Source organism: Bidens hawaiensis, unplaced genomic scaffold, assembly GCF_021521415.1.
Source record: "Bidens hawaiensis isolate Kalapana, Puna unplaced genomic scaffold, B.hawaiensis_p1.1 tig00020125_1, whole genome shotgun sequence".
Lineage (NCBI taxonomy): Eukaryota > Viridiplantae > Streptophyta > Magnoliopsida > Asterales > Asteraceae > Bidens > Bidens hawaiensis.
This window is the reverse complement of record NW_027493061.1, coordinates 315,739-387,827: the sequence shown is the minus strand read 5'-3', so window position 1 is coordinate 387,827 and position 72,089 is coordinate 315,739. Positions and strand designations below refer to the sequence as shown.

At 34.1% G+C, this 72,089-nt stretch overlaps 3 protein-coding genes, 1 non-coding gene and 1 pseudogene across 5 annotated transcripts; 1 reads left to right on the top strand and 4 right to left on the bottom strand.

The window, feature by feature from the left end:
- Positions 1-17,290: 17,290 nt before the first annotated feature.
- Positions 17,291-21,473, bottom strand: LOC143559936 (RNA pseudouridine synthase 7-like). The gene is made up of 11 exons (XM_077048356.1): positions 21,370-21,473; positions 21,248-21,338; positions 21,058-21,149; positions 20,896-20,983; positions 19,677-19,755; positions 19,492-19,574; positions 19,343-19,408; positions 19,205-19,261; positions 18,092-18,223; positions 17,649-17,872; positions 17,291-17,540 (listed from the first exon to the last, which is right to left on the bottom strand). Exons 1-11 carry the CDS (start codon positions 21,471-21,473, stop codon positions 17,438-17,440), a joined length of 1,119 nt encoding a protein of 372 aa, XP_076904471.1. The 3' UTR covers positions 17,291-17,437.
- A 3,128-nt stretch (positions 21,474-24,601) lies between these two features.
- LOC143559939 (glutamate-1-semialdehyde 2,1-aminomutase, chloroplastic-like) lies at positions 24,602-28,562 on the bottom strand (annotated as a pseudogene). The gene is made up of 3 exons (XR_013140023.1): positions 28,386-28,562; positions 27,053-27,242; positions 24,602-25,744 (listed from the first exon to the last, which is right to left on the bottom strand). The product of XR_013140023.1 is annotated as a glutamate-1-semialdehyde 2,1-aminomutase, chloroplastic-like (transcript).
- A 2,697-nt stretch (positions 28,563-31,259) lies between these two features.
- LOC143559938 (protein MICRORCHIDIA 7-like) lies at positions 31,260-39,829 on the bottom strand. The gene is made up of 20 exons (XM_077048359.1): positions 39,397-39,829; positions 37,854-37,928; positions 37,721-37,755; positions 37,488-37,566; positions 37,315-37,407; positions 36,821-36,905; positions 36,561-36,636; positions 36,226-36,354; positions 35,986-36,084; positions 35,792-35,893; positions 35,534-35,695; positions 35,155-35,250; positions 34,185-34,236; positions 33,984-34,095; positions 33,818-33,879; positions 32,631-33,010; positions 32,209-32,303; positions 32,030-32,117; positions 31,573-31,695; positions 31,260-31,489 (listed from the first exon to the last, which is right to left on the bottom strand). The coding sequence occupies exons 1-20, from the start codon at positions 39,743-39,745 to the stop codon at positions 31,397-31,399; spliced, it is 2,385 nt and encodes a 794-aa protein (XP_076904474.1). The 5' UTR covers positions 39,746-39,829; the 3' UTR covers positions 31,260-31,396.
- Positions 39,830-40,451: 622 nt separating this feature from the next.
- Positions 40,452-40,553, top strand: LOC143559946 (U6 spliceosomal RNA). The gene has a single exon (XR_013140024.1). It is a non-coding gene; the product is annotated as a U6 spliceosomal RNA (small nuclear RNA).
- A 12,737-nt stretch (positions 40,554-53,290) lies between these two features.
- Positions 53,291-54,598, bottom strand: LOC143559945 (uncharacterized). The gene is made up of 2 exons (XM_077048365.1): positions 54,103-54,598; positions 53,291-53,988 (listed from the first exon to the last, which is right to left on the bottom strand). Exons 1-2 carry the CDS (start codon positions 54,596-54,598, stop codon positions 53,291-53,293), a joined length of 1,194 nt encoding a protein of 397 aa, XP_076904480.1.
- Between the last annotated feature and the right edge of the window lie 17,491 nt (positions 54,599-72,089).

Sequence of the window (72,089 nt, the reverse complement as noted above, 5' to 3'; positions counted from 1 at the left end):
ACCATACAGAGCCTTGTTTAAACGGTAAACACGGTCAGGATAATCAGGATCTTCAAAACCAGGTGGTTGTTGAACCAACACTTCCTCATGTAGTTCACCATTGAGAAAAGCACTTTAAACATCCATTTGATAAACCGTGATATTCTTGTAAGTAGCATAAGCCAGGAAGATTCGAATCGACTCTAATCTTGCGACTGGAGTATATACCTTAGTATAATCAATACCTTCTTGCTGATGAAAACCTTGCACCACTAAACGTGCTTTGTTTCTGACAATCACCCCCCGATCGTCCTTTTTACATTTAAATACCCACTTAGTCGGAATAGCTTTCTTGACTCTAGCAGTTTTGTCTATTAAATCCCAAACACCCAATCGTGCAAATTGCTGTAATTCCTCTTGCATAGCTTCTACCACAGAGGGATCTTCAAATGCCTTACGAGCTGTCGTTGGCTCAACTTGAGATAGAAAGCAATTGAATTTAGCAATATTCACAATTCCCGAATAGTGTAAAATTAAATACTCTTTTCTTTGGAGACGCATATCCCAAGAAATATCCTTCAATAGCCTTTTCATCAAATTTACCCGAATCCTTCTTCAACATTGTACACGGACACCCAAATGGTTCCAGGTACTTTAAATTAGGTTTTCTGTTATTCAAAATTTCATAGCTTGTCTTCTTGAGTCGTTTTACTAGTTAGAACCCGATTAAGTGTATAACAAGCTGTGTTCACTGCTTCACTCCAAAATTGAATAGGAAGCTTTGAATCAGCAAGCATTGTACGTGCAGCTTCAATCAGAGTTCTATTTTTCCTTTCAGCAACACCGTTTTGTTGTGGTACATAAGGTGCACTATATTCTCGGTGAATTCCATTTTGAATACAAAAGAAATCCAAAATAGTATTTTTGAATTCAGTACCATTATCACTTCGGATTCTCCTCACTTTTTTGTTTGTACAGTGATTCTATCTTAGTAATAAGGTTTTGTACCAAAACAGGTGTTTGATCTTTTGAACTCATAAATAACACCCATGAATATCTTGAATAATCATCTGTCACTACAAGACAATACCAGTCTCCAGAAATACTCGCACGATTCACTGGACCAAACAAATCCATATGAAGTCGTGCAAGAGGAGTATTAATGGAATTCAATAACTTAGATGGATGTGTCTTCTTCTTCTGTTTGCCCTTCTTGCTTGCAACACTGTGATCAGATAACTTAAAGTTCTTTAACGAGACACCCTCAACTAAATTATTTGCCATTAAATAATTCATCTTTCTAACATGAATGTGACCCATTCTTCGATGCCACAGAATCGAGTCTTTCTCGGTTGCCTTTGAGACAAAACATATTTCGATCGATGTTGATATCTTAGAACTCATGTTTAAGACATAAATATCATTTGATCGTGGTGATCGCATGACAACCATGTCCTCGGGAATAATAAAACCCGGTTTCAAGATAAGACACTCTTTGTCAGTAAATATTGTAGTGTATTTTTTATCACAAATCTGCGATACACTCAATAAGTTATGATCAACCTTGTCACAATAATTTACTTTTTCAAATGTAATATGACCATTTGAAACATCTCCCTCTTGTGTGATCATGCCCCCAGAATTCCCATCAAACGCTACATAACCACCTTGAATATTTCTTACGTTGGTTAATAGGTCGAGATTTCCGGTGATATGACGAGAACATCCGCTATCCATGATCCAGTTTTCACCAGAAATGGTCTTGGATGAACCCTACACATAAACAAAAGTGATTAGTTCAAAAAGGCAGCCCAAGCCTCAGTCTTGGGCACCTTTTGGTTTTCTCTTTGATCATTAACTTTAACAGTTTTCAATTGTTGTTCAGCCACTTGTGAATAAGTTACTGGCTTCTTAGACTTTCGTCTTAAATAAGCTGCCTGAACAATGTTTGAATTCCTGTTTTGACATAAAGGTTCAGTTGGAATGAATTTTGGTTTCACTTGACCGTGTGTCTCGTTGATCTGAAACACCTTCCGAGGATTCACATCAGAGAACAAAATATGAGTATCATCAGCATACGACACAGGTCGTTTCAGAATCTCCTTAACCACTGGAATTGGCTTAGATTTGTTCTTGATAAAAGGATGAAGATTTTGAAAGTTCTGTTGATTACAATTTTTCACAACATGACCTTGTTGACCGCATAAAAAACACGTTCGCATGTCCACATGGTGATGTTTAGGAAAAATTGGAATAGATGATTGATGATGACTCACATTTTTAGTCATGCTCTTAGCAAACTCATCAGATAACTCAGATTTCTTCTTTAAATAAAAATCTAAATTAGAACTGTTTGAAAAACTTTTTAATGTATCTGTTCCAGTTGACTTAACAAAGTTAATCTTCTTAGCTTGTTTTAAAAAAAATTTTTGCCTTAGTCAATGGATCACACTGAACTGATGTTTTTGTTTGAGCATACACACATTCAAGTTCTTGAATTTTTGAAGTTTCATTGACAAAAACACTCTCAATGAGCTCAGGCTTAATGATACTAATTGGAATATCTTTTTCAGTGAACATTGTGTCCATTCCTTTTAACTTAAAAACTCTAGCAGCAGATGGCTTAGAATTAGAAGGATTAATGAAACGCATTAGATCCTCATCAGAAATTTTAGGTTTAACTGACTTCTTTGCCTTCATAGAGTTTACTTTCTTTGAATTTTCCTTTGTCTCTTGAGGTTTGTGTGAACCATACACTGCTTCCTCAAATTCGTGAGGTTCGCACAGAATATGATTAGAACTGGGAATGTTCTTATTCTTGTGTATAATCTCTTGTTCAAACACATCCTCGATAATGACCTCATTATTGTGTTCAACAAACACCTTTTTGCTTTGGGACATGAGATTTTTGAGGAGCAACTTGGGGTTTAACAATTTCAGGTTTAACCAATTTAGGTTTCTCAGAAATCACAGATTCCTTTTGAATCAAATCCTCTTCTTTTCTTGCAAAAGGATTAATTTTATAATCATTATGAAAAGGTGGTGGAATTTCAACAAAACCAATACCTTTCTTAGAATCTTTTTTTTTTCCAGAAACTTCAATAATTTCATTTAATAAAAATGAAGAATTTCGAAATTTACCCTTGTTCTTCAACTCAAGAACCTCATTCTCAAGCTCAGTTATCTTAGAACGATGTTTCAAGATTCCTTAAACTTTTGGTCATTAATGGTCATTTTCACAGATAACTCGGCTTTGAGATCATGATTACTTGTCGACAATGCTTCAATCTTTTCTCGAGATTTCATTCGAGACTCAAGAGATTGTCGATAAGTGTCCTTAAGAGAAGCAATTTCTCTTATAAGATTATCATTTTGTTTTTTCAAGGCTTCAAACTTAGAGTTGTTAGATTCACAATCAACACATGATGCTTTAACAAATGAAGTAGAAGAAATAGAATTACTAACCTCATTGATCTTAGCCATGCAAGCAAACATTGATTCAGAAGACTTGTCGCATGAACCGTCAGAATCAGATCCAGAATCATTATCTGAAGACATCACACTAGCAGTAGCATCTTGACAATCTTCATGTAACCCAAACATAGCTAAATTTGCTTGAACATCATTGCACAGTAGTCGTTGTGACCAATCAGTCCCGTCTGCTAACATTGCTTGTGTTGTTGAAGAAGATGGTTTCTTTTCAGCATCATTTCCTCGTGGTGAAGAAGCATTTTAACTTTGACCACGAGGTCCAGTGTATTCTTTTCTTGGTTTGTCACATTCCTTCGCGAAATGCCCGAATTCTTGACAATTATAACACTTCACCTTCAATTTGTCAAAACCCAACTTCTTGTTTAACGCTGGAAGATCTTTTCCAGTTCTCTGCATGAATCTTTTAACCTTACAAATGATCATGGCCATATTCCATTTCAAATCCATGATCTCTAGATCATCCGGATCTATCTGATCATAATCCTCATCTGTTAACTCACTTGTGGCAATTTTACTACTCACCAAGTTTTCATATGAAGACATAAATGCCGTCAGAAAAGCAAAGTTTTGCTCAGCTTCCTTCATATTCACACTAGGAGGTGTAGCAAATGGATTAGTACTAGTAGAACTTCTAGAACCACCTGAATTACCAGCAGAGTAGAAACAAACTTTTGGATCATTAAATATAGCAGATTCTTTTTCACTTGCGGCATGAGTAAGAAAAGCAGTGATTGGTGAGATTGTTGAACTCAGAGGCATACTTCCACCATAGAAAGCCGGATCTTGAGTTTCTTTGGAAGATTTTTGACACTTAAGATCATATTCTCTAGCTTCGATCTTTTGTAGAAATTCAAGTGCTGTCAAATCTTCATTCAGAAAATAACCATTCTCTTTCAAAACCATGAGAAATGTTGAATAGGAACTAGGAAGCACACTCTTGATAGTGTCAATTTTATCTCTTTCAGAAATTTCCATTTTCATCTTGTCCATTTCAGCAATTAAGTGACTAAATCTTGTAGTCATCTCTTCAACTGTTTCTCCTTTCAATAAGTTAAAGTTTCGAAATTGAAACTTGAGCATCACTTTCTTACTCTCAGCTGTGTTTCCCATGCTTCTCATCCGCAGATGTTGAAACAAAGATGCACATCTCTTGATACTTCCAACTTGATGAAAAATATTCTCTGGTAAAGCCATAGTCAAAGTAGAATATGCTTTTATCTCGATTTCTAAAGCTTTCTTCTCTTCTTGTGAGTATTGAGAGACAGCCTTAGGAGTATACCCAATAGTATCATCACCAATCATTGGTGCAACATAAACCTCATCAAGACAATATGAACAGTCAGGATGAACTGATCCCAAATGTGCACGAAACCAAGGTTCCCATTTGGCAAAGTCACTGAACTTCATCAATCTTGGACATTTAGAATGTGAACCTATCTCGGTATCAAGTTGCAACATCTGTTGCATCAACATATTTTGAGATGCCAATGCATACATACCAGCCATCTTTGAAAATAAACAAATAATAAAATATCTTAACGAATCAATGAACAGTAATAGCGAACTGTGAACAGTTGTAGTGAATCAACACTTAACGAATCAAATCTTAACGAATGAGGAGAATAGGTTAACGAATCAAAAGTCAACTAAGCGAGTCAACTTTAACGAATCACAACTAAGTTTAACGAATCACCCAAATGGCGAAACAGATAACGAATGTGATAAAGGCTTAACGAATCACAAGTCAACTTAACGAATTGGCTAAACGAATTGACCAAGTCAACTTAGCGAATTGATCAAGCGAATTGACCAAGTCAACTTAACGAATTGATCAAGCGAATTGACCAAGTCAACTTAACGAATTGATCACACGAATTGACCAAGTCAACTTAGAGAATTACTAAAGAGTGCTTAGCGAATTAAGATAACGAATCAGCTACAGTTGATAGCGAATCAACACTATAGCGAATTATAATATAACGAATCATGTTGTTACAACCGTTTGTAACAAACTTGATTCCTTTCTGCCACGTGGCAAAAAGTTGTTAGAGCACAAATTCCAAGACAAACACGTATCAAACGAATCAGTTAGCTAATTAACGAACTAGATAACACGAATTAATAAACTTACACGAATCAGTTAGTTAACTGATTAGCGAGTGGCACGAATTGAAAGCGAATCAAGTTAAAGACGTAGCGAATCGCTTGAAACTTTATAGCGAATTGCATTCATCTTCAAATCTTCAAATATTCAAGAACAAATTTCCAGAAATATGAAGTTCAAACCCAGAAACATATCAATTTCAGATCCGTAATACTCACTCAATTCTTAACCAATCTTAACAAATAAAATACCAAACTTTTCGTAATCACAACACGAATTCACATCAACTCATCTCGTAATCGATTAACACCATACACAAACCAATTTCGACCAAAACAATATCCCTGTTCACTGACTCAAACCGAAAGCACAATACACATCACAAATCCAATTCACAATCCAATTCCACACAATTGAACCTCAATAATACCTTAACTAAAACAGATTCACTCTAATCCATCCAGATTCAATCCAAAACAACCCAAATTGATTCAAATTCAATCCAAACAGAAAAATAACACAAAAACTATAACAATAACAATCAAACCAAGTGAATTGAGCCCCGAAAGCTCTGATACCACTTGTTTGATCCCCTGATTTACACTCGTTCTAATCAATAACTTAGATCTAATCCAGATCTATATGTTGATATTAATTAAACGGATCTAACTCTTTTATACCTTAATTTGATTGTTATGTAATATATATTATCAATAATATTAATCGTGAAGCTTGAGAGAGAGAGAGAATACTTTAACCTTTCTGAATATAATTAGTTCTCTCCAAAAACTTCTCTCTGGTACAAGTGAACAGTGGTTCACTATATATAGAAGACGATCTGGTTCGCTAACATCCCCTAGCGAACCAGCTTCCCCTTCGTTAACTAAATTAACTTAACGAACCACCCCCTGATTCGTTAACATCCCCTAACGAATCAGGAGGGAATACATTATAACGTCCTAGTTCGCTAACATTCCTAGCGAACTAGACTTAACCTTAACGAACTAGTCTTAGTTCGCTGACATTCCCTAGCGAACTAGACTGAACATAGCGAATTAGATAAATAAACATTAAATATTACAATAAAATAATCAAATAAACATTAAGGATAATTACAAAGACTCGAGACGCAAAACCGTGCACTAACACGTCGTAAACCGTTAGAATTCAATGTTGGTGACAGTTCTTTTGAAAGTCTCGCCATGGAAAGGTGTGGTTCGCTTCGGTAAGAAAGGAAAACTTAGTCCTCGGTTCGTCGGACCCTTCGAGGTACTTGAAAGAAATGGTACTGTTGCATATCGATTGCAACTACCCAAGGAAATGCAAGGGATACACGAAGAATTCCATGTTTCAAATCTACGTAAATGTTTAGCCGACGAATCTCTATCAATGCCTTTAAAAGATGTAGAAATAAACGAGACTCTAAAATTTATTGAAACACCAATTCATTAGAAGATTCGAAAACAATGAAATAAAAAAGAAGAACATTAAATATAGTGAAAGTAAAATTGGACTCACGATGAGGGCCCGAGTATACATGGGAACCCAATCTAAAATGAAAAAGAAATACCCTCACTTATTCTAAGAAGCAATCTCAAGGACGAGATTTATTTCAAGGTGGGGAGGATGTGACACCGTGAAAATTTTGAGTTCAAAACATCAAGTTTCCAAAGTCAAGGGGTCAAATGCGTCAATTTCCAAACCTTAAGGTTCAAAATGAAAATTTTGATTTTCCTGACCCATCGCGATATGCAATGAATCAGGAGAGAGACCCATCGCGTATCGCGATGGGTTGTGTGACACATGAGGCACGTGGCGTGCCACGTGTCCACACGTGGCACAACCTCCGTCACGTGTCACCACGTGGCAGCCATCCGCCACATGTCGCCACGTGTCAAAACATGACGCAACGCCTGCCACGTGGCAGGTCTACGTGATGACGCAGCCAGCCTACGTCGCGATACGCGACGGGCTAGCCAAGGAGGCCATCGCGTATCGCAATGGGGATCTGTTTTTTCCTATAATTAGTAAGCTCCGGGTTCAAACCAAATCACACCAAATTTCACACACATTACTCTCTCTCTCTCTAGCATCTTTCTAAACCTAAGAAACAAACCATCGATCCACCTCGAAGTTCGTGCCCCGATTCCTCAATTTCCGTGCCCATTACCTCGATAATCGTGCCATCTCCTGACAACGTACCAAAGAAGAAGGTGTTACAATCCCGACGTCCCGATGATCCGTTTCGTAAGGTGAGTCGACGTGAGAAGAAGTGTTGGTACGTCTCGATAAACGTGCCAAGGTGGAGTGTTGAAAAAGAAAGAGACTTCGAAGTGCTGCTCGATTGTCTAGGGTTTGACAAGCCAAGTAAAGGTAGGCATAATGCCCAAATAAAACAATAATAAAATATTAAAGAGGCTTAAAACCCAAAGTCGAGGAAATACTCGAAACCTCGATAAAATAAAAGAAATATATAGCAAAGAAAAGAAAAGAAAGAAATATAAATGTATATACATATATATATGTCTGAATATATATAATTCTTTGTTATAAATATTATTTAAGTAATAATGAGTTTTCTTAAATAATAAAGAAAAGAAAGAAATACGTTTCTTATAGAAGAAGAAACGTAGGGTTTAAATAAAATAAGATTAACTATAGGTTATCTTATAAAGAAAAGAATGAAAAATATTTTTAAACTAAAGGTTTAAAAAAAAGATATTACTTTTTAACTAAAGGTTTTAAATTAAAGAAAATCGAGGTGGCGATTATAAACAAGACTAAAGGTCTTAAGCCGGATTGTATATCCGACTAACAATAGGTTATACTCGTACTATAGGTGCGAGATAGCAACGGGAAAGACCCTCGGACGGTGTTTGAAGCCGATCCAAATTGAAAAGGTGAATGTGCCCCAAACTTTACAAACTTGATTTAAAAACGAGTCAAATGTGTTATGTGAAAAGATTTACATGAGACTACGTGTCTCTAAAACATTTATAAACAAGAGTAAACACCTAGCCTTCAGGTTGTAGTATACGTTTGTCTGGATCCTTACATTTGTGGTCAAATGCGGTGGGCACATCGCACCACGCTTGGTTATGGTACGCTCGCCTGCGGAGAGTAATGACCATGTGTATATCTATGGTACCTAAGTAATATCGAACGCTGCGGTGTTTGCTGAGGTGCTAGGAGTAGAGACTTGATTTTATAAATTGTATTGTTTTATAGCTTTATTATTCCTAATCCACGATGGGCCGGACATAAGTTATGTCTCGAGGGGTATTCAAGTAAAGAAAAACATTTTAGCGTCAGCATATTCACCAGCATTCGTTGCTGACGTATTTTCTACCATTTTGCAGGTAATCAAGACTAGGGCTTGTGAAAATGAAGTGCTCAAAAATCTGATGGCTCGGATATTTTGTTAAACTTAAATATTAATGAATTGTGGTTTTGTAAAACTATAAACAAGTAAACTTAAATGAGACTTTTGTCTCATATTTTGTACTGTAAATACAACTTCAATCCACATGTTTTATAAAACTTCCGCTATTTAACCGTAACTCTAATTTATTCAATTGTGCTACCAACTGTTGGTCGCACTCCTAGGCCTTAGATAGGGGTGTGGCAAAGGTTGTCTTAAATGTATATGTTGACAAATATATCATACCTACACATATCATCCATACACACATATAGGGGTGTTCACAGTCCGGTTTTGACAGGTTTTAGGTCAAACCGTTTTTAACGATTTATGTCATCGATAACCAAAACGGAACCGTTGAAATTAAAAACCAGGCGAACCAAATGGGTGGTTTCACGATTTGAACTTTTACTAAGTTATATCATGTATAGAATGAAAAAAGGTGCCAATGTGCACAAAACACCCTTTCGATAATAAACAACTACCTAAAACAACTAAATAAGTAAATGAAGATACATTTTGTCATATCTTTACTAGTGATACATAAAAAAGCAACAATAAATGCAATATATATATATATATATATATATATATATATATATATATATATATATTCATACCTTTGCTTGATAATTGAATGATATATCTCACATGAATAATTTGACCTTTACATACATGCAACAAAATATATTAAATAATACATAAAAATATCTCTTAAAATTAAAGGCCTATTAATTTTAAATACTCTCAACTTTGACTTGTTCGTAGATCTCATTCCCAACTTACGAAATTTTCTCCAACACTCCCAATTTTTAACATATTTTTTATGGCACTCCCGGGGGTAGGGCTGGCAATTTATACACGAGACACGAATACACGACACGTACCTACACGACTTTAATAGGTAACAGGTAAGGCCTTAACACGTTTCGTGTACTAAACAGGTAGACACGAAGTTACCTGTTAATTTTCGTGTCTAAACAGGTGTAATACCTGTTTACCTGTTAGGTACATGTTAATACCTAGTTATTATTAAAATTAAATATGCATATATATAATCTATATAATTATATTATATCCCATTTTCCTTAACCCTAATCATTCTTACAACCATCTCGTCATCAACCATATTATATCCCAGTCGTCGCCTCTCATCAAGTCATCATCCATCCTCCCGTCCCCGGCCTTCCTCTCGTCGCCGGCCATTCTCCTGTCACCGACCATCTCTCTCTGTCGCTAGTTCCGTCCATCATCCCTCTCTGGCCATCTTCAGCGCCTCTCCGGCCATCATTCCAGTATAAAGGTTGTCAAATATGTGTTTCTAAATAACTATTATCGTGTATACCAGGTAGTAACAGGTTCGTATTCGTGTTTGTACACGATAATTTTTCGTGTCATGTACGGGTATACACATTTCGTGTTCGTGTCTTATCGTGTTCATGTCTTATCGTGTACGGGTATACACGATATGCCAGCCCTACCCGGGGGTAACGAGACACCAACTTTGTTAGTGTTTGGGGGTAAAAATGTTATTTTTCAAAGTTCAAGAATTAAAAATAAAATTTTATTAATTATATATTACAACACCCCGCTCCTCCCAACCACCACCTCTATTCCCTGCCGACAACCACCACCGCCACAGACAGCTACCAACTACCACCGCCTTTGGCATATACCCGGAGAAGAAGACGACTCATTTTCCGACACCAAAAAACCCCAATCACCAAACCCACAAACCACCACCACGAATCATTATCCATCCGCCTCTTCAAAGGTAAACCCCATCCCACACGTGTATATATATATATATATACATTGTATCTATAACTCTGTTATTGTCTCATCTGCCGCAGCATCATTAATACTATCAATAATAATATTATTATAATTATTTTGGATAACCGACTATACAACAAGATGAGTGGCAGTACGTCAGTGGCGGTGGAATATCCGGTTACCGGCCACCGTTCTTGCCGGTGCAGTGGCAGGAGTTGGAACATCAAGCGTTGATATATAAGTACTTAGTCGGCGGTGTTCCTGTACTGTACGATCTTGTTGTTCTGATTAGAAGAAGCTTGGAAGTGTTGTTTGCTAGGATCTTTAGTAATTCGACCGATAAGTTGTTTTAGTACTTTTTTTTAAATGTTGTTGTTTTGTTTTCGTTCAGTTGGATTTTAATATAGAGTGGCTCGGTGTCGAATATTCCGAGTCGGGTTGAGGTGGGTTGGTTTGGGGGTTCGGTTGTGGTGGTGGTGGTTTGTGGGTTTGGTGATTGGGGTTCTTCGGTGTCAGATAATGAGTCGTCTTCTTCTTCGGGTATATGTCAAAGGCAGTGGTGGTTGGTAGCTGTTTGTGGCGGCGGTGGTTGTTGGCAGGGAAGAGAGGTGGTGGTTGGGAGGAGAGGGGTGTTGTAATATATAATTAACAAAATTTTGTTTTTAATCCTTCAACTTTAAAAAATGACATTTTTACCCCCAAACACTAACGAAATTAGTGTCTCGTTACCTCGGTAGTGCCAGAAGAAAATATGTTAAAAGTTGGGAGTGTTGGAGAACATTTCGTAAGTTGGGAGTTATAGCTACCAATGGGTCAAAGTTGAGAGTATTTAAAACCAGTAGGCCAAAATTAAAACATATCTTCAATTTAGTGTAAAATCTAATATGAGAAATGTTGAGCTTTTTTGCTGGTGATGAGTAAGAAGACTGATGTTAAAAAAAGAGTGAAAGAAGATAATTTGTATTTTTTTTAATTATATTCGTTCAAGAGAACAATTAAAGGAAAAGGAAAGAAAAATAAAAAGAATTATAAATGCTTAGAACTTGGAATCGCACCTTCGGCATTTGAACAACAAAATCAAAGTCGATGTGATGTTGCTCGTGAACCGGCCTTAGGTGATCTAAGAAAATTAATTATCAACTTTGATTTTTAAAATCAACAACTACTAGTACACAAATGGGCAGAAGTTACAAGGGGTGAAATACAAAAAAATGTGGTTCCAAAGCTCCACCGCACCTTTGGAAAAAGTGGATCAAAATTTAAATTTTTAATGAATGTAAATGCAAAAGGTGCGTCTCTTATAAAATAATTTTTGAATAGAGTTAATTGTAATTTGGTCCCTGTGGTGAAACTCAAAGCGCATGATTCAACCCTATGGTGGATTTTTCGCACATATGACCCCAGTGGTGGTCATTTTGTTTGCAATCAAAACCAGTCATTAGTACCAAGTTTGTTTTTGTGTGAAAATATATTAATACATTTGCAATTTCCAACCACGCGGTTTGTTAACATTTGAAACTTAGACCTTATGTTAGCTTAATTTTTTCCTTCCAAGTCTAATACCAACTAACATTTGACTTTCCTCATTTGACATTGTTTGACATGTTGACTTTCAATTGAAGTTGCTTATTACACTCAAATTAACATACGCAAAACTAATCTTGATTATGTATATGTATATTGGTTAAATGATTAACCAATTCAAACACAACGAAACACAATTCTAGACTTTCCAAAGTCAAACAGTGACTTTGTACATGATCAACCAAGTTAACTGATTATGTATATGTATATTGGTTAAATGATTAACCAATGTAAACATAATGTTTGACTTTATGTTTAACTTTCCTAAATCAAACTGTGAGTTTGTTTGATTTTTAGGTTTAACTTTCCTAAGTCAAGCTTAAACTTTGTACAAATGCAGTTGCTTATTACGCTCAAATGTATACACTTAAATGCATGCATACATACATACATATATACATACATACATGCATATAAGACGCATACATAAATATATACATATATAGGGGAGGGATATTTTGAGAACCTTGATGAATTATTGGATTATAATAATCCAAACTTTGCCTCGTTGGCCGGCGTTAAGCCAAACTTTAAAAATATACTACAGTAGTCCCAACTTTCAAACTATTGGCCAGCAATGAGCTTTTCATTAACGAAGTTAGACTTCGTTAGTTTTTGCTGACGTGGCTGCTTAAGTGGAAAAAAAAGGTTCTCTTTATTAAATTCTTACAAATTCAAGGGCCGAATTGGAAGATTAACATGTAATATGTATACACACACCACCACCATGGCACCACCGCCTTCAGCCCTTCACCAACACCACAGCCGCCTCACTACAACCTGCACCACCACCACCACCACCACCATACCTGCAGCATCGTCATCTTCATCACCATCAATTAGAAACCAACCCTAACCCTATTTCATGTCAATTGGAAGATGCGAGTTACAACCACTACCACCTGCCACCACCCAACTAGTTCATCTACACAAGAACCCAATCTTTGATTTTAAAAAGTCATGTTCGATAGTAGAAACGAAACGTGATTGGAATCGATTGGTGTGATTAACTACCTTGATTGATGCTTGTTTCGATACCATCTTTTGGCCGGAGAACACACAGCAACGACGATGACGGCTTAACAAAGAAAGATGGGGATCGACTGAGTTAAGGGAATCAGTTTGAGGCTATGAGTTCCGGTTTCGGTCATGATTTGGGTGTTTAGTTATCGCCGGAAAATGGGTGATAGGTGACCGAAGTGGCATCAGAAGTTCAGAACAATTGTGTGAAGCTCGGTATGAGTTTACGATTCAAATTGTTGTTATTAATTATCAGTTTCCGTCATGATTTTGGTGTTTGTTTCTCTCCAGAAAACACATGAGAGGTGACTAGAGTGATGCCGGAAGTTCAGAATAATTGTGTGAAGCTCGGTTTCAGATTAAGAGTCAAACGGTGGTATTACTTGTCGGTTTCGATCATTATTCGGATGCTCAATTCTCGCCGGAAAATGCCGAAGAGGTTGTAATACCCTTGGCAAACATAACATCGTCCCACTCTTAGGCAAATCCCACATCGGCCGTGGACAAAAGAGATCCTTGGTTCATAAGTAATGTCATGCCTCTTAACATCACCAACGCGTTTTGGGCTTAGTTGGTTGTGGAGCACATGAAAACTTCACGGTTAAGCGCATTTAGGTGGAAGTAATACTAGGACGGGTGACCATCCGGGAAGTCTCTACCTGGGCAACCAAACACAAAGTCGTGAGTTCCCGGATGGGCAACCCGTCGGGGGCAAAGCGGACAATATTGGTAGTATGAGAGGCCTGGATGTTACAGGTGGTATCAAAGCCACTCCTGTGTCGTTCGGGATGATGGAACACGCCTCATCGAGGACGATGAGTCCAAAGGGGGGTTGTTTGTAACACCCTTGGCAAACACAACATCGTCCCACTCTTAGGCAAATCCCACATCAGCCGTGGACAAGAGAGATCCTTGGTTCATAAGTAATATTCTGCCTCTTAACATCACCAACGCGTTTTGAGCTTAGTTGGTTGTAGAGCACATAAAAATTTCATGGTTAAGCGCGCTTAGGTGGAAGTAGTACTAGGATGGGTGACCACCTGGGAAGTCTCTACCTGGGCAACCAAAAACAAAGCTGTGAGTTCCCAGATGGGCAACCCATCGGGGGCAAAGCGGACAATATTGGTGGTACGAGAGGCGTGGATGTTACAGAGGTGGCGGCAATGAAGCTGATAAGAGGAGCCATGGGAAGAGAAGCAGATGCAATTTTGTTCAATCTTCCAATTTTCCCCTGGACTTGTAAGAATTTACTAAAAAGAACTTTCTTTTCCACCTAAGCAGCCACGTCAGCAAAAATTAACAGAGTCTAACTTCGTTAGTGAAAAGCTCAATGCTGGCCAATAGTTTAAAAGTTGGGACTGCTGTGGTATATTTTTAAAGTTCGGCTTAGTGCCGGCCAACGAGGCAAAGTTTGGATTATTATAATCCAATATACCTAAGAACTTTAAGAACTCAATATGGACCACACATTTTATTAAACGAGTATGGAATATGTGGCTGAGAAAATCTGATTAAAAAATTAATCAGGAGAGAGAATAAATATTTTTGACGATTACACATATGTAATAAGTCGATTAGGTGTGTAAAAAATATTGTAATTTTTTGTACATTACTTACACTTACGTATTACACATGTGTAAAAAAAATTCAAACAAAAAAATTTGTTACGTTGAGTTCTTTCGAGTTCTTAAAACTCAAAGCGGTTCTCAAAAGAACTTAATCCTATATATATACACACACATACATATATATATACGCATATACAAATGCATACACATGGATACAAACATACTTATATATACATAGTCACATGTGAATAGACTATAATGCCCTTGCAGACACACATGTGCATACATTAATTTTATTTATTGAAACCGCAACTTCTGCATTTAGAAATAAATATATTTTGATCAACTTTGTCAAAAGTTGCGGTGGAGCCTCGGAACCGCATTTTTTTATATTTCACCCCTCACACATTTTGCCGGTTTGTGTACTAGTGATTGTTGATATTAGAAATCAAAGTTGAACTCAATTAATTTCCGAGATCACCTATGGTCGGTCCGCAAGCAACATTGCATCGATTGTGATTTTGTTGTTTTCTAAGGTCGTTATTAGACAATTGATGCATGTTACAATCATAGCATCGAAAGTAATTTCTTTGTGTTTAGTTTCTTTAGCTTTTTGAATGTAATTCATTAATTGCTAGATTCTTTAGCTTTTGATATCTTAACTACCAAAAACTTGGTACGTTGGTGCATAGAGCGAATACATAAAATTATGATCCATAAGACACTTACGTACAAAATATTTAAAATCAAATATAATGTTACTGGATGATCTTATTGAGAATAAAAAAGCTTGCATGTAACAATCAAAAAAGTTTTTAAAAAGCCTAAAACACGAAATAAAACAAATGGTGATATGAAATCTACTAAGGTTCAATAATTATTATGAGTAAAGCACACTTTGTGCCCTTGTGTTATTTAGGCGGAATCAACTTGAGGTCCCCTTTTGAAAATTTTGTTGACTGAATTTGTGTATCTAATTTCATTACACCTTGTGCCACTCCCACTAACATCGTTAAATTTTACCGTCAAATACTTGACAGTCCTAGGGGCAAAATCGTCTTTTCACACAAAAAAAAAACTTATTATCACTGATGTCCTCCATTTTGTTACAATCAAGCCGAATACGTCCCTCTTCTTCCCCACCCATCAAATGACAGTCACCTTCGATTGCGTCCCTCTCTTCTTCCCCACCCACCTTCTATAGCAATGGTTGACACTATATTAGTGAAGGCGATCATTGACGCTCCCTATTTGGCATGTCGTTATAACTCCTTGATTGGTTGGTTCATTAGTGATTATCAAACAGAAACTTGAAGAAAAATGAAATTGAACATTTTGTTTCCATAATTAGGATGAATGCCACCCTGCGTCACCTAACATTGCCCTTAAAGGTGGTGTTGAAGTTTTAGCCTAACCTGAACTTCAATATCATGTTTGAACGAGGACACGGTGAACAAATCAAGTAGGGATAAATAGATATGGGTTGTTTGCACTATATTAATGCCACATTATAACAGCGTAAATCATGGGGTTTTTTTTACGATCGAGGTTTTTTATCGTCATGGTTTTATCTTGATCTTGGTTTTGTCAACTCATAATGTATCTTTTATAATGAATGATTAACTCGTTAAATATTTTTAAAAAGAAAATGTGTAATCTACAACAATGTGTATAGATTATGTAACTCGTTTAGTATCTTTAAAATGATAATTGGTAATTTACAATGTATATGGATTGATCAATGCACAATGTATACACGACTAGGATGTAGAACCGTAATAGCTTAGTTCTGGAATTGGGATGCAGAGCTGGAAAAGTGGATGGTAACTGGCTTAATGCTGGAATTAGGACGGACTTTCATTAACCAATCTGCAATTATATAGCTTAATGCTTGAATTATTATGGATTGCTAAGGTTCAATTTTAACATGTTTCATGACTAATCTGGTGATGATACCATTTCATTTAAATCTGTAAACTGATTTGTAACCAAAGTCATGGATTTTATAAATCTACAAATTGATTCTAGCTTTAATGTCATTTTGATACTCCTTGATTGGTTTAAACAGGTGTGATAATCCCTTATTTGGTTTACATTTATAATCCTTGATTTAGTATGGATAATCTGCATTTGAACATGAAGGGAAAGAAAACATTTGGGTGGATATATTGTCCTCAAACGTGGAGGGAAAGAAAACAATTTAGGCACAGGAACAATATAACATCACAGGTATTATGGTCTTTTCAACATACTGTTAACAAAAATTCATGTCCGTTTGATGGAGGGATACAAGATGCAACAAAATTGGAGACAGGGATTCAGATAGCGAAAGTTTCAAAACAGGGTCAAAAGTATATCACACCCAACAAACACATGGGCGAAAATTGTACTTTACTCAAATATTTTTTAAGATTAATAATTCTTGACACGACACTCGTTGCATGAAATAATACTAAAGTTAAATCAAATTTTGGAGCCAAAATTCAAAAATGATTAGCTTAGAGATGCCCAATCTGGATGCGGACATTCATATACCCAATCGGGCCCACTGTATCGCACACAATGAAGCCATAAGCCTTCTTCACTGCCATCATATCTGTATTCAAGATAATAATTTTATTCACAAACCAAATTTAAAAAGTGAGAAAATAAAATGAAAAGTGTTTACCAAAAAGGATTTAAAATTTAAATGCTTATTAATTACCCGATAGGAGCCAAGTTTGGGCAATTAGTGCACATTGGATCAATGTCAAAACCTTCATTGGAATCTTCGTGATGACCATTGCAATTATCATTGGAGTTGACTTCCAACGAATGGTCTGACTTCACCGCATTAAATGATCTCCTAGAGCTATTATCAACATAATCCGTTAGGTAGAGTGTGTCATTGGCTATTGGGTGGCCTGTTGATTGCAAATGTACACGAATCTATTCAAGACAGAGGGAAGAAGTCAAAAGGTCAACGTCAAATGGGCAAATTTGGATATTTTTTCTCTAATAGGCATAATCTGAATGTGTCAAATGTTGGTCAACTTATAGTTTTCATACATAAAACCTTCCACATATAAACAGTGACTTTGAAGAAAATATTACTCGTTTTGACCCATTGACCCACCCATTTTTCCACCTCAAAATGCATGTTCTTACTTGATGAGTTCTTCCCGTGATTGGATGACATGATACAATACTATATTTCCCGTCAGTACAAATTCTAGTAAATTTTGTGCATGCAGCCTTCCCGTTTAACGTTTTACTATCTTTTTCATCAGGGTCCCCTACCTACAACATGGAATTTAGAAAATGTGAGTAAACAGGTCAGTCTGGTTTATGCTCTCTAGTGGGCCAAACGGATAAACTTTCAAAAATAGCTAGAATGAAAATGGGTTGAATGGAGAAAAGCAACTAGTTACCCAAAGTGTATTTAAATGCATCAAACCTCTTAAATTGTTTTATACACACATTTATATTATCATATTCATAGTAGTGACATGCTGCGGTTCTTTAAATAATACTTGACATTTTAACTACGTATTTCAAATCATACTTATCACATTAACTACGTATATAACAAAATAAAAAAGTACTTGGGTCAGCCCAACCAGTCTTGGCTTGACGTAAGAGTTACATGTTCTGACCCATTAACATGGGCCAGGGGAGGTTCGTGCCAATCCGAGAAAGGTTGGCCCGGGCTCGAACATAAAAGAGATAGCTCCGCTCAGCTCATTACTTTATAACGGCCTGGAAAGTCGAGCTAGAGCTTAGCTCGTTTGTCTTACATGCATTATTAATATATAAAAGACAACAAAAAACTGTAACATACACATTATAAAAATTTATAAACTAGAGAATTTTTAACATTTATGTAAATTATTTTTTTTTTCTGACGAACGAGAGGAGGATTCAAAATATTATATGCATTATTTTTGTTTTTATTGATATATTTGTATCTTATTACTGTTATTGTATAATAAGGTTTAATTTAAACGAGCCAATAGAGCGAGCCAACAAGCCATTTATCGAGCCAGTCCAACCCTGCCTCTGGCTCGGATAATTTATAAACCAATCTTGCTCGGCTCGTTTATAAACCAATCCGGCTTGGCTCGGCTAGTTTACAAACGAGCTTTTTTAAGGAACCGAAGAGCTTTTTGAACAGCCCTACTGAGGGGGTTACCTTTAAATGTCACAGATTGTGTAAATAAAGTAGGCATAGAAACTATTGTCACAAAAGTAATTGTTACTCATACATAAAAGCCTTTTTACCTCTACCGTACTCCTTCCTTCCCGAGCATTAAAATTTACCCTCAAATTCACAATTTGCTGAATGAAATTAATAAGAAAAACAGCATAAGAAAAAAAATCATCATTAGCCAAACAACCCTCCTCAAATGGAAATATTACCTCTTCTTTGGGAAATTCCCCAACCACTTTTGCAATATACTGTTTCTGCACCGCCCCAGATTCAATCTAGCAAAATTGATTATGCATCAACTTTTAAGCATATAAATATAAAAACTTAAAAATAATTAAATAAATAAACTAATTATTACTTGTTGCCTGAAAATATCAGCTTGAGAAGCACTTCTAGCAAGAATAAGAAGTCCTGAAACTAAACGATCTAACCGATGAACAGCTTTTGTCGAGTTAAGAAGTTAGACATACTTTAAAATTTAAATGTAACTGGAACTTTTATAAGAGCAGAATGGTAATTTGCAAAAAATAATAAGTTGGATACGAAAGAGAGGCGCCAAATCATGTTCTGCCTGAAGAATACCAACAACGGTGTTTTTACGGTATTGCCCACATGGATGTACCTGAAGAAAATAGAGAATAAAAGATAAAGCCCACTAGCAGTTGTTATAGATTTATAGCCTTTACTATCTGTTTATTTAATTACTTGTTGAAAATGCCAATTTGACATGTTTAACAGGTTAAATATTTATGTTGAACAAGGTTATATATGTGTGAACCCTCGGGTGGGCAAAAGTAAAATTGCACTAATTTTAACGTTATTTTACTAATCTCGTGAAAATAACGTTAAAAGTGGCGGAAGGTTAATCAGGCATCATGTGGTGGCGTTGATAGCCGAAAGACAATGTGGAACATGCACCAATCAGCCGGTGTCCCGATGATTGAGTGCTATGTGCCTTATGTTCAAGGCTTGATGCAAAACTACTATCGAGCCGGGGGTCTCATCGGAAGCAGCCTCTCTATCCCTATGGGTAGAGGTAAGGCTGTCTACATCTTACCCTCCTCAGACACTACCATAGCTTTGCTATTGGTGGGATATACCGAGTACGATGATGATGATGATGAAGTTTATACATGGGTTAATGTTGAAAAAAACCAACCAACTTTCAACACGTTAATGTTTTAGTCCCTTAACGTTTTACTTTCATTATCATTATATTTACTGTTTGGTACGTGTGGCGGCCACAAAAGAATTTAACTTGTTTAACTCCTCGAAATTGCATTTTTAACAAGTTTAAAAAAAGGTAAGGGAAATTTGCAAAAAAAAAGGTTAAGGGACTAAACTGATACAATGTGGAATGTAAGTTGGTTTGATCCAACATTACACACACGTAGGCCTGTAAAAGAATGTTCATGTTTGTTCGTTTAACTTTAACCGAGCAAATGGTTGAGCAAGAACAATTAAACGACAGGGATTTGCTTGTTCGTGTTCGTACATTAAGAAAACGGATGTGTCCATGTTCGTTTATGTCTGTTCGTTAATGGTATAAACGTTCGGTTCAAGAACGTGAACAGATGAATATAAACAAACATAATTGAGCTTAAACCAATTAAGTAAATGTAAAAAACAATGTCCGAGCCTAAAAAGTTAGTTAAACTAGACTAGTTGTAATGGGCGTAAAACATTTAAATGAATATATTAACGAACGTGAATGAACGAACTTAAACAAACAAAAGTAGAGAAGCTCGCAATTTGAACTTACTGGAACTGAAGCAGGCTTACAAACCGTAAGCGCATCTTCACCTTTATGCAAAACCGTAACATCCAAACCCATCACGGGGGGCTCATGCCTAAATTTCACATTAAACTAGCATCAATTAAAACTAACATGACGAATTATTATTATAAAAATATCATTAGACACCTATGCACAAAGTGACTAATCTTTTGTGATGATTGAACTATGTATGAAACAGGCACCGTCTTTCCGTCCACTTGTATTCGACCCGATTTTAACTACAGAATCCTACATATTTATTATCATATCATGAACCAAATTAGGCAAAATATGTACTCTAATAAATACCAAAATCAGATATTAATTAATGAATTACATAATAATCGCGGTTTCTGCCTTTGAATTCATCAGCAAAGAGGTCAACGACGGTCTTCCCGGCCCAGCGATTCTTGGCCTGTAGTTGAAATCCAGCAGTTAGGGTTTTAGAATAGAATAGAATGGTAATAATTTGGATTATTATTATTACCATTACGGAAGATGTAGTCGTGGCGTTGGGGTGGAGTTTGCCATACGATCTCCATGTTTTCTCTGTTCCTCTTCATGCTCTACTGCTATGTCTTTTATTTATTTATTTATTATGTTAAACCAGACAGAAATTTCACTAGTGTTTTCAATTCAATATGTATTTTTATAACCATTTTGGAACATTTGAGTTTATCTATCCTTCTCAATATCTCTTCTTTTTTATTTTCGGATTTGAAGGTTTTAATTAACTCTGGACTTAAAAATCTTGTTTGATTTCGCTGGTCTACGAGTTAGCCCTGTCAGATGATAAGAGCATACGTGATATTCTTGAGATGTTTAAGTTTGTGACGTTTCCAGAAAGTGTTTCACGCTTTTTGCCTTATGATAACGAGATGTTTGTGAGGGTATGGAACGACATCATCTTTAACCAGAAACAAGTGCAAATAGGAGAAATGGTGGCAGGTTTTTGACGTATAAAGGCAGTGGGCATCCTTTGGGTGCGGAATAAGACAAACAAGGAGCTAATCACATGGTAGAAGTGGTCGGTTTTTGACATATAAAGGCAATTTTTGGTGTTATTTTTAATTTTTGAAAAGGTGTTTGTTTTATGTTTTAGCTGTATTTTGATGTAATTGATAGTTGTAATTAACCGTGGGCATCTTGTATGTTTCAGGTTGGTTAGCATCTTGCTATATCGTTGGTCTTTCAAAAAGAAAACATATTTGTTATGGACTCGTTTAGTGTTTGTTTTTATTTTTTTATATGACGAAAATCATGACACAATACTTAGGTTTGTTTTTAAGTGTAGACCATGACTATCGTCTTGGCTCATTCATAATTAAGTTATAATCTTAGTGTGCATCAACTGCTCAACTTATTGAGAGCACGACTGAGCATACCAATTAACAGAAATCGTTTGTATGAATTCAATTGTCTCTTGTAATGGCTAGTAGTCAAATATGTCATAAAGGAGACACTGCCAATCTATCCACCATATTACCACACTCTTGACTAAAAGAAACAAGAATAAGAATGTGTTAAAATAATAATAATAATAATAATAATAATAATAATAATAATAATAATAATAAAACTTCCATTCTGTAATATATATATACAGATTTGGATAATATTTAGAAAATAAAATTCTAGAATGAATACATGGATCAACGAATGGAATCTCCCCAAAATAAACCCAACAAGGAAAAGTATTCAAGCAAACAAAAGTCAAAAAAAATGCTCCCTATTCATACAAACGAAAGAAATCTCTAATACTATCCTCTACGGTAAGGGCATCGAAGCTCCTCCACAGTGTCACATCAGCGTCACGGCATCGAAGCCTCAACCAATAATGTCTCGCTATGGTTTAATGCCCCAAGAGCGCCCGCAATACATATTAGCTTTAGAAACCCATGTATTACACGGGATAAATTAATGTATAAAGTACAATGAATAATTTAATACAAATAATATATTATGTAAAAAAATGTATTACAAATATAGTCGTTTTGTATCATCATATATATTTGAATTTTAAATCAAGAATGAGGTATTCTACCATCGGTATATAATAATGAAGCAATGCCATCAGAAGCAACATTTAAAACAATGCAGCCTTTCAACGTGAAAGATGTATCATGTAACTAAAGTCTTTCACAAAAATGTTATACATTTCATACCCAGTCATAGTAAAAGAGACACCAGATTTTTTTTTTTGAACAGTTTTCATGTTGTCCTTATAAACACATTGTTGTTCAACTGTCACAATAGTCTTATAATAATTATATAAAATGGAAAATTTGTCTATGATTTTTAAGACTTAATATTTGTAAAAAAAATAAAAAAAATTATTATAGTTTTCTTCAATATGAAGATGTCTCAAAAAATTGAATGTTACTGTACTCTTTAAACATAAACTCTTTTATATAAACATTTCAATTTTAAAGAAAATATATTTATGACACGTAATTTTTATATTAATATATTTTTTATATTAAGTATGTTTAGAATACAGTATAATTTATAGCATATATAATTCAATCAATAGAAAATGACCAATTTATACGGTATGTTGAATTTATAATCAATACTATATATAGAACCAAGAATTTTTTTTCTTTTTCATCAGAAGTGATTTTGAAGGGAATTTGATAGTGAAAATTAATCTCAAAATGTCATGTGTCAAGAATTATTTTCTTTTATTAGTATATGTAGATGTAGATGTAGCTGTATTTATGTGTGTGTGACTGTGTGAGAGATGGAGAGAGAGAGGGCCCATTAAAATACCCCACCTTTTCCTCTCTTACGTGCCACGCGTTCCAACGATCGACATTAAGGGCGCACCTTGGTGGTGTTCTGCGCCCAAAGGCGCCTGTCAACCACCTCCACCGCGCCCAAAGGCCATTGGTCTAATAAAAAAGAAAGTTATAGGTAACCTTAAGATGTCATTATATGGAATAACAGAATTGCTACTCTCTTAAAATTCTTTTCACGATGGCCTACTATATAATGTTTCTTGTACTAATCTAGTTTATTTCCCCTGCATAAAGAGGGTTAAGTCTACAGTTGAAATCACAACAATTCTTAGGACCTCTTTTCTTTACTAAAGTCTTGTACAATATTCCATGTTAAATAAAAACTTTTAAAGTTTTATTGGAGTGTAAAATTTGTGAAAGTTTTCCGATTCTATTATATTTGAATTGCATTGTTTGAATCATGATGAACTAATATTAACACCCTTTAAAGTATTTATGAGTAATATTTCATAAAGGTAAACACCCATAAAGTATTGAATCGTGACATGTTAATTAACACTCTTTTAAGAAATGATTCTAGTATTTATGAGTATGTTTCTAAAGGTTAAAGCATTAAACTGGCAGTTAGCAAGTTAGGAACCTTTGGCTATATGTTTACTTTGTTATTAGGCCACTTCTTGTTCTTACAAACTAACTTGACAGTTTTTGTGACCATCAATTTCACTGTCACAACGATGACAGCACTCCAATCCAACTACTGTACAACTTTAATGGTAGCACATTTTCAGTATTTATGTTAGACATGTTCACGTTCAAAAGTTCGGCCTCTTGATACGTTGAGAATGTGTAAAACATGTTCTCTTTTAGTAACTTAGTAGTTGATGTTATCCTGGATATGCAAGTAACCACAAATTTACCTTATAGATAATGTAATTGGCAAAACAAAACATAAACGTACATGATCTAAAGTAGACACACGAGCACACCTCAAAAATAACTGCAATTCAGAAACACCACCGCCTAAACATAAAACAAAGAACAAAACTCAACTACAATACAGCCGAATCTAAAGATCCTTAAAAACCTTCTCAGCAGCATCTATCGTCCGTTGAATGTCTTCCTCTGTATGTTTCAACCCCGTAAACCCGGCCTCAAACTGAGATGGAGCCAAATAAACACCTTCTTCCAACATCGCCCGATAAAACTTAGCAAACTTAGCCGTATCACTCTTCTTAGCATCATCAAAATTATAAACCGGGCCGTCGGTGAAAAAGAACCCAAACATACCACTAATATGCCCTCCACTTATAGCGTGCCCGGCCCGTTTACCTGCATCCAAAATTCCCTCGATAAGCTGGCCCGTCACTTTATCCAAGTACTCATAACTCCCCGGTTCTTGAAGTCGTTTGAGCGTTTGAATGCCAGCTGTCATTGCTAACGGGTTCCCGCTAAGCGTCCCCGCTTGGTACATGGGTCCTGCCGGTGCCACCATCTCCATTATCTCCCGCCTGCCTCCATACGCACCCACCGATAATCTTTCCCAAAGTCGTTAAATCAGGCGTTATATTTAAATACTCCTGGGCCCCACCGTACGCCAAACGAAAACCCGTCATGACTTCATCGAATATAAGTAACGAGTCATTTTCTTTCGTGATGGTTTTAAGAAAGTTTAAAAACTCGGATGTTGGTTTAATGAAGCCCGCATTTCCGACAACTGGTTCGAGAATAACCGCTGCGATTTTGCCTTTGTGTGTGTCGAAGAGATTTTGGACAGCTGTAATGTCATTGTAGGGTGTCTGACGTGGCGGATTTGGGGACGCCCGGGGAGTCAGGGAGGCAGAGAGTGGCAACACCACTTCCGGCTTTGACTAGATACGGGTCAGCATGACCGTGGTAACATCCTTAGAATTTTATTATTTTGTTTTTGCAAGTGAAGGCTCGGGCTAACCGAAGCACGCCCATGCATGCTTCAGTTCCTGAGTTTACGAACCGAACCATTTCTATGCTCGGTACGGCTTGTATGACCATTTCAGCCAGTGTGTTTTCAAGAAGACATGGTGCACCGAAACTGGTTCCTTTTTTCATTGTTTCGGCTAAAGGCTGCGAGTACCTGCGACTCGGTTATTTTAGAAAAAATACATCAGGAAATGAATGTGCATAATCACATTTGCAGTTTGTGGAAAGCATGGAAGAAAAAAAGACGCATTTATCCTCCAAACACCCTTTAAGGAAAAGAAAGATTTAGGAGAACGAATGGGTCGGTTTTAGGATTGTAAACAAACTGAACACCCAGTGAACTGTTAATGAACCGTTAGACGGGAAATTTGCTTATTTAACAAACATGAACAAACGATTTTGTTCATTTAGTTAAACGAAAAAACATGAAAACATGTCTCATCCGTTCATTTATGTCTGAGAACGTTCGTAAACATCTAAATTTGTTTATGTTCGTTCGTTTGCATTCATTAATGTTCGTTACATTAAGTTTGCTTAAGTTGGGCCACTTATGTTCTTTAATATACTTATTTAAATTTTTTTGGCCCATTACAATTTAGTCTAATTTTGATAACTTTTTATAGGCCGAACACATTATTTTTCACGTTTACTTTTAATTGGTTTTAGCTCAGTAATGTTTGTTCATCTATGCTCAGTCAAGTTCATTTGTTTACGTTCGTGGACTGTTCATTTATAACGTTAACGAACATATACGAACACAAACATGTTCATGTTCTTAATGAACGAACATGGACAAGAAAACTTTGTTTGTTTAGTTGTTTCGATCGTTTATTCAATTAAAGTTATACGGACCAACAGTAACACGAACATGCTCTATTCATGTTCGTTTACAAGCTGAGTCGGTTTGGGTAGATGGGCTCAAACCAGACCAAACCAAAAACTCAGTTTTTGAAAACCGTTCGGTTTCTATTTTTACCATTTGGGCTTGAAATTTTTGGGTAAACAAAAATTTCTGGCCTAAAATAATGATTTGGGCCTAAATACTTTTGTTAATTAATGATAATTGATTAGTATACATTTGGGCTAAAATATTTGGGTTACACTAATTATTAAATTCTTATAAATTACTACATATTCAATTCAGAACGTTTTTTTTTTGTTTTATTTACATGCATAACCATAGTTTAAAAAAAATGCATGCCAAACCAAAACGAACCAAAAATTTGGTTTTTACGAAAAGATAAAACCAAACCGTCGATTTCGTTATGGTTCCATTATTTCGGTTCGTTTTTTGGTTCTTTCGGTTTCATGCACACCCCTATTAAGAATGTTTGATTGGTAACCATATAGGGTCTATGCTTAGCATTTTTGTTGATTTTTCATAATAATATGGTTTTGTGATTTAAAGTACACTTACAAAAAAAAGTTTGTAATAACTAATAAACATATGTATTATGTTACCTCATCATCTGCATGTCCAATGATTGCGGGACCCCATGAACCAACATAATCAATATATTCATTCCCATCAATATCCCACATGCGTGAACCCTTGACCGAGTCAATTATAATAGGTTGACCACCAACCGATTTGAAAGCACGGACCGGGGAATTAACACCTCCGGGCATCAGTTCCTGCCAATAAGCAAACATTCATTTAATAATAAAGAAAACATAAGATGACATTAAAGGGAATGGAACATTATCCAAAACCAAGATGTTCCATTATAATAATCAAAATAATAAACTTGGCAAGTATATTACACAGGCTGCAATCAAATAATAAACTCTCCTTTTGAACTAATTGAATCTGGAAACAAACAATTACAATAGGTGTCAAGCTTATTACATTCTTGTTCAAGTTTAACAGTGACACGTAGGCAATTTCCCGGTTTCTGGTCTACCATTACATAATACTGTAAAATTTTCACGCTCAATACATTTTTGTGCAGACAGTTAGCCCAGATAATTATGAATGTAATACTTGCAGGGTGCTTTTCATGAAATTTAGCCTAACTGCTAAAGAACATTTTCAAAACCATAATCCATCTTTTTTTTGGAACGGAAGAGAATCTCACATGTAAACCTACCCTTTTCAGGGCTATGTCCAAGGTCGACTCCTTGACCACCTTGAGACTGTACCCCCTAATGCATGGGAACCGTATGTAATCCGTAATCCCTTGCCCCCTGTCGAGTTCGAACCCGGGATTAAAGCCATGATTCATCCCTTCACCCAGATGTCCGTGGAAATGGCCCAAGTTGGAATCGAGCCTGCATCTCCACTGGGGAGGGTAGGTCAACTAACCACCAGACCAAATTCACAGGACACCCATACTGAAACTATAATTGAGAAAATATATATATATATATATATAATTATGAAATTAATACCATTTTAAGCTTTTTTCAAGTAGTTTTTACTAAAGGACATCATTCTGCAAACCATAACCCATATAATTATACTGAAATAATAAAGTGAACATAGATTATTATGAATTAAACACCCTGCAAAGCTTTTTTTTTTTCAAGTAGATAACTATACAACTGATTTAATTTGCATTGAAATAGAAGGTTGCCCCCTTTTCAAGTAGTTTTTACCAAATTGCTAATGAAAATCAATACTCAAAACTATATATATAACAGAATAAGAGAAACACACAATTAACTAAAATTACACATAATGTGCTTGGTAATCATCAGAATGAATTAAAGTTATTAGCAACAGATGATACTCAGGTAAAGTGAAAGGAGATAGATGTATATTTAATATAAAGCAACCTTGGCGGCATTGAAAGCTTGTTCGGATTTCTTAAGAGTGAAGGTCTTCTTCTTGTCGTCAACGGAAACAGTCATTTTAACGGAGGATAAACAGCAACGAGAAGAAGAAGATCGATGAGGTATTGCAGGTGCGTGAGTGAATTTGGATGGCAACGATAACCCTATCCCCGCCATTTCTTCTCATGTGCTCTGGCTTGCTGGTGTTGAACAAGATAAGGAAAACAGGAGAGAGATCTATTGGCGGCTTCTTATTAACTATTATTACCTTTCATTTACATATATATACTATTTTTTACTTTACGTAATAACTTTTAAAGGTTATCAAAGTTAGTAAAACTGCGAAATACAATTTTGAAATTTTGTCAAAAAAGTTTGAAAAATTGCAATAAATTACAAAAATTCTAAAAAAAATGTTCAAAACGGGTTAGGATCAACATATTCAGGTTAGAACGGGTCAAGGTTGGAACGGGTAAAAACGGGTTTCGGGTCAGTTTTTTTTAACCAACGAATCAGCGCGTTTTCAACACGTTACAGCTCGTTTAAGCAATTTTTTCAGCTCGTTTCAGCACCTAACAGCTCATTTAAGCGTTTTTTCAGTTCGTTTCAGTACCTAACAGCTCGTTTAAGCGTTTTTTTCAGCTCGTTTCAGCACCTAACAGCTCGTTTAAGTGATTTTTTTGTTTGTTTCGACGCCTAACAGCTCGTTTAAACGATTTTTCAGTTCGTTTCAGCACCTACTTTTATATATAATTACATTATTTGATTGTATGTTTTATACAGCTTTTTGGTTTGTACGCTAACTTTTCCTACTATGTACAAAAATTTATATGAATGACTCGTATACTTGCATTGGATTGTGACACACATTGATTAGTGTGTTTAATAACTACTAGTTGGATTATCCTTGTGTGATGCAGCAAGAATTTGATTTGTATTGGTTTGTTATAGAGGTGTTCATGGTTCGGTTCGAAACCGTGAAACCGTCCAAACCGGTCATCGGTTTAGTTTCACGGTTGGTTTTCTTTCTTAATTTTCAGTCGGTTGGTTTCAACATTTTCAAACTGTAACGAACGGTTGGTTTACGGTTTATACCCAAAACCAACCGTATTCACCGGACCGGACCGGACCGTATGATTTAGTTTTATATATTGTCTAAATATATTATATTATATATGTATGTGTATACAAATATATTAATAGAAATAATTAAATAAAAATTAATAATGCTTATAACAAACACATTAAATATAAATACTACCCGTATATATAAAAATGTGGGCTAAGCCCAATTTAAAACGCAAATGACTTTTATGTGTCTTTTAAATTTTCTAATAAGAAGCCATAAATCAATTGTTGTAACAGTGTTTGTTAAATTTTGTAAATTATGAAGAGCTATATAATTATATATCATAAATTATTTTGGGCATTTTGTATAAAACCTCAACAAGCCCAAACCATGAAACCAAACCGGAACCAAACCGTTACTAACGGTTCGGTTTGGTTCGGTTTAAACGTCCAACGGTTTGGTTTTGGTTTACGAAAATAAAAAACTGTAACTAACAGTTTGGTTACGGTTTGACGTAAAAACCGCGAAAACCGGACCGTGAACACCCCTAGTTTGTTATAGGTACATGTACTTGTTATAGTAAATGAAAGAAAATTTTTAAAAGGAAAATAATATTGATAATATATAAAGTCATGATATTCCTAAAAGATATTGGCAATCGTATATCTTACAATACAGAAAAATACTCTCTTTGAATACAACTCCGTTTTCAAAAAAAAAAATCAAACTAAATGAAAATTAAAATAGTTTATATATCATTTGAAGTACAATGGGGGAATCAAACTTAAAAAACCAAGAAGAAGGAAGCAAATTCCATGACACGATCACACGGAAACCCAAATAGCAAGATTAGTATGCATTATAATTAGCAAGTGTTACCTCCGCTTTGTAGCGGGTTCCGGGAATCAAACTAAAAGATAAGCAACCTAAAAGTTCAACTCAAGTAACCAAAAGATAACTAGCACACGTTATTAATAATAAAAGCAATAAATAGATAACGGATAATAACTCATAAACTCGAAAATCCTAACAAAGCCGGTTTAGAATAATGAATTGGTTTCGGGTTTCAAATATTCAAAGTGGATTCGAATCAAAACCGTATTCCTAACTCATTTATGAATCACATGTGAAATTGTGAATTCGAAGCGATCCAGTTATTCCTAGTCGTAATACTAGATTATGAATACATGTGTATGATGACTATATGTACCAACTACTCACAGTTCATACAAATCCACATTGATGGAATTATCTTTCCTAAATAATTCATCATAATCAAATTGTCCATTCTCTAGAAATCAAATTTTAAATCTCAATTATGAGATCAAGTACTTAAGTCGATAAAGATGATTGATATCACTTATAGGAACAACTCCTTGAGCTGATGATTGCATGTAGTCAAATTTCTTAAGCATGTGAGCATTAAGTTCTTTAAATTGTAACATGGTTTGCAAGCAACAAACGCCTTGGCATATAAAATGGTGCAATTTTGATAAAATGAAAGATCTTGACAGGAGTAAATGGTGCAGCTTTGAATTTTGATATCTTATTATGCCATCTCTTCTGATAGCAATCCTTTGTGGAACTTGCTTCATTTTGTTGAATTCACCATACAACTTGAGTTTCCAACTTTTTAACCAATGATTTCAACAAATTTCAATAAAAAAAGACGAATTTTTAAACGTTGCATTTTTTTGCTCAAAACACTGTTTAACTTTAACTATGGTCAAAATTCACTATAAACTAACATTCATTAGTCAAAAGAACCATTTATGCTCACAACAACTTAAAGCATATAAACTTGCCTATGAATTTAACCATTCACTAGATTTCAATCACCATCAAAACCCATTCAAAGTTCACATACCAAATTTCTAAAAAGTAACCCAAAAAACAAAAAAACTTAAAAGCGAAATAAACACTGCCTAGCATAATCACTATGGTCCTACTGCCCCCATTTATTCCCCAAACTCTTCATTTTCTCCAACTCCAACTGTGTAACCTTTTCCATCAAGTCATTGTTTGTAGCCTCTGTTTCCTGTACAAAAGTAAATAAACAGCCATTAATAATTAAATTCAATCATTTTACAGATATAAAAATAAATATTAAATAACACAGACCCTCAACTTCTTCCTTAAACTTTCCTCCTCGCCATTTCTACGCTCCCTTTCCTCTGAAAATATCGCGATTATACTATCTTGCTCCTTGTTTAAGGCCTCGTACTTTTGTCTTTCCTCCTCCAGCTAATCATAATATAAACTCAATGTCAGCAACAAATGGGCCCCAGGTAATACATGTTGCACGTCAATTTTAAAAATATCACCCGGTAAAAACAAAATTATACCCAAGTGGTTAAACCTCTTAAAGAAATTTGATTACTATTGAATAACATTTTTGCAAAGTAATAATAAAAATTAATTGCACAAATAGTTCCAGTGGTTTGATAATACTGCAAGTTTGATCCCCATATTTTAAAATTGTGTCAAACCACAGAGAAACCATTTGTGCAATTTTCTTTAATAATAATAATACTTCTTATTACTATTTTGTAAGTAAATAAGAAAGCATGGTAATTACCTGAGCTTCAAGTTCTTTGCAGCGGTTTCTTTCAGATTCTAGATCCTTCAACAGATCACCTAATATCTCTTCTTCTCTCCTTTTCAATCTATGAGAATTTAAAAAACATTTATTAATATGTGAAACAGAATTTAAAAAAATAAATAGAATAATAATATATATATATATATAAAACACACCGTTCCTTAAACTGAAGGTTTTCTTCCACCAACAGTTGTAAACTGACATTGCTAGAACTTGAAGGAGCTGTTGCATTCCCGTTAACAATAGAAGACTGCCAATTTTATATAAAAAAACAAATTGTATCAGTTCAACAATACTTTTGAAACTGCACGAATGTATATCATGTATATATTAATTATCAAAAGGATTTATAACCAATGTTTAAGGCCCAAATCCATTATTTTGGACCATTTTTTCGGCCCAAAAATTTTAATCTCAAATAATTATACCACAAAAACCAAAATTAGGCTGTTTCCAAAAACTCTTTTCGGTTACGGTTGTCAGTAATGTTTGAGACCAAAACCAACCTATGCACACCCCTAACTAGAATCAAGAAAAAGTATGTTCTTCTAAAAACACAAAAATATTCCAAAATTACCCTTAGATGAGGTGGCGCGCTAACTTGTATAACTTTTGCAGCTGCAGAAAGTTCAGGATATTGGACATCGAGAGCCGAAACTGAACGAACTTTCGTTTGTGAACTACTACCGTTTGCTAGTCGCTTACTCAGGGCAGTTTGTGAATCAATATCACGGATGTTTTCGGTCAAAGGTGATGTTGACTCGGAAGAACTTGCACTTGCACCATGAACTCTATTAAGTTTCTCTCTTGTTTCTCCAATATTAACATTACCATTTGGTTTGGTAATTACTGGCTCTTTCAGAGGTCTATGTGAAGTGGATTTGTTTGTTTGTGGAGTCGGTATGTTCCTGACACTTTTTCTTGTAGAAGGTTCCGGCGTGTAATCAGGAGAAGATTCTAGAATAACCACAAAAATGTTACATTGTTTGTATAGTGATAAAGCCATACAATATAGTTTATTGAATTCTTTTTGTACTAATTAAAACTTACAAAAAATCAAGAAAGCATCAATTAAGATGATAATTAAAAGGTATCTTTTCGAAGCTAAATAATAAAGTTTAAAATAAAAAAAAAATAGAGTAAAAGACACGAATGGTCAGTGTGGTTGGCCCTTTTATGGATTTCGTCCCTAAAGTTTAAAAGTTACGAATTTAGTCGCCACCCACCTAGTTTACTTTCATAAACGGTCCATGGGTCAGGTAAGACTACTATTTTGCCAATAGGCCTATTATTAAAAGTTACACTATAACGACTATAATAATAAAAAGAAAATAAAATACGGCAAAATAGGAATCTTAATTGACCCACGGACCATTTATTAAAGCAAACTAGGTGAGTGGAGACCAAATCCATAACTCTAAAAATTTTACAAACAAAATCCAAAACTTGGACCAACCACAGGGATCATCCGTGTAAGTTACTTTAAAATTTATGTTACCGAAGATACTTAAATGATACAGTGTCAAACAAAAAAAATTAAAATACTGAATAACAAAAAAAAAAGGTTTGATAGAGATATATGAGCTCTTTAATGCTGTGAAATTTGAAATTTCACTCCCCATACCAGATTTTCCTAACCATAAATTTGCATTGTGCATCCTGCTAAAAACTAACCACGTGCCAGAATATTTTTTCTAGCATTTCACCTCAAATTATGAAGATTGATTTATAATCAATAAACTACAACAATTATTCAACAAATACCTCTCTCCAAATTTTTCTTGTTGCGTCTGGGAGCGTAGCCTATTTTGTGACAGTATGTACCCCTGAATCAAGAATGTTTGATGTTAATTAACTAAGTTATAAAATAAAATATTTAGAATAAGCACATTAGCATCAAAACAATACACACACACACACACATGCATACCAATATGTTTTTTGCATTTGAATAAGGCGCGTTTCAAGTCTTTGAAGAACAGTAGTGCGTTCAAACCCTTGTTTGTCATGAGCTGGTTCAACAAAATTAGCTTCCAATACACCTAACCAACAGCAAGAAATAAAACCATCAGAAAAATATGTAAACTAGCAAAAAAAAACCAAAACTTTTTTCAACCATATGGATGTTAACCTATGACCCCACGACCGTCACTTCCTGCAGCGTTCCAGATTCTCCAAAATGGCTGTAAAACAAAAAACATTGGTTTTTGAAAAAAATTTAAGTCGAACCACTAATTGAGGTTTCGAGAAACGACAAACCAAACCAACCGGGTTGGGTTGGTCGGCCGGTCTAACAGTTTGTCGGTTTAATGATTCGGTTTTAGTGGTTTGAACCGATTTTTTCATTATTTTTAAATTTTTTTAGTTTGTAACAAAATTTGTAAAATAATAAAGATGGTTCATGATTATAATACATAAACATGACTACATGTTTCAGAAATTAAAAATGCATATAAAAATTTAAAAAACTTGAACGGCCAGCGCTGTTTACATGGCCAGTTCAAAGTTTCAAACTGAGCCAAAAAGTGAACCAAACCGTATGGATCTCAAACCGTATGGATCTCAACCCAGCCGAGAACAACTAACCAATGGGTTGGTTAACTGAACATTGGGGGTTGGTTTCGGTTATAGCATGTCATAACCAACTTAACCGAATGCATATACACAATCTATCAAAAATATATAATACACATTTTATAGTTTTGATTTTGATAACAAGTAGCTAAATTACAGTAACAAAATTTACTTTATGAAGATCATAGAAAGCAGTTTAGAACATAGTTTTGACTTTGGAATTTTATGGATATAAAGGATGTAATGTTTTAAATAGAAAAAAAAAATTCACAGCATATACGGGATCACAACTTCACAGCAAGAATTAAGTGAATAACTAAAATTTTCAAGTCCAAGGTTAAAAGTTGAAAAACAAAACTGGTTAACAGACCCATAACCGAAACGAAACCAAGAAAAACACCAATTAATCGAAAACCGACCGGTCAAAAGACTACAATAACCAAAACTTTCGGTGTCGGTTGGGGCTGAAAACTAGACCAAACCAAACCATCCCATTCACATCCCGTATATATCAACAAAAGTCAAACCTTAATGAGTCTGTTTTTATGATAAACATTGAACCCTTGCACATCAATATGAGCTGTTGCGTCTTTTACAAACCCCACAGTAACTACAGCAACCATCTGTCCATTGAATGAGACAAAACAACAATTATAAATAACTTGAACAAAACAAGCAACAATTTTTAAATAGAGGTGGTCATAGAGGTGGTCAAACGGGCCAGTCATAACGGGTCAAAGTGAGCAGTTTTTCATCTCGTTGAAACCGGATTATTACAAATATTATATTAATGTAACTGTAATCTATCTTTTAGCAATAAGTAAGATTTTCTGTATTAGTAACACACCCGTTTGACCCCTTAGAGATTAAAAACAAACAAAAGAGAATCAAATCTTTTAATATTACATTTGTATCCTTGGGAACCCCTTCTTGACCAGGCTGCGGGCGATATGTGACTTCGTTTGTCATCATCATATCATTAACTATATTATGATGCTCAACATCCTTCCCACGAAGAATTATCCGGAAGTTATGAGGAACTCTTAGATAGAGAATTGATGCATAACTCTGAAAAAGTTTTTAAATAACATATCATTATTAAACATGATCCATGACCAATATGTAGAGTATGTAGTTACAAACTTATGACAACTTATGATTTACCCTGAGTGAGTGACGATACGTTAAGAAATGTCGAGAATTTGGATATTGTTGTGCCATTTCTATATTTTTCTCGTCTCGATTAACACCTCTAATTTGAATATCCTGCAAGATGCAATTTTAACGTCAATTGCCAAATACGAATCATGTACTACCCATAAAGGAGTTACGTAGATTTAAGGCTAACATAAACAAACATGTTTATCTGTATCAAAATCGAGCTCTAACTGTTCTTGATCATCCTCCCATAGATTGTAAATGATTATCCGTGTACCCTGATCCTTCATATGATCAAACTACAAATAAACGTAAAATAAATCAATAACATATTCCTTAAAAAAAGATACTAGATACCAGATTAATAGGCAAGTGTGTTTTAGAAAAATATTCAAAAAACACTATTAATGTATATAAACCATGCGATTAAGAAACGTTACTTGTTTCAAGAGGTCTGATTCAGTTGAAAATGGTGACCATTGTACCACAGCCTCAAGATTTCTATTCCAATCATTCGCTGATGATCGTTTCATCTTCTTCCATGCTCCTCCATCTTGTTCATAATCAAGCTTTTTGATGTGCCAACCACCACAATAAACAAATAAACAATAAAAGGTAAGTTGCTTGCTACAAAAAGATGAATTAAACAACACACAGAATCACATGGCTACCTACCTGTTGTCTTGAGATAACATTTTATGAAAAGGTTTGAAGGTCTATATAGTTCTAGGACCTAGTAATTTAAAACATAACTTTAGTTAGTGAAATTAATTACCATGGGAACTACTATATCTTCCTTCCCCGTGATTCGCAGAAATGTGTATGACAACAGACCAATGCTCTGTGTAGGCCTACAAGGCATATCAAATAAAACGCTATTAGTTAGTGGTTTTCGTAAAATAAAATGTAGTTAAACAGCTTCAGAAACATAAATGCTGTCATGGTCACTAACAATGTGCAAAACTCGGTCCAACCCAGTACACTTATCATGTTGCTAACAAAAAAGCAGGCCAATGACATAAATGGATCACAAACCTCTTTCCATGTTTCCCAGAGCATCGAGAAAAAACAATAACATCAGCTCCAAGCCTCATGGTGCTTGTCTTGAAACCATTTCCATCTGTTCAAAAAATAAATCGGTGGTAAGTAAAAGAACTGCAGTGTTCTAGATGCCAAATTACAGCTTTCCTGACCCGAAAATACAAAAAAGACATAGCTGACAAAATGGGTAGGTCAAACAGGTTAGAAACAGATTCTGGTCAAAATGGGCACTTTTTGTCCAAAATTTGTACCATTTTAAAACTAATTTTGTTGAGATTTGACCACAATTGAACTTTTTAAGAAAATGAAATCAAATGACTTTAACTTTTAAAAACTAAACTTACACTTGGGCAACTTTCAACCCGCTCCATTTGACCACTTCCCATCTTACCTACTTTTTAGTCTTACCCATCTGACCAGTAAAGATAAACCACAACCCAAATTGGCCCATTCTTAAGTAAATATCAAAACCTAAACCTGCCACTTACACTGTCCAATTGTATCCTTGACCTTGCTTTTCAAAGAATATCCAAGAGACATGCAATGTCTCATTTTTTCTGGGTCCATCCCACCACCATTATCTACAACATAGTGCGGAGCGAAATACTTAAAAAAAACCAACAATAAAAAATCCAGTAGTAGATCGTTAAGCGATGCTTACCTTCAATCAACAACATTCTGTTGTTATCTTTTTTGTTTGTCAGCATATCAATTTTCACATATGTAGCACCGTTACAAACCTGATAACAAAATTTAAATAAGTAAAAATAATTCCCACAGAGTCATTAAGTGTAACATCAAAAGTATTTATTATTATATAGTAGATATACCATATATATATATATATATATATATATATATATATATATATATATACGAGCCTAAGGAAAGTACCTCGTCTAGTGCATTGTCCAAAAGTTCAGCAAAAGCTGCATGAGTACATAATACAAAACCAATAAGCGCCTATAAAGTGAACTAAAGAAAAACAAACTACAAGCAAATAACCAAAAAGATGGAATAACATTACCGCCAAGAACCCATTTATGACTAGTTGCGTTGGAATGCAGAAACCTTGGATGCACCCTCAAATGATCCATACCACCTATAGACATGAAAAAATGAGGTATAAAACTTGCTCTAGTTATATAAAACTTTGAGCTTCTAATAAAGTCTAAGCAGTTAATGCAGAAAAAGTCGAGGACCGGTATTTGAGATATCGGTTATCGCGGTGGGATATCAGTAATTTTAATATCATGAAAAATTTATATATATAGTAATAGCACTTTAACGCTAACAATTCAGTATACTCTCCTAAGATTAACAAATTTTCCTTTTGCAACTTGCAAAACACTGACAACTGTAGCAAGTAGGAACTGATTGACTCAAAACACTAAAAGTTGAAAATTAAGACTTAAAACACTGATAACAAAAAAATCAGTGATAATCGGTGAAATACCAGTCAATATTATTGGTATCAATATTCTGATCAATAATTCACATGAAAACTGATAACCGAGATACCACCAATATTGACTGCATAAAATAAAGTGCATATTTAACTATACAGAATTGTAAGGTGAAAAGCAATTATAGGCCCTACATCCCTACACAAATTTCACATTCAAACAATTTCGGTAAAATGTCAAAATGGAAGATGTGCACACTGGCTTGCAATTACAGGTTATTGCATTTGATCAAACTTCAAGGTTCAAACAAAAATAGAGATCAAGCCTCAGGCACATGTAGTTAATAAAATGTTAAAGTGCATAAGCGAACATTCAGCAAATTGTCCATCTGACATTAATTAAACCAAGAAGCATACAACTGCAACTAAATACAGAGTAATCCAGATTGAAGAATGAATGAATATCAGCTTACGATATCTTGAGGCACAGTAACTTTTGCTACTGTAATATATTACAGAATCGTCTGGCCTACCATCTACAAGAGTATACCGTCATTTTCACTAGCTTGATTCCAAATTTAAGTTTCAAACAAATCACGGTGACCCTTGCTCATGTGTAATACTTATAATGTCATATTTAGATGTAAGATTAGCATAAAAAAAATTAGCATTCTAATTCCAAAACAGCATACTTATATGTGTGTTAACCTATAAGTCAAGCGAAAACGAGTGTCTTAATATGTGCTTACTGAGTACTGACCTACTACTCATTAAGTTATCTAGTTTAAATTTGTAAAAAAATAGTTAAATTAAAATAGCCACCCATATAAACGACTCTCGGTAAAGCTATAAGAATTACAGTTCTAGTACTGTGTTGTTTGGATAAAAACTTATTTTTTTTAACTATTTGTTTTATTGTCTCATTAATAAAGCAACACAGATTAGATTGTAAGAATCCCGTAAAAATCATATAAAATTTCATTTGATTCCAATTCCAGTTATGAATAAAGTAAAATATCATTAACAATCTATAGCCTACAAATTAAGCAATGAACCATCCATAATATCACCATAATCTTAAATCAAGTAAACAACGTTAATAACACAATCATTACCAATCCCTAAAACCAGAAATTAATAAAATAACTCCCAATTAAAAAAATACCTGAAGAAGCAGTCCAATTAGAAGCAGCAGAGCGTCCATCAAAATCACCAGCTTTCCAAAACTGCTTACAGCTCTGCTCCGGAACCACACGGTTTGCATTGACACGTGGCACCGTCTGCGGCAGAGGATCCAGAAACCCTACCGGAAGAACCACAGCGTCACCGGACTTCTTCCGCTTATTATTATTATTAACCTCATCACTCAAAACCCTAGATCTCTTGGCATTACCAGAAAACGACGACGAATCGTCATCCGAACTGTCCAAATCAATCACCGGGATCTCGGAATCGTCCTTCCGGTTGGCGTTGGGTAACTCGGTGTATTCCTGCTTCACTTCAACTCCGGCCATGACGATAACCGTTTATTGGCGGTAAAATCGAACGATTATTGTGGTGAAATAGAAATACCCTGGAAACGGTTTAGCGTGGAAAGAAAACCCAACTTTTTCGAATCTACTAAATGACGACGCTGTATACTGTTACCGTATATGATGAGAATAATAATCGATTAATATTCTTTTATTATTATTATATTATTTTTTTATTAAGAGTAAATGAGGGAGCTTCATCATTTATTTATATTTAATGTTATTTTTTAGGTAGTTTTAGGAATTTCTATTATTATTATTATTATTATTATTATTATTATTGTTATTATTACGATCTGATTATACACGAAATCAAACTTGTTGAACTCAGAGTCGTGTCAACAGGTCTGTGAACTTTGATGAAGTGGATGGAACCGGGCACTAATGGAATCCACAGCGAAACGACAAGGTCTAGGGTGCTAGACAGAACACACGAATCCACTGAATCGAGCGCGCCTTTGATTTTGCCTTGATTGATCACCACCCAATCGAGATCGCTATCTTGACTTTATGATGTTGTGTGACAGCTAAAAAACAAGGGAAAGAGGGGGGCGATTTTAGGGTTGTAATATAATGTGTTGTGTTCTATTTATAGACCAAATAATTAAAACTTGATTGAAAAAACTTAGCCCTTAAGTTTTCCAGCCTTCTAGGGCTGGTCCAAATTCATATGCTTAGGGTATTAAAAAACATACTCATTAAGTTATCTAATGGTATGGAACGATACAAAGAAGATTAGCATGACTTCTGCGTAATAATGACACGCACAAAAGTTATCTAATAATGTATTAAATAAAAGATTTCAACTCCTACAAGAATGAAAATCTCATACGACTTATTATATGAATTAATAAAAAAATCAATTCATTTAAAACTACAACTTTAACATCTACCCATTTTTCATTCAGGCGTTGTGTGGATTTTTGTTCATTGTTATTTGTGGTATTCAGAAAAACATATCATGTATATTTTTATGATATGTTTAAGGTATATATACACTCCGTATAGGCGGTATGTAATCTATATAGCTCAACACATATATATACAACTATGTAACCCAAACACATTTACATTTACATATCACTTTTTTACCACATAGTGTTTGTTACCTGCACAAATTGCCCATATATATGTGCATATCAAGTATCAATATGCTTGAATGAACTTCATAAATTACACATAAACTATCAAAGATCTTAAAATTTCCTACACATAGACTGCATACATCTACATAGTCTAATAGTTTTAACCCAATATTACTTAAAGTTACAATCCATTACCAATATCTACGAAAACTAAAAAGATCTCAACAGAGTTTTGTTGTTAGCCAAAAATAACTAATATTAGGTATGGAAAACTTGTAGGTTTTAAAGATATGGCACATTTAAACAAATATGTATAAAGATGTTATAGTATAGGATCAAACTGGTATTTGATTAACAATTTTTTTTGACTAAAAATGTCAATTGAAAAAAATAATGTATTAAAAAAATCAAATCAATTAGTAATGATTAACAAATCAATTTTACTAATAACTCATATTTTACTTCAAGCAGACCACACAAAAGACTAAATTACTTTTTATTCATTAAACTCATTATACATTAGACTCTTGCTAATTATAAGTTTGTCATCATTATTTGATTACACTGATCACAAATAATTAATTATCAAGATATTTTTCTTGTTATTCTCATTGTAAATGTAAGAAGTGATTTTTATAGTGAGAAATGTGAGACGATATCTCGACCATTGGATTATCAATCAATGGCTAACAATAATGTATTTATTGTAATTAATGAAATTTAAGAGGCGTTAAAATAAAAATAATTTAAAAATGGTAGTTTAGTAGGTTGAAAAATTATCTTCTAATTTTTAATAATATTAAGTTCAAAACATAAATTTCTATAATTTATGATTTATAAGTTACAAATTTGTCATCTTTTTCCATCAAATGTTTTAGTTTTTATTAATATACATATTTCTTTTATGCATGTTTTATATGTTTTATTTAAACGGCCGAATTAAATAATTTGGTACATTTGGTAAATTGTTTACTTCTAAAAAAAATATTTTTAGAATTATATTATATTATAAAGTCAAAAACCAAATCCGTATATACTTTGAAATGTTACATTTAAATTGATATAATTCAAATAAGGTAAGGTTAAACTGGAAACCTTTATTTTTTCTTTGTCAATTATTAGTTCAAATTCAAATTTTAATTGACGTTACCGAAATTTTATTCCAATCAACAATTCGGTTACGAAATTATTTAAAATCATTTCCATTTTTTGTGTGTTTACCGAAATTAAAATGATTTGCATTAATAAAGATTAATAATAAAATGATTTGCATTAATAAAGAAATGATAACAATTTAATTATGTTTTAAGAATTATATACTAATTAAGTTATAGTTAAATTACATTCGGCTTTGACCTTTTATTAATATAAAACCGTTTTTAAAATATTACAGTTATTATATTTCCATAATTCACTAAATACAATTATACAATCATTTAATTACGGTTTCTAATTTTTAATAAAATTATTCCAAAAATAAGTCATTTTGTTTTCAACTATATAACAATTCGGTTTTCTTACATTTTTTTCTCACACATCCGTCCATCTCAAGCTATCTATGTATCCGAATTCTTCATCCTCTTTTAACATCTAATATTTGTAATTTAATATTTTATTACTTTCGTATTTTATCCAATTACCGACTTCAAGATGTTTGTATCATTTGACAAACATGCGAACAGAACAACCCAAGATTTTCTCTTGAATGAGCTTGATGTTTTCAAAAATGATTGTGTTTTGTAGATTTTTATTTTGAAGATGTAGCGTATGAAGGACAACAGATCACCAAATGAAGAGTGATTAATAGAGATGATCTTAATACGTATGAGATGGTGATTAATAGAGATGATCTTAATACATATGAGATGGTAATTTAACATTCTCCTAGTAAATCATAATGTCCATAACACTCTTAATCGATTAATTATTTGTTTTAACTTTCCTTTTACATTGACTTTGATTTTGTGGTAATTTTAACTTTCTTCTTTATAGATATAAAAAATTACAACATATTTGCAGTCAACACCAAATAGGGGTGTTAGTGTGTTACTAATAGCACATGTGGTTGATAATTAGGTTCAATTCAGTACAATCCTTGACATAAACCTTACTAAAATCTTAGTTTATATTTATAAAATAGATGGTTAAAGATGTTTATAAAAGAACAAAATTTTCTGATAGAGCTATTTGTTATAAGGTTATCTCATAATAGTGGTTTTTCTTGGACTTGCAGGTATGATATTAGCCACACAATTATTTGCAACACCTCAGCATGTATGAAACAACTACAAATTGTGTGAAAGTGGTAGCATTTCGGTGAATCTTTATTTTTTTTCTTTGTGCGTTGAATTAAATTACTATTTGCAATTCTAAACTACCAATCATACTTAAACAAATGATGGATTCTAAGGTATGGAGTTTTCCATAAATATTAAACGGTGTTTCTATTGATTGTTAAGAAGAACACACTTGATAAATGATTTTATTATAAAGGATTTATTTTAAAATTGCTTTCTTGTTTTTTTCTTTTCTGTAGGCGGTGTTTCAAAATAAACATTATTCAAGACATTTTTTTTATTGTTTAGTTAGTTGTATTAGTTCAAAATTGGTTACTATGAAAAACAAACACATTATTGATTTGGAGGTTTATAAAACCTATGAACATTGACAAATAAACATATTTTGTTCCATGTACGTTTACAATGGTGTTCAAGTGTTATCATATTATTATTACGATGATTAAGATTGTTGTTGTTGTTGTTGTTGTTGTTAGTATCATTATCATTATCATTATCATTATTGTAGGGAGAGGATCAAGAGAGAACTTAAAAACTCCTAAAAATTATTTTTAATTAGAATATACAAATACTAGGTTACTAACCCGTGTCCTACACGGGTGGAAATTAGGATATTCGTCACGTAAAGAAATTTGATTATAAATTTGAATATTAGATTATTTATTTTTTAACCATTATAAAATGTTTTTTATAGCTTCATTTAAGATATCTTTTTTTCTATGTAATTAAATAAAGTTTTACATGTTAATTAACATGAAAATAAAGTTATATTGGGCCAAAGATAAAATTAATAAACGTTTGGAATATTAATAAACGTTTGGTGAATCCCGTAAACAAATTGGAATCTTGAACTATTCATATACATTGGAATCACAAAACTATTTGGAATCTTAATAAACATTTTGAAGTAAACTAAGCATTCATGTCATGTGGTTTCATATCCATCCACATGTTCCACTTCCACTAAGGCTAAGCAATAAAAATCAAGTTGGTTTTGTTCTCGCATAGGAACACATCATGTCGGAAGATACATTGTATTATCATGTATGCTTGGATTCTATTGCTCTGTTAAATTCATTATGAATGAAAAAAATGTTAGTTATAAGACAAAATGTTAAAACAAATAGTAATTTGGTTTGGAAAAACAGTTAAAGAATGATAAATTACCCTCTCATCTATTAGTATCGTCTCTATTGATCAGTCTTCGTTTGGTTTGCTTTTGTCCTTTAAATGTCACATCTTTAGAATATGAACTTTCAAAACACAATACTATTTTCGGACATTGTGATCATTCAACATATAATCTTGGGTTGTTCCATTAGCATGTTTGTAAAATGATAAAGTAGACCTTGAATGCAATAATATAAAATAAAATTATAGATCTTGAATGTTAATGAAAAGAATAAGTTGCAGAGAATTGGTGTGAAAATGAAAGAATTAGTGATGTGTTATACGATTGAATTAAATGTTGAATTGCTTTTGGAATGAAATTATTAAAAATTATATTTACTATAATTATAATATTGTATTAAATAAAATTTAATTCTCTATGAAAATGTCAAAATTTAAAAATATAATTATATTGTTTCCAAATAACAGATAGTGAATATCATATGTGTTTCTAAATTTTTATAAAAGTATTGACTGAGCAATATATGGTAAATCAAAATATTTTATGACTACTTTTTAATAGATACATTAATTAATGGTCGATTAAAAAGGGAATGTAGTTTCAAACTGATTTAATTTAAACTGAGACCATGGAATGAAAATTATGATATTTAATGTATGCATCTATGTATAAATTAAAATTTAAATAATCAAATTACAATTGGAAATAGCAAACCAAGGTTATGATCCATTATTGAATTTAAATTGGAAGTTACCATACTTAATATTTATTTATCCATCTTAATTAAAAAATTAAATTAAATAAAATCCAACCTTGACTGGCACAGTTACAACAATTCAAACTGAGATTTTAGCAACTTTAATAAGTTATTGTATTTTTCTATATGTATATATAAATATGTATATATAAATAATAAATAAATTTATTATTGGTGTTAGATTGTTGTTATATCGAATAAGCACAAAAATTATAAACCATTTTCATAGAAAATTACCCTACCCACATATATTAATTTATAAACTATTTTCAAAGAAATGTATACTAATAAGCAAATTACCTATATTCTTTTGTTCTTTGTGGCAAACATTTTTCTAAGGACAGAAAAGGAAGAAAACCATTTGCAGTTTGGTCAACTGTAATTTTTCTTTGTTTAGTTTTCTACACATTGGTTGATGACAAGTCAAAAGTCAATGTGGCACAAATTAAAAAAATTAAATGTGAATCATACAGGAAGTGTCTTGAGGTCTAAGAACAAAGGTTAAAAAAATTTAATCATACTAAACAATTATGATATATGAATTTGTAATAAATACCTTTTACTTATTTACAATTTATGGTTCCAACAAACAATTGCCATGAAATATCATCTTCTAAGTTTAATTGACCCATATCAAATATTTGTACAAAACTTTCTCAAAAAAAAAAATATTATTTAAAATCCCATAATGCAACCAAGTGAAACCTTCCTAACAATCAACGACCTATTCTCACCAATTGTATCCTCAAGTTACCCTGAAACATTATTATTAACATTAGTACAAAATTGTATAAATAATATAGTAAAATTAATGAATGTGTAACAATACCATTTCGTTTTGCACAATCATTTCGATCGACCTATCTTCTCCGGCCTTTGAATTGTCCTTGAGACGCCAAAGTTTCAAAATACGCACCTTGAAAATACAGTCACAGTTAAGAACATCCAATTGGTTCAACATGGTGATGTTTGTTGGCTTCATCTTCCTGATGGTGAAATATTAAAAATAAACAAAACATTCATTCCTGAACAATAACACCTTTAACACAACAACTAAATAACAAAATGGACGATATAAACACAAGAAAAATATAAACCTTAGAAAAAAAGATATTTTTTTTTGCTATATATGGTGTGATAGTGTAAGAATTCTTGTGTGAAAGTGAATTATTTATACATAAGTAGTAAATGATTGAATTTTGGCAGACTTGAATAAAGAAGGAATGTATATACGGAATTAATTAAAAAAAATAGGGAATTATGGACGAAAATTAGGGGATGAGGATTAATCGATTTTCAAAATTTGAATTACTAAAATGTAATGTTGTTAAATTATATTATAAATACATTTTAATTAAATTCATATCTTTAAATCTAGACTATATTTAAACATACGGAATTAACTTATTAATGTAGAAATGTAAGATACTAATTTATTTATGTACATTAATATAATTAATCATCAATTAAATCAATTAAATAATTCCGTATACGTTAAATTGATTATCAATTACCGTGTATCTAATATATAAAATTATAATAAATTATCATATATTTAAATTCTGAATCATATGGTTGAAATTTATAAAAAATGCTCAACATAATATAATTAACCAGCATTTGAATAATTAAGTAATTGATATAAGGTGTGGAAAAATAACTTACTAATTTGTTTTTTATTTATTAACATTAACACAATTTTAATATAATTGAAAATCAATTATCAATTACAATATTTACAATATATTTAAAATTAGAATCAACGTTATATATTTAAATCCTTAATCGTTCAATTTAGAATAAGTCAATCGGTCAAAATCCGTATTTATAGTAACCCTTAAGTATGCTTAATCAAATCCTTAATCAAATGATATACGATAATTTATTAAAATATAGAAATTCCGTAATTAAAGAATTCCTTAATCAAATGGCTGATTTATTCCTAATTTACAGAAATTGATTACGAATATGAATTTATACTCCAATGGTTCAATTTTGAATGAGTCAATCGGTCAATTTCATAAATATAAAATTAGAACCAATTATACTAAAGTTTAATCCGTAATCTCTGTATATTGAATCCGATGGATGAAATATCAATTATTTATATAAATTAAACCTGGTGGGAAGCCTAAATTTGTGAATGAAATCAATCAAAATAAAAAAAATAGTTTTAAAATAATAAAAAAATAAAAAAATAAATTAGTTTTAAAAACTGATGATTAAAGCGATCGGAGGTAACCTTGATGGTGAACAACTTCATTGATGGTGGACGGTGAATTTGACAGATAAATGAATTGAAGGTAGTCAGGTGGAACAAGATGGAACCGTTAATGAGAATGGATTATGTTATAGTATACAAATAATATAAATAATAGAAATCGTAATTAGTTAATATATAATTATTAAAGAGAATCATTTAAGATGATTGATTTTATCTTATTTTAATTTATTTTTGATTTATTTTATTAACATAAAATTAGACAAGTGATAGATATACATGGAAAGTCTAAGCAACATCCAATAGGAAGGTAGGGGGGGGGGGTGAAGTTGAGTTAAAGCCTATTGGTTTAATAGTATAGTTAGATTTTCAAATTGCCGTTTTTCTATTATTCATATATTTTGTTAGTCTTCACTAGAAAATAAAAGACGTTGTAATGCACATATATATTACTATGTGATATTGTTGTATTACACATGTGTATTACTACGTATTTTTATGTTCAATAGTGTTTAATTGTATATATTCAATATTTGTGTATTGTATATGTGTAGTAGTGTTATATTATATGCAATATATATATACTAGCATAAGTGCCCGCATGTTGCTGTGGGTTCACGCAAATAATCCCTTCGTATTGGTTTGTAGGTTTAGTGTGGTGTGTAATGGGTTATTAGTGCGAGCGCTGATGTGGTGTGTTGTATATATATTTTTTTATTAAATATTTTTAATTTTGTATATTAATTTTGTATAAAATCAAGAGTCTTTCAACATAACAAGACATACCATTTATAATTTTGTATATTAATTTCAATTGTTTAAACATAATATTTTATCAAAGGATAACCAAGAATTAATCATCATTTCAACATAAAATTACCATATATTATTTCAAACCATCAAAAGTTATCAAGTTTCATCATAAGTTAAGGTGATATGAAGAGTTTAGCTCATGATAATAATGAAATATACATCAAAATAAAAGAACAAAGCATTCATAATTAACTTTAAGATAATCTAACCCAAGAACCAAGCTAGATGATTATGTGAATGCTAGAACTCCTTCTTGATGTTGTATGGATCTTCAAGAGCTTCTTCTTGCCTTCAATCTTCTGGAATTATGGTGATAAGAGAGTGTTTTTATGTATGTAATTCGGTGTGTGAAGAAGAGAACACAAAAGACCAATTTATAGGCAAACTGCCGCAGGAGGCACAGGGTATGCTAAATTCGGCACAACCCATGCTGGTCCCCAAATCTCTGACAAATTATCTTTGTACTTGAAGCATGTGCACACATTTGACCATCGGGTGTGCCAAATCAAGCATGGGATGTGTGAACCCTTGTTGGCCGACAACAGTACTTTTTTGCTTCCATCATGTTAGGCATCGGGCCGTGCCAAAGTGGGCACATGGTTGTGCTTGACCTTGCTAGATGACAAATTGTACTTTTCTTTTTGTTATTTAGACATCAGGTTGTGCCTGAATGAGCGCACGGTTGTGCCTGACTAAGCATTGGGCTGTGTCTTCCTGGGCATGGGGCATGCTTAGCGCTGGAAGTTCATTTCATCGCCATTTCTTCTAGAAAATTGCTCGTTTCTCTTTTATTAGCTCGTTTATCCTTGGAAATTCAAATTAAACAAGTTAAGTATCAATTCCAACTAAAATTCCCAAGAAATACCACAGATTGGAGCGTATTTGATGTATAAAAGATGTATAATTTTGTGTACATCAAACATCCCCACACTTGAACTTTTCTTGTCCTCAAGCAAGCTAAAGATAAAAATTCTCCAAATGGTAAACGATAACGAGACCGTAGCTATAACATCCCCAAAAAGTTAAGGATGCCCTGAAGAAAGATACACGAACAATCCAACCAACGGAGATCTTATGAATATATGTAGTGACATAGGAAAACATGGTTTTTATTTAGGAGTTTCTTTTTATGCAAAATTACACGTTTTCACAATGTTCACTCACACTCGGTTTTATATCTGATCATACATGTAATGTTGTATGTATATGAACACTCTTGTCAAAATGCAACTTGTGAAAAATAAGCTTGTCGGGGGATCCATTCTCCACCCACTTATTGAAATGTTTGCATAAACAGGGAGGTAATATATGCTGGTGTTTGGTTGGGATAGAGTGTGGAAGGTTTGTTGGTTTAAAGTTCATGGGTTTAAAAGAAAAGTAATTATAAACAAATGTAACTTGATCGGGAGCTGTGATAAATCTTCCATACTTTTTGAGTTCACAATATTTGCTCCTTTCCTCACCTTTTGTGTATGGTGATCTTCTTTTGATTTTTTTTCTTTTTTTTTGATATGACTATATACATAAAAAGTGACCAACAATTAAAACATATTTCTTGACTTTCTTTGGTCTTCTTGAAACTTGATCTTTAAGTAAAAATGGTGTAAAATTGTTTGAATTGAAGAGGTTGATGTGGTTGGATGATTTTGTGTTGGGTAAAAGGAAACGTTTCTTTGGAGTAGTGGTTAATGTGGTTTGTGATGATGTTTGAGGAAATGTTTGGGTAGGTCATATATTACCTCCATCTTTATACAAACATTTCGTTCGGATCTCGAAAGGTATGCCCAAACAAGTTCTAATTCACACGAAACAAATGACTCACTCAATCCGCCAAAATGTAACCGATGATATATTGTAATAAGGCTTGAAGCTTTTCTCACGGAAACGGAGGGATTGGGTTTAAATGCCACATTTTGCATAAAGTTTTTCTCAAGAAATACAAACCATATTTTCGGTGTTCACATTAAATTAAAGTTGATTCAGTGGTTGGTTTGTACGAGCACTTTTTCGAAAAACAACCTTAACCCATGGTTTTGTCAAAAACTTATTAAAGGTTTAACGGTCTTTTATTTATTATTTTTATTAATATTCTTCTTTTTTTTATTTGACACAAAAATTAAAATTTGGAGGGTTTCGAAAATATTTTATTGGACAAAAACAAAGTTTAAGTAAACCCCTCCCCACACTTGAATTTCACATTGCCCTCAATGTGAAAAGATATATAAAAATGCAATGCAATGTAGGGAAAGGATGAAAAGTAACTCCCCTATATGTCGGCGACGTAGGGCTGCATCCGAAATCCACACTTGTCTTCCAGGTAGATGTTTCAACGAAAGAGGCAACAACCATCCAAACAAACATAAAAAAAATAAAAGTTATAAAAATAAGATAATATAACGTCTAGACTGGGCACGGAACAACTAGTACCCCAAATACGCTGAAAATTGTCTAGACATTTCCCGAAAAAGAGTTTTTTTTTTTCTTTTTTGTTTTTTTGTTTTTTTTAAAGCAAAATCTATGTGCAAGTGCCACGTTTTTGGTTAAGGGTCCTGGCTAGACCCGAGACTTTCTTTCAAGGGTTCTTGGAATGGAGGAGCATTACCTCCGAGACGGTTCCGGTTTGTCCATCAACATAGAGTTTTAAACGATGACCATTTACTTTAAATGACTGACCATCTCCATTTTCGATTTCAACGGTCCCGTAATCAAAAACTTTCTTTACCAAGTATGGGCCAGACCAACGAGATTTAAGTTTTCCAGGAAATAAACACAACCTAGAGTTGTAAAGCAAAACACGATCACCCGTTTTGAAATCTTTGTGTTCTTTCAAACGCTTATCGTGTAACAACTTAGTGCGTTCCTTGTAGATTATGGAATTCACATAAGCTTGATTTCTTAATTCCTCTAGCTCATGAATTTGCATGAATCGAGTCTCGCTCGCATCGACTAAGTCGAGATTAACGGCTTTTAATGCCAAGTAAGCTCGGTGCTCCAATTCCACAGGAAGATGACAAGCTTTTCCATAAATCAACCTAAACGGTGTGGTACCGATAGGAGTTTTATGAGCGGTTCGCAAAGCCCATAATGCATCATCTAGCTTTTCAGAACAATTCTTTAGATTTTGCCCTACTGTTTTCTCAAGAATACGCTTAATGCCCCGGTTAGTGACTTCAACTTGCCCACTGGTTTGTGGGTGGTATGATGTTGAAAATATGTGGTGGACACCATAGCGAGATAAGGCTTTTTCCATTTGGGCATTGCAAAAGTGGGTCCCTCGATCACTAATTAAAGCTTTTGGGGTACCGAATCGTGAAAACAGCTTCTTAAGGAATTTGACAACTACCCTAGCACCGTTGGTGGGTAAAGCCTGAGCTTCTAACCATTTTGAAACATAATCAACAGCAACTAGGATATACCGATTTCCAAATGAAGTCGGGAATGGTCCCATAAAGTCAATCCCCTAAACATCGAACACTTCACAAACTTGTATGGCCTTTTGAGGCATTTCATCTCGTGCATAAATGTTGCTTGCCCGTTGGCATGCATCACAAGATTTTACAAGGTCATGAGCATCTCGAAAGATGGTGGGCTAGAAGAAACCGACATTAAACACCTTCTTTGCGGTGGATGTGACCCCATGATGTCCACCTGTGGGTCCTTCATGACAATGTTGGAGGATTTTGGTTGCTTCATCTCTGAACACACATCGACGAACGACTTGATCGGCTCCGATCCTGACCAGTTGTGGATCTTCCCAAAAATAATACTTGAGATCAGAAAAGAATTTTTTACGTTCCTGGTGTGTTAAACCTTTTCGCATGATACCACATGCTAAATAGTTTGCATAATCGGCAAACCTAGGGCACTCATCTTCTTCTTCTTTCAGAATCGTTTGAATGTGCATAAGAACCTCATGGGAGAAATTGTCATTTATGTGAGACCCTAGTAGTTCGTGTGAAGCTAAGCACTCCAAACGCGAAAGATGATCGGCAACGACATTTTCTGCACCTCTTTTATCTTGAATTTCGATATCAAATTCTTGAAGTAGCAAGACCCAGCGGATTAGTCGAGGCTTTGCATCTTGCTTGTTGAAAAGATAGCGAATGGTTGCGTGGTCGGTGTAAACGATGGTTTTTGAAAGAACAAGATAAGATCTGAATTTGTCGAATGCAAACACTACGGCCAACAACTCCTTTCCGGTGGTTGTGTAATTTTCTTGTGCATCGTTGAGAGTCTTGCTGGCGTAGTAGATTGGGTGAAAATGCTTATATTTCCTTTGGCCTAGAACTGCTCCTACAGCAAAATCGCTTGCGTCACACATGATTTCGAAAGGCCATGTCCAATCTGGAGCAACCATAATCGGAGCATTGACAAGTTTATCTTTCAAAAAGTTGAAAGCTTTCAAACATTCATCAGAGAAAATAATGGTGCATCTTTTTCAAGGAGTTGGGTCATTGGTCGAGAGATTTTAGAAAAATCTTTTATGAAGCGGCGGTAAAAACCCGCATGACCAAGAAAACTCCTGGTTGCTTTGACAGATGTTGGAGGTGGGAGTTTGGAAAATGTTTCGATTTTCACTCTGTCAACTTCAAGTCCAGCTTGAGAGATCTTGTGACCGAGAACGATGCTTTCACGAACCATGAAATGACATTTTTCCCACTTAAGAACTAGATTTACTTCTTCACATCTTGTCAACATTTTTTCTAAATTCTTAAGACAATGATCAAAAGAGTCTCCGAAAACAGAAAAATCATCCATAAAGACTTCCATTGAGTGCTCGATCATCTCGTGGAAAATGGCTACCATGCAACGCTGAAAGGTAGCAGGTGCATTGCATAGCCTAAAGGGCATTCGCCGGTAGGCAAATGTGCCATAAGGGCATGTGAATGTAGTCTTTTCCTGATCTTCAGGAGCAATGAGAATTTGAAAATAACCGGAAAAACCGTCAAGAAAGCAATAGAACATTTTTCCAGACAAACGTTCAAGCATTTGATCAATGAAAGGGAGTGGAAAATGATCCTTTCTTGTGGAGTCATTAAGCTTGCGATAATCGATGCAAACCCTCCAGCCTGTGACAGTTCTCATTGGTATGAGCTCATCTTTCTCGTTCATTACCACAGTCATTCCTCCCTTCTTGGGTACAACTTGAACTGGGCTTACCCAAGGTGAATCAGAGATAGGGTAGATTAACCCTGCATCAAGGAGTTTGATTACTTCTTTCTTCACGACATCTTGCATGTTTTCAAACGCCTTTGATATTGAACTACAGGTTTGTAGTCTTCCTCCATGAGGATTTTATGGGTGCAGAAAGAAGGACTAATTCCTTTGATATCCATAATTTTCCATGCGATGGCTTTCTTATGAAGTTTGAGAACATCGAGCAACTTTTTCTTCTCGTCAATCAACAAGTTAGCTGAGATGATCACAGGGAGTTGAGATTCACCTTCCAAGAAAGCATATTCTAGGTGATCTGGTAGTTCTTTTAACTCCAAGGTTGGTGGTTCCTCAGTGGATGGTTTAGCTTTGGTTTCAAGTTTGAGATCGACAACCTCGAAAACTTCTTGTGGTAAAGACGTTTCTTGGTCCTCCAATTTGATGACTTCTTCGACGATGTGATCCTCTCGAATGGGTTCAGAGATAGGTTTTTCGAGAATTTGTGTATTAAGAGCATTCGAGATGGCGGAATTCCTCACATGGAAACTCACAACAGAATCAATAACATCGATGCAATAAAGTGAATCATCATTGTGTTGTGGGTGTTGCATGGATCTACCTATGTCGAATGTGACCTGCTCATCATTTACTCTAAGAGTTAGCTTGCCCGTGCAAACATCAATGAGTGCTCTAGCCGTGGCTAGGAAGGGTCTTCCTAATATGAGGGGAATATTCTTGTCCTCATCCATGTTGAGGATCACAAAATCTACTAGGAACACGAACTTGTCAATTTTGACTAGCATGTTCTCAACAATGCCCCGAGGGTATTTTATGGAATGATCGGCTAACTGGATGCTCATGCGGGTGGTTTTTGGTTCACCTATCCCTAGTTTTGCAAAAACCGCATAAGGCATCAAATTGATACTGGCTCCTAGATAGGCTAGGGCATTGCTAACAGACAAACTTCCTATTAGGCAAGGAATAGTAAAACTCCCTGGATCAGTCATTTTTTCTGGAAGCTTGTTTTGTAGAATGGTTGAACATTCTTTGTTCAAAGTGACTTGAGATAGCTCCTCAAACTTCCTCTTATTGGTAAGAACATCTTTCAAAAATTTGGCATATTTTGGCATTTGTGAAAGTGCTTCAACGAATGGAATGTTGATGTGGAGTTGCTTGAATAGCTCGAGGAATTTTCCGTATTGAGCCTCCAACCTTTCTTTCATCAAACGCGCTGGATAAGGAATTTGAGGAATATAGGTTCTGACTGGTTTCTTTGGTCGTGCGGTACTTGCTGGGACTAGCCTCTCTTGCACCTCTTCAGGAATCTCAGTCTCCTTTTCCGTGGCCACTGGTTCTGAGGTTGGTTCGGTAACCATAGTGGTTCTGCCACTCCTCAAGGTGATTGCATTTACAGCTGCATTCGGGTTGTTTACTGTGTTGCTTGGAAGGCCACCTGGTTGTCTTTCAGAGAATAGTTGAGCAAGTTGCCCCACTTGAGTCTCAATGTTTTGCAAGTGTGCCCTCTGATTCCTTAGCTCTATCTCATTCTTTTGGAATCTCTCTTCGGTTAGTCGGTTCCTTTGCTCAGCTAGTTTGTTTGCAGTTTCAGTGTTAGCCAACAATTGTGTTAAAGACTATTTGTTGTGGTTTCGTTGGTTGTTTGTTGACTGGTACTTGGCTATTGGTTATGGTATTGGGGCTTGGGTTGGTAGGTTTGGTTTTGGTTGAAAGGATGTTTGTCAAACCCAGGTGGTGCTTGGTTGTTTGCTCCATCCTTCCAGCTAAAATTAGGATGACTCCTCCAATTTGGGTTGTATGAATTCCCGTAGGAGTTGTTTTGTCGGCTTACGAAATCGACTTCTTCAACCATCATGCTTTACTGGCAATAGTTCGTTTTGTGTTCTCCCCCACAAGTGTCACACTTGTTCTTGGCCTTCACCAACTCTGTTTGTAGTTGCTCAAATTTTTTTGAGAGTGCTTCGAGTTGCGCTGTGACAAGAGTGTTGGAGTCAACTTTGTGCATACCCTTGTGTGATGGTGTGGACCTTGGTGGGTTGTAAGCGAAGCTTTTCTTGGCTGCTTTCTCTAGAACTTCGAATGCTTCGTTTGGAGATTTGGTTCCGAGATCCCCACCGGTAATTTGGTCGATTGCCTGCTTGTTTTGGATTGATTGGGCTTCGAAGAATGTTTGAACTTGAAGCCATTTGTTCAGCCCGTGGTGTGGACATCTTCTTAGCAAGCTCTTGTACCTCTCCTAGGCTGCGTGCAAAGACTCGTCTTCGTCGGTTCTGAATCCGGTGATGCTGGCTTGGTACTTTTCGGTTTTGTCTGGTGGAAAGTATTTCAGGAGGAATTGCTCTACCATCTGGTCCCAATTGGTAACTGTGCCAGATGGCAGTGACTCTAGCCAATCCAAGGCATGGCTTCGAAGGGAGAAGGGAAAAAGCTTGAGCCTAATTTGGTCCTCAGGGTAGTTTTGGATTTTGAAGGTACCGCAAATTCGTAAGATATGAGATAACGGGTCTTCATCGAGAAGCCCATGGAATTGAACAGAGTTTTCCACCATATGAATGGTGCTGGATTTGATTTCAAAGTGTTCAGTGATTTCTGGTGGTGCCACGCCACTTCCATAACCTTCGAGGGTCGGCTTGCCGTATTGGTTCATGTTAGGTTCGTTTTCTGGGTTATTGGGTGCCGCCATGTTTTGTTCCATTATGGTTTCTTCGGTTGTCACGTCCGCAAATGCCTCGTTTTCGATTGTTTCAGCTACGACACGTGAACGGTTGCGTAACCTTTGGTGAAGGTGACGTTCGGGTTCCGAAAGTGGTGAAACAAGCTCAGGTGCGGGCGTGGTGGAAATTCATTACATAAGAAAATATATAAAGAAAACTAAACAACTAAAAGTGAACTACAACTAAAGCGGAAAATTAAAATAATCTCTTTTTTTCCCCTACAACTACATAAACTAATCACTTTTTTTTAGACTAAAACTAAATAAACTAAGATGAACACAATTATTTTTTTTGGGAACAATTATAAACAACGGTTAAAATAAAAAAAACTTAGATTAGTATTAAAATTTTACCGTGTCCCCGGCAACGGCGCCAAAAATTTGATGTGGTGTGTTGTATATATATATTTTTTATTAAATATTTTTCACACTTTGTCGGGTTTTAAAAATGGGTTTTCACTTAAACTTAATAAAACACACATAAATGGCAAGTGTACCAATCGTGTAAGTAATATAGTCGCAGTAAGAACCGAGTATCAATCCGTGGACACGTAAATTTAAATATTAAATCCTTCCGTTTTATAATAACCGTAAGAAAAATTTTTAGTTTTTAAAAGTAATTTTTAAAAAGTGACTTATAACAATAATATAAAGCAAGCAAAAATATGATAATGGAAAGATTCAAGATTTAAAAGCTATCACCTTAACTTTAGAATCTACTTGACTTCTTATGATGGTAAACTCAAATATATGACAAATTCATTATTTTAATTTGTTTATGGAAAAGAGTAGTCACTAGTTATAGATAACTATTCCTTTGATTTTTTGGAAAATTAGTATGAATTATACAAACTAATCACCTCAAATCATAATTGTAAGTGAACCTTTATGTTGAAATTTAAGGATATAGATTATCATTCAATTAAGAAACTCAAATCTAACAACCGTTCGGAAAGATTACATGAAAAACACCTAATCCACCTATGGTTGATTAAAGTAGAAAAATTTCAAGTATTCCTTTAATTTATGAATTTTCAATCCAAGTGTAATATCAAAATAGTTGTGTTAACAAAATACTTATAATATTACTTAACAAGAATATCAATTCATAACAAATGTTCAATCTTTTCAAATATAAACATGAGGATATGTGTTTAACCAATTTTCATGTTAATATGCAAGAATTATTTTAACTATTTCTAGATTAAAAGTTATAAAGTTGCAAGAACAACATTTATAAATAAATGATAAAATCAAGAGCCTTTCAACATAACAAGACATACTATTTATAATTTTGTATATTAATTTCAATTGTTTAAACACAATATTTCATCAAAGGATAACCAAGAATTAATCATCATTTCAACATAAAATTATCATATATTATTTCAAACCATCAAAAGTTATCAAGTTTCATCATAAGTTAAGGTGATATGAAGAGTTTAGCTCATGATAATAATAAAATATACATCAAAATTAAAGAACAAAGCATTCATAATTAACTTTAAGATAATCTAACCCAAGAACCAAGCTAGATGATTATGTGAATGTTAGAACTCCTTCTTGATGTTGTATGGATCTTCAAGAGCTTCTTCTTGCCTTCAATCTTCTGGAATTATGGTGATAAGGGAGTGTTTTTGTGTATGTAATTCGGTGTGTGAAGAAGAGAACACAAAAGACCAATTTATAGGCAAACTGCCGCAGGAGGCACAGGGTATGCCAAATTCGGCACAGCCCATGTTGGTCCCCAAATCTCTGACAGAATATCTTTGTACTTGAAGCATGTGCACACATTTGACCATCGGGTGTGCCAAATCAAGCATGGGCTGTGTGAACCTTTGTTGGCCGACAACAGTACTTTTTGCTTCCATCATGTTAGGCATCGGGCTGTGCCAAAGTGGGCACATGGCTATGCTTGACCTTGCTAGATGACAAATTGTACTTTTCTTTTTGTTATTTAGACATCAGGTTGTGCCTGAATGAGCGCACGATTGTGCCTGACTAAGCATTGGGCTGTGTCTTCCTGGGCATGGGGCATGCTTAGCGCTGGAAGTTCATTTCATCGCCATTTCTTCTAGAAAATTGCTCGTTTCTCTTTTATTAGCTCGTTTATCCTTGGAAATTCAAATTAAACAAGTTAAGTATCAATTCCAACTAAAATTCTCAAGAAATACCACAGATTGGAGCGTATTTGATGTATAATTTTGTGTACATCAAGCGCGTTGTTGCATGTGTAAATGGTTTGTTGGAGTTTTTGTGTGGGATTGCACACTAAAATATCATATTCATATATATCTATTGGTTGCATTATGTTTTGTGAAATATTTATTAATAAAGTAGGTTTATGGGTTTTGTGATTTTTAACAAACATGTAAACAATTTATGAATCCTGATTAAAACATAAAAATGTCAAAACCCATAATAATACATCAATAACTCATGCACCGTACACCTTGTACCTCACGAATATGAGCACAACTTATTTATTGAGCTAGACTCCAATACGTTGTTTTACCAATGCAAAAACGAGTCGGTTTCTTTATTGAGATGGGTAAAAATTCTGATCCAGCTCTGCGTATACTGAAGTTTTTAACATCGGTATCTAGTGCTCAAATATAGTACTACCGAAATGAATTAACTTAATAGCACTGTTTTTGGCAAAATCTTGAAGCAAGAACCTTAATTCCGGATCTTGAAAGAAATTGTCCATGTATAGAAAAATATAAAGAATCAAATAATAAGAATATAACATGTATGTGTACAAAAAAATATATTTTGATATTTTTACACTGAGCTCGAACTTGGAAAATGGTACATGAGCCGAGCTCGACCTGTTGAAAATAACTTTAAACGAGCCAACTCAAGCCTAGTTAAGCTAGGGCCCCAAGCCCGTAAGATGATGCAAAAATATATCCATAGTTTCTAACTCTAGTCATAGGTTTTAATAGAGTTAAAGATCTTTTGCGTAAATTAACCTCATGATTCATGAGTACACCAAGTATCCACCCAACATATGATCGTTTTCCTATTCTAATCAATTTGAGGCCATCTCTCATACTTAGAATTTATCATTTAGATCTTTATAATTCAACAAAAAAACTTTTACATAAAAGCAACATGACCATCTGATCTGAAGTAACACTAATGAACTTGGATAATCACTTTATCTTCCTGTAGATATTTACAAAGTATCTGCTTACAATGAATCTACAATTAAGGCAGTCGAGCTTAAGGTAAAGGTTGTTTACTTCTATGTGAGTGGCTCATAGTAAAACTTAATGAATTGCTAACAAAGTATATTATTAATTTTAAAAATCTAAAAAGCTTAAAACTAAAGAAAAAGATATATACTTTAAAAACAAATAAAACAAATCAAGCAGTTTAGGTGAGATAAGAAACTATGTAAGTAGCTATTATGCAACTTATTACATCATTATTTGCATCAATACGAAGACATCAGGATATGTAATTACAATTCAGAATCTAGCATATGTAACTAAAATAAATGTAACTTTGACTATACATGCACTTTTCAATAATGCAAAATAAACCCTGTATCTACACTAACAAACAACAAAATAATAAAACTGTTGCCCAACTTGGTTGATAACTCAATTAGATAAACCACGTGTTAACTTTTTTGAATAATCTAAACATGAAAGAACTACAATTCATTGATCTTGACGGCAATATAACACTATTGATTTCTCTACTTTTCGTCCTTGAGCCAAGCCTAAAACTTGATTTTTAACATTTCAAAACACTGGATCATTAAGTCACGGTTTATACAATAGTAAGTGGTGATTTAAGCTTCAATTAATCAAATATTTAAACAAAATAACATTAACCTACAGACAAGATAATAGAGATGGAGACAAGGTTACAATGAAGCTTCACATCTAGCTACCTAAACAGAAACATCTTTGCTTTCAAATTAGGGCTTTTTTTAATGTAGATATAATAAGCCAACTGATGCCCCATAACACCAACGCATGAGATAACCAGATCACTGAGATACAATAAGCAAAAGGAAAAAATTGCTAGAAACTAAACTATTTCAATAACTAACTAAATTTTGAATGTTGGAAACAAACAAGGCAAAATACAACAATAATTGACTTAACTAATTTCCAAGAAAAAATGGGCATATATGAATACACGTATGATACATTTACATACATAGACATACCATATAAGAAAATGTATATACACATGCCTACATACCTACATACATACATACTCCTACATACTGTCACATGTACAATCCAGTCCGTAGCCCAATCACATGCGTGGACTAATAGTAACCGGCCCGGTATCAACCAAAAGCAAACATGTTTATCAACATCCCGTAACTCACTGCTCCGTATACAAATCTGAACACGAAATGAACAAAACCACAACCTGCACTACGACTAAAATGCCCATTGTAATCAATCTGCAGCCCGTTAAATCAAGTTTAGCTTAGACATGCAGTACTAATAAAAGTCGAACTGACTATTACCAATTTACCCCTGCTACTTTTAATCAAGATTTTTTTATTCAGTTATTTTTTTAAATAAGCAAAATGATCAGACATTAGATGTAGGGTGTATCCATCTGAATTCAGTATAAACACAACTATTTTAAGAAAGTAAATAAAATGTTTAAGAGAGTTAAGTCAATATGCTCCACACACACACCAAATGAAGAATAAACATTAAACAACCATGTTATGTACATATTCTTAAACAACCACTTTATGCACATAGTATACTTTCAAGGAAAGCAGAAGTATTTGGTGGGCGTGTTAATGTCAATCACGAATACAATTGCTCAATATAATGTAAAAAAATTTCTTTCGCGCTAGTTTATATATTCAAAAGAAGTCAATTCTTTCTAACTAACAAATCCAAATATCAAATAAGTTTGCTTTCAATATGATGTCATAACCACCGGAAGACAAATTAACTGTTGAGAAAATACAAAACATCAAATAAATATTACAATGGAAAAACCAGACAATATGATACTATAACAGATGACATCGTTCACAATTTCATAAATAAAAAATTTATTGCACACTGTAAGTCTTTAAATATTACTATATTAGACATAAACAGAATCGACCCGTTAGTAACAGATGGGTATTTCAGCGTTAAAAAGCATGGAGTTAATAATTGTGTTCTTATAATTCTGGTTATTTTTCTAAAGAAATTACATATGTGCAGAAAAGAAACCATTTCATTTTATAAAAAAGTATTCAAGAAAATTCATAGTTGACATAGCCTATTTTTTACCCATACTTGACATAGCCTATTTTTTTAACTCACAAATCCCAAGTTTGTATTGAAAGAATCTCAAGTCTGAAACGGTTTTACAAAAAAAATTCTATCAAGAAGCTTCAAAAATAAAATTAATTCTTGATCACACTCAGCGGATGCCAATTGCAGAAATGAATAGAATATCGGTGATCCAAATCGGGTATTAAAAAGTGTTGTCGTATTCAAAAGGGTATATTGAACATAATTTAATGAAATCAAATTAGAACACACATAAAACTGAAAGTAGCAACATATAAAGAAAAAGGGTATTCAAGAAATTGATGGTAAAGCAATCAACTCAGCATTTGGATTTTATTCATATTAAAAGACTAACGTAATACAATACAACCCGACAAAATATAACAAACATATAGCACATTAATTTCTTAATGGTAACTAACAATTCTAGCATTTTCCTCATAAGATTTAGTAACAAGTGCTGGTCTTATTTTGCTTACTCGGTCCCTGTGTTAGCTTCTTCATAGTAGCTTTAGCCTTTAGTCAGAAAGTACCAAACTGAACTTTTAGGTTCCTGGTTGAATTACAAAGTAAAACTTCAAAAGAGTAAATGGGAGGTCCTAAACTTTCAATTAGATGTAGTAATCCACAATACAAGCTTAATTAGCAGATATCATTCTAAGCAAGATCGATTATAACACTACCAAGATGCACAACAGTGAACCCTAACATTTACATTGCACTGATCAATCAATCTATTAACAAATAAATTAGGTGAAGATTTAAATTAAAGTAAAACATACATGATAACGGTGATCGATTGCCGGTAAGTCCATTAAGGCGAATGAAACTCTAATAATTCTTATCGACGCCTTTTGAATTGCGAATCACGATCGAACTAGGAAGAAGAAGTTTTGGAGAAGACACTTCTTTGTGCAGGAGTTTTTAAGAGTGAGATGGAGAAACGGATGGAAGGCAAACATTTAATCGAAGGACGGTAGTGAAGCCACAGATATTCAATGGAGGCCGGAGTGAAATTGATGAAGTATTGAAATAGCCGGCGATGGGTATAATAAATATTACGGCGTCTCCTCCATTGGCCATCTTGTCCTTCTAATATGTTTTATATGTAATATATAAATTTATATATAGATAAAAGATCCAATACAATAATTTCTAATTGTACATTACGTACGCGAGTTCTTACACTGTTGATTTTAAAATCACGCGATGGCAATATTGTAAATTTCATCAACTATGATCCACTGCTCCCATCGATTCCGTCCGCCTTCACTATCACCGTTCATCAATTCGTCACCGTCCAACGATTGTATTCACCGACCCGACCATCGACGTTACCGTCGTGAACACCATCTTTCTCCGTCACGAGTTGTTCACAGATTAGTTTATCAAATTGATTAATTGAAATTGAAATTGATGAACTAATTGATCAATTAAACTTTGAAATTGATCCAATTAATCATCAATTTGAAGTTTCAGTTATCAATTTTGAGTTTGAGTTCTGGGTTTTAATATTGAACGTATTAACATTAACCTAAAACGTATAAACAGAACATATAAACTTTTTGTACTGAACTTTTAAAGTTTAATTGATTTTTGTTTTGAACGTTTAAACAGAACGTATAAAGTTTTCGTATATAACTTCTAAAGTTTTTGTATAGAACTTTTAAACCTTTTGTTAGAACTTCTAAAGTTTTGGTACAGAACATCTAAACTTGAACGTTTAAAGGTGTTCGTTTTGGTCAGAACATTTAAATTTGTAGTTTTGATCAGAACGTATTAGTTAAACGTTTAAACTTTTTGTTCATTTTTGGTCAGAACGTTTAAACTTTTTCTTCATTTTGGTCTAAACTTTTTTACTTTAGAAGTTCTAGACAAAAAATTTAGAAGTTCTGTACAAAAAGTCCAGAACGTTTAAAGTTTTTGTGCAGAACGTTTAAACATGAACCCTAATCATAGCTCAATTAAGTGTATTATTATGCAATTTCATAATCGATTGATGATTCTAAAGCCTCCTACACATCAATTCTATTGATTAAATCAACAATTTTTGATCAATTTGAAGATTATTAAACTATAGCGATAATGGGTTTATCGATTTTTTATTATGCTTTAGTTTTGTGGATGATTTGATTATGGTTGAAGGCTTGCAGCAAATGACGATCTGTTGTGCGAGAAGTATTTTTTTGATTTAATTACAATTATGCCACCCCGTAGTTTTAATTGCAATTAGGATCTGGTGGTGCAGGGTTTCGCGTACCTAATGTACGATAACCTATTAATATACGTTAACCCCCTCCCTCTCTCTCTATATATACTTGTTTTTATCCCCCGTATTATGGGGGCTATTTTACATTATTCGTTTTTAAGTTATTAATATTTATATATTTTTTTAGAGTTTAATTTTATTTATTGTAAGGAAATTTATAATATACTTAAAGCTTGATGATAAAAGGGTTTCACAAATAACTAAGATGTTATAATCCGGTTTAAAAGTTATATGGGTTTAGTGAGACCCAAAACGCGCTTATTTTTTCTACTATAAAATTGTATTATTAATTATAAAAAATATTTTTTTAAATATATATATATATATATATATATATATATATATATATATATATATATATATAATTTTTAGTATATCCTATTTTATAGGATTTTTACATCAATAATTTGATGAGAATAATTTTTAATTTAATGAGATGTTATAACCCGTTTAAGGAATATCTGGGTTTGGTAAGACCCATACCCGTGAATTCGGGTTAAATGCATAAGAAGCCTCCATTTAAAAACCAAACAAATCTGGTGACTCCTAAAAAAGGGGAAGCGGCCACATCACGACACGTAGAATTTTTATGTTTTCGTTTATATATATTATAGATATATATAAGTCGATGCAGTGCACATGTGCATTAATGTTGTATTACACAACGTACTAATGTGTATTTGATGTTTGTATTAGTCTTATATTGCACATATACAATACTAGGTTAGGTACCCGTGTAACACGAGTTTAACAAATTCATTTTTATAAGTCTAAAAACATTTGAAATATCATAAAAAAACTTGGGTATGAAATATTAAAGGTAGAAACATAGAACACATTAATTATAAAACATGTAAAATATAATATGATCGAACACAACATAAATGAAAATTACTCAGATAAATAATCACAATATAAATTATTGTTCTACACAGGTACCTAACCTAAACGTTGAAAAATACCTAACCTAATAAGAAAATATTTTCGGATCTTCAGTCAATTTAGTAATTGAAAAATATTCAACATTGTTATTAAGATTATAGTTCCTGATCTCGATCCTAAAGGCGAACTTTCTTTCTAACAAGACGTTGAAAGCAGCAGGGAGCATTAAAAGTTCAGCCCTGACTGTGGAAAACATCAAATGTATTTATTTCAAATATTAAGAGTTATAGAATATCACTATTATAGTAATGTTATTATAAACGATTGAAAAAGACAATAAGTGTACATGTTCCTGTTCGTCCAGGACATCTTTAGCAATTTGTCCTATCAGCTTGTTAGCTTCCCGCTCAAACATTGTAAAAATCACATGACTCTTTTTGGGGATCTTGTATCTAAAAAATAATGATTAAAATAAATTTAAAAGATAAAGCATGATCATTACTGTTAATAAAATGTTAAAAAGAATGGAAAACCTAATCATAAGAGATGATACTATAGTCTAAGTGCAATTGTCATTGACACATTTATACCCCTTCTTCACTTCAAAATCAGCTTGATCCTCTCCCTTATCAATTATGACAGTTTGGTTTCAACTCCATTATTACATAAATCACAACTATGATAATGCCATGATTTTTCATTGCATACAACTTTGATCTTACCAACAACAATAAGGGATTTAATCTATCCGGAATTAATAGAATTTTAATAATGGTATTTCTGTGGATCTAAAAACAAATATTTTTAAAAAAAGTAACATACCTCTTTTATTTCATGAATTTCACAAATTTCCTAACTTTATTTAACTCCGCCTAGTTACTAAAATTTGTTCAAAGGTGGTCAACATCAGCCAGAAATACATCTAGTCGATTAACTTGGGCCTATTTTGACTTTAAAATACAACATAATTCGTATTTCTATAGTATTAAAGACCGAATATCATTTTTTAATTAGTGATTAACAATTTTTAGAATAATTTTGTATTTAAAAATGTATTTCTCTTATTTATATTGATATTCACTTATTTTGTTATAAATATTAGTAAACTTATGATATTTGAAATATATATATTACCCAAAAATTAATTTTCGTTATATTTATCATGTTCGAGTACTCTCCGAGTACTCCCCGAGTACCCCGAGTACTCCCTCCAAGGGGGTCGGCCGCTTAGGGACCGCCTAGCGATTTTTGCAACATTGAACGTACATATTAAAGAAAATGAATAATAAGATTTTGTATTAATTCATTCCAAAGTTATAATGGGCAAACCTTTGGAAAAACTTATTATACGTTTTAGTGCATATATGATTCGCCAATAACATGCACACATACATGATTTACTCCGTAAATTATATGATTGACATAATCACGAATTTATAGGTTATATACATGTATTTATGAATATATGAAAAATCATTATATTTAAAATCATACCACTGTAAGATAAGAACATTATGTTCTGCATTTGCATGCTAACATGGGTCAAGACTGGCCACTCAGATGCTTGCTTTAAAGTCTAAACATGATGCGATTACAATAACTCATTGCATCATGGTTCTAGATTTTGTTTATAATATGTACTCATTGCATCATTCTTAACTTAAATGGCTTTAGATAGCATATTTCTTTACGATATGTATAAAGACAAAAGGATGGATATATGCATTGGCTTTAATGGCTTTAGATTAACTGTTGCACATATGTGACACCTAAGGCATGAGATACGATCAAATCCAAAAGTAAGTTAATCAATACAATAAAAACAGCTTTTCTTGCAAATATTAAATGAAAGTCAGGAAGAAACATACCAGGATGGATAAATAGCATATTTTCAAACATTGCCACTGATTCCCGAATGAAGTAATATATCTTATATCAGATCTTGAATTAATTGTGATCACATATAGGTTTAACTCTAGAAGTATGAAAGTAATGTTTTTCAGTAACACAAAACCAAAATATGTCCTGGAGTTTGTTCGGCTAGTTAAAATAAACAACAAGATTATATATATATATGAATCAAGACTAACCATCCAACAATATAACCACCAAAGACCATATAATGTGTTAACAAACTTAAACTATAACAAAATCCATGAATTATTTTAACAGAAGTTATATTATAAACAAACATCAATCAATAATAAGCAACTACCTATCATTATCTAGTCCCCATAAATTACTTTAAACTATTTATTTGCAAGGGTTAATGGTAGAACACTTAAAGATGTTTAGGCCTGTAGACAAAAAAAAATTGGATATTTATAACCAAAATTTCATATTTGTAAACACAATGATCAAAATCGGCAAGCCTAGACATTAAAAATCTTGTAAAACACCTAGAACTAAGCAATTAAGAACGAATTGTGTACCTACCCGCCAAAGCAAGATATAACAAAACTGTTTTCTGATCGGAATTGAAGAATACGTTGTCAGATCTTATCGAAACAGAAGAACAAAATGCCGGATCTGATCGAATAAGAATAATACGGTGGCCCGATCGTCGAGACATGAATGATAATAGGATAGTTTGATAAGAATTGCAGAATTGAAGAGAAGAGAGAATGGATTTTGGGAAGGATGATTAGGGTTTGTATGATAAACGGCTAATTACGGTGGTTTGGGTTAGTAGATATGAATCGGGCCGGGTATATGAAACGGGTTTCTAAATGCATTGTGGTGGGAGGCGGGAATGTGAGACAAATGATGTTGTAAATGGGTGACACATGGCATGAAGAAAGTTGTATTTATTTAGCAGTATAGATTTCGTATCAAAATACAACGTATCAAATATGTGCAATAGTGTTGTATTATATGCAATACAACGCTCTTGCATACATGCAATGCACACTAAGGCTGAGCACGGTTCGGTTTTTAGGTGAAACCGAAACCGAAAAGTCGGTTTTTTCAAATATACAAACCGATCGGTTTCGGTTCGGTTATATTCGGTTTTTGTGTGTGTGTGTGTGTATGTGTGTATAAATTGCCAAAAAAATTCAAAATAATGAAATGCATATTAGATTCAAAACACAAAAATAGGCATTTGTTACGTGGAAGCAAACAAATACAAACTTGAAAGAGACTAGAGTTTAAATTCAAAAAAGTTCTTAATAAAAAAAACACTAAAAGTTTAGTTCCAATCTTCATTCTTCATCTTCTTCATATGCTTCATCTTCAAAGTGTCTCACCCTCAAAATCCACTAACGGAGTTTTACCGCCAGAGGGTGTGAACTAACAGTATCGGAATCATTAGTTATAATCAAACCATAAAACAAAGTTTCAAAACCATGAAAACGTTTACGAGTAATTAAATGCGGAAACGTAAAACCATAGCAAACAATGTTACGTCACGCAGGACGACTTAAAACCCAATGATAACAGTTTAAAAATAAGTTTGCATAATTAAAATGTTTCAAGCAATGCATGTTCCTAAACCGCGCGCCCGCCTCGGCTACCTGAGAATAACATACTAAAAGTGTCAACACAAGGTTGGTGAGTTCACAAGTTTAAATAAAATAAAGCGTTTAGCGTTTCCGTTCAGCGTTTCCGTTCAGCGTTTTGCGTTACAGCGTTTTGCATTACAGCGTTTTGCGTTACAGCGTTTTGCATTACAGCGTTTTGCGTTACCAGATAGTGTTATGTCAATTATATATCTATAGGTAGCTAGCCTATAAAACAAGTATCACTAAGTGTTCGACACCGAAGCTGACTGTTTATCATTTGCCTTGCCACCAGGTCATCCAGACCATGGTATGTGTTTAGCCAAGATTACACCCACTCGACCTCCAGTCGAGTATAGCGTTGGGTGGGGTTTGTCAAACCCAGTAGTACTACTCAACAATGACTCGCTATTATCCAATATTAAACGGTTCGATGTGAATGAAGGACTTTAGTTAACGCGTTTGCCACTTAGTCTTTACAAGTGATATATAATCTATATTAACAAAATCTTAAATGCGTTTCGGAGTATGTTATCTCCCCCAAGTGAAAAGCGTTTAAAAAGTTTAAAAGGGGAAAGTGAAACTCACTGTTTGCGAAGAAATTCCCAAATTAAATCACCAAGATGCGCATCACAGAAAAACTCTCTCTAGCGTTCTAAAACAACAAAGAGATTTTTCTAAGTGTCGGAATATTATCGAGTCTCTAGACCTGGCACATAACATGTTTCGTGTTTCGTTTGTGGATCGTGTGTGACTTTAACAAGTGTAGTTGTGATACATTACATGTGTAAGCAAGTATTTTCGTGTCATGTATTCATAAAGTACATCACTAGCAATTACTCCCCGTAAGGGCAATTTGGTCAACACATAACAATTAACTTCACGAGGGCAATTTGGTCAAATCATTACAATCAATTAGCTATTATTCCCCGCAAGGGCATTTTGGTCAAAACGCGATAATAAATTAGCAAGTATCATGTTTCATGCATTTTCACAAAACTCAGCAGCTAGTTTCACCGAGACAGAAATTCTACTTGAAAGATTGTACTATTCCACCAATCATAGTATCTAAATTAATTTACCAAAAATCATCACAGAAGCATATATGTCTTAGGTTTCCAGAACATTTTTTATTATATTTTTATTCCGCATAGTTTTCTCACAATCATCAAATCATTACAGCAAACTCATAACAATCAAATTCATGCGCAACAGAATGTTATTTGGAATTCCCGTTAAACGAAAAATCCAATAAATGCAAGACCACTTGGGTTAGGTTCATAACTCAATGAGTCAACTTCCAGAAGTGGAACCAACCCAATTGGTCTCGTAGTTCATGAGATATAACATTTACAAAACAACCTAACAGCAGGTCTAACAGCTCAGCTTTGCACAATGTTTTTGTAAAATCATAAAAGTTAACCTTTACTTGTCCAAAAATTACAAGTTTATATTCCTTAGAAACTAGACTCAACCTAGTTTACTGTAGTATCCATAATCTCAACCAATTCTCACATTTACACCTTGTTACAGTCAATTAAACATCAATAACACAATCTGTCCAGAAACTGTTTGCATCCAAACTCAACATATTAACTATCAATGAACCATAACTCATTCATATAACACTCTAGACTCCATAATCACTATCCATTCACATCAATTACAAATTACATACATGATTAGGGTTTTTGTTTGAACTCAAATCAAAGACACAACAATTAACACGTAATAATATCAATTCTATTTATCAAATCATCATCAATACATCATCAATACATCATATGAAACACATACACACATAATCGGCTTCTAGGGTTTTCAATTAACCCATTAAACGTCAAAATTAAGTATAAAGGATGCATAGGATAGTCGTTTATACCTTCCTAGTACCTTAATCTTCGATCAAAACTTGAAATTGATGGTGTATATGTGTGTATAAGTCGACGGCAGCCATGGGAGTAAGGGGAGGGGTTTCCGATCGGGGTTAGAGGGAAAGAAAAAGAAAAGTGTTTTAGGGTTAAGGTTTAGTGTTATTTATAACATAATATGTTACACTCAAGTCCCTCAACTTCTAAGTATTACTTATCTAGCCTAAATTAACTAGTTTGCATCTTGAGTTAACGTTTATAACCATGTTATCACATAACACATAAGTCTAACACATAATTATCACATAATTACTGTTTTGACGTTTTTCGTTTATTCACCAATCGTTTGCGTCAGCTCGTTTGCGTTTCGGTGCAATTCCCGAAAGACTACACATGTAGTAAATGTTAAGCGTCATTTAAACCCTAGTTTAAATGTAATGAAGTGTGCATTCTAGATTCAGTGATCTTAAGTTTGAATTGATGGAGTTGAGTTAACGGAGTTAACCTGAAATTGATGATTGTCACATCATTCCCATGTTAAAGAATTTTCGTCCCGAAAATTTGAGTCAAGTCGTGATGAGTGTCTGAAAAAGTAAGAAAAATTTTCAGTTTGTCATATCATCCCCTAGTAGAAAGAAATTTCGTCCCGAAATTTAATTCATACCTCCGGTGATTTCTGACGGTTTACCGGGTTTCGCGGTTTTCTGTGTTTGGTTAGCCCTTCAAAAAGGTGAGGATACTTCTTCATCATTTGATCCTCGCGTTCCCACGTGAACTCCGGTCCACGTCTCGAGTTCCAACGAACCTTAACGATTGGAATTTTGCTGTGCTTGAGCGTTTTGGTTTCCCAATCCAAAACCTCGACTGGTTCCTCAATGAAACGTAGCTGTTCATCAACTTGTAGTTCATCTAATGGGACTACTTGGGTTTCATCAGACAGGCATTTCTTCAAATTGGATACGTGGAATACATTGTGTACGCCACTGAGTTCCGTTGGTAGGTCCAGTCGGTACGCCACCGGACCAATGCGCTCAGTTATTCGATAAGGACCAACATATCGTGGGTTGAGTTTGTTTCGCTTACCAAAGCGAACCACACCTTTCCAAGGTGAGACTTTAAGTAACACTTGGTCATTCACTTGAAATTCGAGAGGTTTTCGGCGCTTGTCGGCGTAACTCTTTTGGCGATCTCGTGCTGCTGCCATGCGATTTCGGATTTGAACAATCTTTTCCGAAGTTTCGAGTACCAGTTCTGGACCAGTGATTTGGCTGTCACCCACCTCTGCCCAGCAGAGTGGTGATCGACACTTCCGTCCGTACAGCGCTTCAAACGGCGCTGCTTTAATACTTGCGTGGTAGCTGTTATTATACGAAAACTCTACCAAAGGTAAGTGAGGTTCCCAACTTTTTCCGAAATCCAACACGCATGCACGCAACATATCTTCCAGGGTCTGAATAGTTCGTTCACTTTGCCCATCCGTCTGAGGATGGTATGCTGTGCTCATATCAAGGCGGGTGCCTAGTGCGCTTTGCAGCGACTTCCAAAAGTGCGAAGTGAAACGAGAATCTCGATCGGAAATGATTGAGACAGGCACTCCGTGCCTAGACACCACTTCTTTCATGTAAACACGAGTCAGTCTTTCCATTTTGTCCGATTCCTTAATCGCTAAGAAGTGTGCAGACTTAGTCAACCGGTCAACGATCACCCAGATGGTATCGCTTCCCGTCGGTGTCTTAGGTAAACCCGTAATGAAATCCATTGAGATGTGTTCCCATTTCCACATTGGGAGTTCCGGTTGTTGCAGTAGACCAGATGGTTTATGGTATTCTACTTTGACTCGGGCGCAAGTCAAGCATTTGCTCACGCAGGTGGCAATGTCGGTTTTCATGTTCGGCCACCAGTAAAGTGCCTTTAAGTCATGGTACATTTTATCTAAGCCAGGGTGGTAGAATATCGGGACTTGTGTGCCTCGTCCATTACCAGAGTTCTCAACTCTCCGAACCGTGGAACCCAAATCCGGTTCTCAAAATATCGGACCCCGTCCGATCTGGTTTCAAGTTGCTTGTTCATGCCCCGCATGAGTTCCGATGGAAGATTATCATCTTTCAAAGCTTCGTGTTGCGCCTCGCGAATCTGGTCAGGTAAGTTTGCATGAATCGTGAGTTGCAATGATCGCACTCGTCTGGGTTTATCTGTTTCTTTTCTGCTGAGAGCGTCGGCCACTACATTGGCCTTGCCAGGGTGGTACTTGATGGCACAATCATAATCCTTAAGCAGCTCGACCCAACGACGCTGTCGCATGTTCAGCTCCTTCTGATCGTAGATATGTTGGAGA

What these genes read in the sequence shown, in the direction of transcription:
- LOC143559938 (XM_077048359.1), bottom strand. Translation starts at nt 39,745, where the DNA reads ATGGCCGGAGTTGAAGTGAAGCAGGAATACACCGAGTTACCCAACGCC. An exon ending in TCTGGGAAACATGGAAAGAG is followed by an intron (nt 36,637 to 36,820) that starts GTTTGTGATCCA and finishes TATGCCTTGTAG; the next exon opens with GCCTACACAGAGCATTGGTC. An exon ending in AACCTTCAGTTTAAGGAACG is followed by an intron (nt 32,118 to 32,208) that starts GTGTGTTTTATA and finishes AAATTCTCATAG; the next exon opens with ATTGAAAAGGAGAGAAGAAG.
- LOC143559936 (XM_077048356.1), bottom strand. Translation starts at nt 21,473, where the DNA reads ATGAAGAGGAACAGAGAAAACATGGAGATCGTATGGCAAACTCCACCC. An exon ending in ATTAGTCACTTTGTGCATAG is followed by an intron (nt 20,984 to 21,057) that starts GTGTCTAATGAT and finishes TGTGAAATTTAG; the next exon opens with GCATGAGCCCCCCGTGATGG. An exon ending in CCAAACTTGGCTCCTATCGG is followed by an intron (nt 17,541 to 17,648) that starts GTAATTAATAAG and finishes TCTTGAATACAG; the next exon opens with ATATGATGGCAGTGAAGAAG.
- LOC143559945 (XM_077048365.1), bottom strand. Translation starts at nt 54,598, where the DNA reads ATGGTTACCGAACCAACCTCAGAACCAGTGGCCACGGAAAAGGAGACT. An exon ending in TTTTGCAAAACTAGGGATAG is followed by an intron (nt 53,989 to 54,102) that starts GTGAACCAAAAA and finishes TGTTCCTAGTAG; the next exon opens with ATTTTGTGATCCTCAACATG.